Source organism: Gossypium arboreum, chromosome 11 (assembly GCF_025698485.1).
Source record: "Gossypium arboreum isolate Shixiya-1 chromosome 11, ASM2569848v2, whole genome shotgun sequence".
NCBI lineage: Eukaryota > Viridiplantae > Streptophyta > Magnoliopsida > Malvales > Malvaceae > Gossypium > Gossypium arboreum.
The window spans coordinates 10,580,887-10,651,722 of record NC_069080.1 but is presented as its reverse complement, the minus strand read 5'-3'; the positions used below and the strand labels follow the sequence as shown (position 1 = coordinate 10,651,722).

General features: G+C 33.4%; 7 protein-coding genes and 1 non-coding gene across 13 annotated transcripts; 6 read left to right on the top strand and 2 right to left on the bottom strand.

Moving 5' to 3' along the window:
* Nucleotides 1-24,487: 24,487 nt before the first annotated feature.
* Nucleotides 24,488-27,896, bottom strand: LOC108471108 (probable plastid-lipid-associated protein 10, chloroplastic). Of its 2 annotated transcripts, XM_017772694.2 has the most exons (9): nt 27,557-27,896; nt 27,331-27,444; nt 27,078-27,212; nt 26,850-26,945; nt 26,540-26,620; nt 25,862-25,948; nt 25,154-25,222; nt 24,888-24,949; nt 24,488-24,802 (listed from the first exon to the last, which is right to left on the bottom strand). In XM_017772694.2, exons 1-9 carry the CDS (start codon nt 27,710-27,712, stop codon nt 24,685-24,687), a joined length of 918 nt encoding a protein of 305 aa, XP_017628183.1. In that variant the 5' UTR covers nt 27,713-27,896; the 3' UTR covers nt 24,488-24,684. The 2 variants fall into 2 exon arrangements, with proteins under 2 accessions (XP_017628183.1, XP_017628185.1); XM_017772696.2 differs by lacking the exon at nt 25,154-25,222 and having other exon boundaries at nt 27,557-27,893.
* Nucleotides 27,897-28,713: 817 nt separating this feature from the next.
* LOC108472380 (UNC93-like protein 1) lies at nt 28,714-30,322 on the top strand. The gene is made up of 2 exons (XM_017773862.1): nt 28,714-29,873; nt 30,040-30,322. The coding sequence occupies exons 1-2, from the start codon at nt 28,714-28,716 to the stop codon at nt 30,320-30,322; spliced, it is 1,443 nt and encodes a 480-aa protein (XP_017629351.1).
* A 1,388-nt stretch (nt 30,323-31,710) lies between these two features.
* On the top strand, nt 31,711-35,159 carry LOC108473680 (translocase of chloroplast 33, chloroplastic). 4 transcript variants are annotated; one of them, XM_053020950.1, is made up of 8 exons: nt 31,711-32,063; nt 32,158-32,265; nt 32,362-32,469; nt 32,574-32,698; nt 32,909-33,113; nt 34,262-34,330; nt 34,447-34,608; nt 34,699-35,159. In XM_053020950.1, exons 2-8 carry the CDS (start codon nt 32,167-32,169, stop codon nt 34,765-34,767), a joined length of 837 nt encoding a protein of 278 aa, XP_052876910.1. In that variant the 5' UTR covers nt 31,711-32,063; nt 32,158-32,166; the 3' UTR covers nt 34,768-35,159. The 4 variants fall into 4 exon arrangements, with proteins under 4 accessions (XP_052876910.1, XP_017630871.1, XP_017630872.1 ...); XM_017775382.2 differs by having other exon boundaries at nt 31,712-32,063; nt 32,849-33,113; XM_017775383.2 differs by having other exon boundaries at nt 31,713-31,959.
* A 628-nt stretch (nt 35,160-35,787) lies between these two features.
* On the top strand, nt 35,788-37,645 carry LOC108473679 (uncharacterized protein C594.04c-like). Its single transcript, XM_017775380.2, has 3 exons — nt 35,788-36,285; nt 36,378-36,641; nt 36,904-37,645. Exons 1-3 carry the CDS (start codon nt 36,058-36,060, stop codon nt 37,381-37,383), a joined length of 972 nt encoding a protein of 323 aa, XP_017630869.1. The 5' UTR covers nt 35,788-36,057; the 3' UTR covers nt 37,384-37,645.
* A 348-nt stretch (nt 37,646-37,993) lies between these two features.
* Nucleotides 37,994-39,036, top strand: LOC108472890 (uncharacterized). Its single transcript, XM_017774448.2, has one exon. It carries the CDS (start codon nt 38,480-38,482, stop codon nt 38,882-38,884), a length of 405 nt encoding a protein of 134 aa, XP_017629937.1. The 5' UTR covers nt 37,994-38,479; the 3' UTR covers nt 38,885-39,036.
* Nucleotides 39,037-39,894: 858 nt separating this feature from the next.
* On the top strand, nt 39,895-44,252 carry LOC108471073 (uncharacterized calcium-binding protein At1g02270). Of its 2 annotated transcripts, XM_017772649.2 has the most exons (11): nt 39,895-40,411; nt 40,506-40,697; nt 40,791-40,895; nt 41,055-41,160; nt 41,731-41,951; nt 42,058-42,134; nt 42,206-42,320; nt 42,435-42,560; nt 42,977-43,087; nt 43,166-43,273; nt 43,693-44,252. In XM_017772649.2, the coding sequence occupies exons 1-11, from the start codon at nt 40,409-40,411 to the stop codon at nt 43,921-43,923; spliced, it is 1,395 nt and encodes a 464-aa protein (XP_017628138.1). In that variant the 5' UTR covers nt 39,895-40,408; the 3' UTR covers nt 43,924-44,252. The 2 variants fall into 2 exon arrangements, with proteins under 2 accessions (XP_017628138.1, XP_017628139.1); XM_017772650.2 differs by lacking the exon at nt 43,166-43,273.
* A 1,180-nt stretch (nt 44,253-45,432) lies between these two features.
* TRNAM-CAU (transfer RNA methionine (anticodon CAU)) lies at nt 45,433-45,518 on the bottom strand. Its single transcript is given in 2 exon segments — nt 45,433-45,468; nt 45,481-45,518. It is a non-coding gene; the product is annotated as a tRNA-Met (tRNA).
* Nucleotides 45,519-45,966: 448 nt separating this feature from the next.
* Nucleotides 45,967-48,654, top strand: LOC108471171 (NAC domain-containing protein 86-like). Its single transcript, XM_017772774.2, has 7 exons — nt 45,967-46,617; nt 46,707-46,981; nt 47,115-47,267; nt 47,381-47,551; nt 47,643-47,843; nt 47,911-47,979; nt 48,084-48,654. The coding sequence occupies exons 1-7, from the start codon at nt 46,350-46,352 to the stop codon at nt 48,300-48,302; spliced, it is 1,356 nt and encodes a 451-aa protein (XP_017628263.1). The 5' UTR covers nt 45,967-46,349; the 3' UTR covers nt 48,303-48,654.
* Nucleotides 48,655-70,836: the final 22,182 nt, after the last annotated feature.

Sequence of the window (70,836 nt, the reverse complement as noted above, 5' to 3'; positions counted from 1 at the left end):
TAATTAGATAAATATTATTTTATTAATATTTTATTAATATTTTAATAAGATATTTTATTATTATTTTATTAGTATATAAAGAAAGAAAGATGAGGAATTCTCATCCATCTTTCCCATGCACTAACGTGAGAGGAAGAGAGAAAGAAAGAAAGTTTTGCTTTCTTTACAATTTGGTCCTTTTACCAAAAATTCACTATTTTCACCCAAAAATCAAAAGAATTTCCATAGCTACCAAGAGAGGAAAATGTTAAGGCGACTATGGGAAATTATAATATCAAGTTGGATTCAAGAAATGGAAGCTGAAGGAGAGAAAAAATCAAGATGAAGATTGAAATCAATAGAACAAGGTAAGAACATCATGATTTCAATATATATATTTTTAAGTTTGATATTATTGAAAAAGCATGGGATTAATGTTAATGTAGAGTTTCCTTACATATGGTCCTATGTTCTTGATATGTTAGTGAAGAGAAAACAAGAGAAAGTGATGAGAAATAGTGTAGAGAAAGAAAATAAGGGTGTTATAAACATGGTAAATAATATCTTGCACTAAAACAGTTTTGGACACCAAAGAGAGTCTAAATTTGAAAAATCACCAAAAATTGTAGAAATAGAATTATAGGATGAATAAAATATGAAATTAAATATTATTGAGTCTTTCTTCTTATAGAAGAAATTATGCAAGCAATGGAATTGTAAATCATGAGTTATAATAAATTTTTGAGACAAGGTCAAAAAGATTTCGGGTTCCCCTGTTTTGACTTTGGAAAATCATAAAAAATTGGAGAAAAATAATTATGGGCTTAAATTTATATGTTTAGAATACTTAATGAGTCTATTTTCAATAGAAATAAACAAGAACATCATTTTAATTCTGTATGAGGAGATAATTAATTTTTAGTGAAGAAGGGTCAGAACTATTAGACAGCAGAACAGGAGTAAATTTAAAGAATAAAATGTACTTATTGGCTAAACAAAAAATTTTTAAACTTTTATGGTAAAAATATATATGAGTATAGTTTAAGGAAAAATTAGCGGATCTTAATTTTGAGTTCTATAGCTCCAGATATAAATAATTTAGTGACTATGACACAGATAGACAGCTTGGATATTCATAAAATTAAATAATAAAAATTATAGATAATGTTACTTACAAGTGTGTTGTATACATTAAGGATATGGAATGGAGAGGAGGAGGAGGAAAATATGTATGAGTATTCAGCTAGCATGGCTAATTTGCATGTTTTAGGCTTAAGGACTAAATTGAATAAAAGTAAAACTTTAGGGGGTAATTTTGTAAAAATGCCAAAAATGACCAAATTGAAGGGAACCAATTGTTTTATTATCTAAATTAATAAATTGAATGAAATTTTCAATTTAAGATCGGGTGAAAATTGGGAAAATGGTAAATTACCAAAATACCCCTGAATCTTGATATTTCTGCAATTTCGCCAGGTAAGTTCGTATAACTTGAATTATATTCTTAAATACTTGAAATGTATGTTATTGATGTGAATATGATTTAAATATCCCTTGTATGAAAATTGATGAAACATTGATATATTTGATAAAAAAGGGAAGAAATCCCGATTGAACGAAAATGAATTGACGGTAAAAAGGATCTAGCCCGGACGGGTGATCCTATCCTGATATAGCCCTCCCGAAGAATACGTGTAAAATGGATTTAACCTGGACTGGTAATCCCGACAATACTCTATGAGTTTATATTGCAGGGGATTTAGCTCGATCGTAATCCCATTATAAGGATGAGGTTCATGGAGTGTGCTTTCTGAAATGAAATATGTAAGACCATGGTTGAAAGATACCATGGCAACATGACGGGAAATGAATAAGACCATGGTTGAAAGATACCATGGCAACGTGACATGAAATGAATAAGACCATGGTTGAAAGATACCATGGCAACATGACAGAAAATGAGTAAGACTATAGTTGAAAGACACTATGGCATCATGTCAAAGATAAATAAGACCGTGGATGGGAGGCGCTATGACATCTATTGAACAATTGATTTTCAGGTAATATGTATCAGATGACGAATGGTTATATGAAATGGTTGTGTGAAATGTTTAAAAGAACTGGTCATATGGAAATATATGTACAAAATAGTTGTATGAAATAATTATGAAGATAGATAAACGAAATAAGTATAAGTACATGGAATATAATTTATGTTAAGTTTGATATAAACTATTACCCGAATAAATATACATAAAATATATAGAAAAGATAGAGCATGGAATATTGATATAATGAAATGAATGATATATACTTATGAAGAAACAGTAAGAGCATGATATGTTTCAGGACATGTACATATATGATTATCTTTGATATGTTGATACAATAAAATTATGTAAGTAAAGACAATTATTAAACTCAAGTGTGATATGTCGAGAAAATAAGTATATAAATGTTGAAGTTATATGAAATATGTACTAGTGTACTAACTATGTTGCTATTTGATGCTTATACAAGTGGCAAGCTATTGATTGAATGGTAATATATTTATTTATATGATGCATTGAATCGGTAAGTAATGCTCTAAAACCCTATTTCGACGACAGATACGGGTTAGGGGTGTTACATTTAGTGGTATCAGAGCTACGGTTTAGTCGGTTCTCAGACCAAACGTAGTATATGTAAAGTCTAAAGACACATGTCATTATAATATGTGATAGTGTGATATCTCACGAATCTGATGAGATTTGTTTTACTTATAGAAAGAGATGTTTTTCAATCAAGCTAATTCTGATAATGCTAAAAGCGGTACTCAAGTATATGAGTAGAAAGTTGATTATGATGAATCGGTACAAGAAAGAAAAAGAAAAAGGTATGAATAAATGTTTTATAATACATGTCGATGATGAATATTATGTTATATGTATTATTAAAAGCAAATTATATTACTACATGAAATATTGTGCCGATGACTAAATTACAAAATATATAAAAGTAATATATGAAGTACATGATAAGGATTATTAGAAAATTATGAATGAATAGTGAATTTTGAAATATATTACATGTATTGAAGATACGAAGATATAAGTATATGAATTATTGGTTCAAGGATTAAATTGTAAAGCATGTAAAAGTATTATGCGAAAGGTGTAAAAGTGATATGCGTGCATGAAATAATTTTCCCAAGTAGACAAGATTAGAACTACTAGGATATTAAGGGACCTCAGCATGCTCTCTGATTACTAGCACGTTAGTGCTCTCTGATTATTAGCATATTCAGCACATTCGTACTCTCTATATAGCACTTCAGTGTTCTCTGTTTAATAGTGTATAACAATGCACCTCTGTATAAGTTCCGTATATCCGAAGTGTTCTATCTAGTCTACTGGGCATCTGCTAAGTAAAAAGTAAACAATTTTTGTTATGAGATAAAGGATTATCTCTGAGTAAAAATGTTAGTTATGATGAAGCAGAACTCGTAAAAGTATGGATAAATGTTTTATAGTACTTGAGAATGATAAATGTTATATGAGTAAATATATGAAAATTAAATTATGAGACTTTACGATCTATACCCCTTTACTAGTACAGTTATATACAATGAAATTCATGAGATTTATATTGATTAAATTCAAAATTGGAAAGTGAAAAGTTCAATGGTTGAACAATTGATAATACAGTCGGAACTGTGAATGAGTTAATAGGTAAAGATGGGTTTTGAATAGAGACATCAAATTTTTTTCTGAAAACTAGCTGGGATATACAGTACCACTGTTAAATAAAGAAGTTATTTATAGGAAAATCGATTTGTTCAAATATGGTATTTACAGAATGGTTAACTGAAAATTTCTTCCGAATTAGTTTCTTGAGTGAACTGAATGATGTGAAATTATTGATGACTATAATAGTCAATGAATTGGTAAATAAATTGCAAAAATATTTGAATATAGCTGTTATAAATAGGTATACTACAGTAAAAAAATTTTGGGGATTTTATACGGGTATTTTATATGTACTGATATTTTCAGAGGTATATGCAACTGTTCATGTTTGGATGCTATAATCAAAATATGGAAAGGTTGGATAAATATGCTAATAGACAGAAATTATTGCAAGTCTGATTGATTCACAAGTGGTACTACTCTATCTTTCTTTGGTTTTCTAAGCTAATATATGTGATAAAACACTTGATAATAAGATTCATATGATATTATCTTCTATTTCTGTTGGTAAAAGCTCTAAGAGGCAAATGTGAAATATTAATTTGAAAATAAAATGTGAAATGAAAGGATAGAGAATGGATATAAATGATAAACTAGGTAAATATGTGCAGAAAGAAACTATAGAATTATAGAAATAATGAAATTCATGATCAAAAGAAAATAAGGAAATTTCGAGGACGAAATTTATTTTAAGGGGGAGAGAAATGTAATAATACCCTGAAAATTTTTACAGTAAAATATTATCCGTGATATAGTAAAATAAGGAAATAAAGTGACAAAATGGGAAATTTTGAGTTATGTCAATATTGGGAAGTATATTATGATATATTAATTCAAGAAATGACTAAATTGTAAAAGTGAGAAAAGTTTTGTTACACAAGAGTTAATACTCAAAATTTGAGGGGTTAAAGTGTAAGTATGAAAAATTTGAAGGACCAATAGTGTAAATATTTTAAGGGTGGAATGATCTAGAAACTAAGGAAAATGGATGAATTAGGACCAAATTGAATAGATAAAGAACTATGAGAGACTAAATTTCAATTTTACTAAATTAAATGATGACTCAAGGATGGAATTTTAAAAGATAATAAAGGAAAAAATGGTCAATTGGAAGAGAGAGAAATCTAGAAAGTAATAATGATGCTAGAGATATTTTGATATTTTATAATTATTTAATTAGATAAATATTATTTTATTAATATTTTATAAATATTTATTAATATTTTAATAAGATATTTTATTATTATTTTATTAGTATATAAAGAAAGAAAGATAAGGAATTCTCATCCATCTTTCTCATGCACTAACGTGAGAGGAAGAGAGAAAGAAAGAAAGTTTTGCTTTCTTTACAATTTGGTCTTTTTACCAAAAATTCACCATTTTCACCCAAAAATCAAAAGAATTTTCATAGCTACCAAGAGAGAAAAATGTTAAGGAGACTATGGGAAGTTAGAATATCAAGTTGGAATCAAGAAATGGAAGCTGAAGGAGAGAAAAAATCAAGATGAAGATTGAAATCAATAGAACAAGGTAAGAACATCATGATTTCAATATATATATTTTTAAGTTTGATATTATTGAAAAAGCATGGGATTAATGTTAATGTAGAGTTTCCTTACATATGGTCCTATGTTCTTGATATGTTAGTGAAGAGAAAACAAGAGAAAGTGATGAGAAATAGTGTAGAGAAAGAAAATAAGGGTGTTATAAACATGGTAAATAATATCTTGCACTAAAACAGTTTTGGACACCAGCAGTAGTCTAAATTTGAAAAATCACCAAAAATTGTAGAAATAGAATTATAGGATGAATAAAATATGAAATTAAATATTATTGAGTCTTTCTTCTTATAGAAGAAATTATGCAAGCAATGGAATTGTAAATCATGAGTTATAATAAATTTTTGAGACAAGGTCAAAAAGATTTCGGGTTCCCCTGTTTTGACTTTGGAAAATCATAAAAAATTGGAGAAAAATAATTATGGGCTTAAATTTATATGTTTAGAATACTTAATGAGTCTATTTTCAATAGAAATAAACAATAACATCATTTTAATTCTGTATGAGGAGATAATTAATTTTTAGTGAAGAAGGGTCAGAACTATTAGACAGCAGAACAGGAGTAAATTTAAAGAATAAAATGTACTTATTGGCTAAACAAAAAATTTTTAAACTTTTATGGTAAAAATATATATGAGTATAGTTCAAGGAAAAATTAGCGGATCTTAATTTTGAGTTCTATAGCTCCAGATATAAATAATTTAGTGACTATGACACGAGATAGACGACTTGGATATTCATAAAATTAAATAATAAAATTATAGATAATGTTACTTACAAGTGTGTTGTATACATTAAGGATATGGAATGGAGAGGAGGAGGAGGAAAATATGTATGAGTATTCAGCTAGCATGGCTAATTTGCATGTTTTAGGCTTAAGGACTAAATTGAATAAAAGTAAAACTTTAGGGGTAATTTTGTAAAATGCCAAAATGACCAAATTGAAGGAACCAATTGTTTTATTATCTAAATTAATAAATTGAATGAAATTTTCAATTTAAGATCGGGTGAAAATTGGGAAAATGGTAAATTACCAAAATACCCCGAATCTTGATATTTCTGCAATTTCGCCAGGTAAGTTCGTATAACTTGAATTATATTCTTAAATACTTGAAATGTATGTTATTGATGTGAATATGATTTAAATATCCCTTGTATGAAAATTGATGAAACATTGATATATTTGATAAAAAGGAGAAGAAATCCCGATTGAACGAAAATGAATTGACGGTAAAAAAGATCTAGCCTGAACGGGTGATCCTATCCTGATATAGCCCTCCCGAAGAATACGTGTAAAATGGATTTAGCCTGGACTGGTAATCCCGACAATACTCTATGAGTTTATATTGCAGGGGATTTAGCCTGGACTGGTAATCCCGCTGTAAGGATGAGGTTCACGGGAGTGTGCTTTCTAAAATGAAATATGTAAGACCATGGTTGAAAGATACCATGGCAACATGATATGAAATGTGTAAGACCATGGTTGAAAGATACCGTGGCAACATGATATGCAATGTGTAAGACCATGGTTGAAAGATACCATGGCAACATGACGGGAAATGAATAAGACCATGGTTGAAAGATACCATGGCAGCGTGACATGAAATGAATAAGACAATGGTTGAAAGATACCATGGCAACGTGACATGAAATGAATAAGATCATGGTTGAAAGATACCATGGCAAAATGACAGAAAATGAGTAAGACCATAGTTGAAAGACACTATGGCATCATGTCAAAGATAAATAAGACCGTGGATGGGAGACGCTATGACATCTATTGAACAATTGATTTTCAGGTAATATGTATCAGATGATGAATGGTTATATGAAATGGTTGTGTGAAATGTTTACAAGAACTGGTCATATGGAAATATATGTACAAAATAGTTGTATGAAATAATTATGAAAATAGATAAACGAAATAAGTATAAGTACATGGAATATAATTTATGTTAAGTTTGATATAAACTATTACCTAATAAATATACATAAAATATATGGAAAAGATGGAGCATGAAATCTTGATATAATGAAATGAATGATATATACTTATGAAAAAACAGAAGAGCATGATATGTTTCAGGACATGTATATATATGATTATCTTTGATATGTTGATACAAGGAAATTATGTAAGTAAAGATAATTATTAAACTCAAGTGTGACATGTCGAGAAAATAAGTATATAAATGTTGAATTTATATGAAATATGTACTAGTGTACTAACTATGTTGCTGTTTGATGCTTATACAAGTGGCAAGCTGTTGATTGAATGGTAATATATTTATTTATATGATGCATTGAATCGGTAAGTATTCAAATTGAATTTTTCTTAGGTGATCTGCAAATTCTACTAATGCTCTGAAACCCTGTTTCGACGGTGGATACGGGTTAGAGGTGTTACAATACTACTAAATGTAACACCCCTTACCCGTGTCCGACGTTGGGTCAGGATACGAGGTGTTACTGGATTTAAACACAAGCAAACATACAAAATCGGGCCATAAAATTTCGTTCAAATCAAATTCATTCATACATATGCAAATTGTCCATTATATGGGCCTAGAGGCCCAAAACATACATCGGGAGTAGTTCGGGTGTAATATCCTAAATTAGGGCTTAATCGGAATAGTGGTTTCGTGACCACAAATCCGAGATAGAAATAATTATTTTACAATGATTTTGATGTTTATGATATGATTGCATGATTGTGTGAAAATTTCGTAATGAAATTCTATGCCTAAAGTGCTTAAATTGAAAGTAGGGACTAAATCGAATAAGTTGCAAAACTTGCATTCTAGAAGTTTTTAGTATGAAATTGTTTTGGAATATTAATGAGGAGGTCTTAAATAGAAATTTTACCAATTTTAAGTTCATGGACAAAATTAGGACATGGAAGGAATTTTGGAAAGTTTAGTAGTAAGGGTATTTTAGTCATTTAGTTATTAAAATGAATTAAAACAAAATTAAAAGCCAATTTTGTCCATCTTCTTCATTAGGCCGAAATTTCAAGGGTTCTCCATAGCTAGGGTTTGTTTCAAGCTTCCAAGCTCCATAGTAAGTGATTCCAAGCCCGCTTTTAATGATTTTTACGTTTTGAGATCCCTAACTCGATAAAGCTTATGTTAGCAATAATTTAACCTAGGGTTTATATTTGGAAAAATACCCATAGGTGAAATTTGTGTATTTTGATGTTTTATGATAGAATATGAAGTTTTAAATTATGTTAGACAACTTGTACTACTCGATTTTAAGCAAAAACGAGTAAAAGGGCTTAATCGGTAAAAATACCTAATAGTCACAAGTACATGTTAGAGTGAGAATTTGATGTTGCCATAGAAGAGAAAAGTGATCAGCATGTTGTAAAACATAAGAATAAGGAATAAAGTTTAATCCAGAGCCTAGGGGCAAAAATGTAAATATGCAAAAGTTTAGGGGTAAAATTGTAATTTTGCCAAAATTTGAGTTAAGGATTAATTTGATAATGTGAGTATTAAATAAGCTAAATGTGTTATTTTAGATCAAGAAAGACGTGGAATCGACCTCAATCGAGGAAAAGAAAAGATTGTGGACTAAATTGCAAAATCTTTGTATTTTGGTACCAAGGTAAGTTCATGTGTAAATAATGTAGCATAATTGTTATTTTTAAGTTATTGATATTAATTATGTGTTATGCTGAATTTTATTATGAAATGTATGCTTTGTGGTTAATTTCAAATAATATGTAAATTATGTGAACTACTTGTTAAATATAATTGTTACTGAGTATTGATTTCGGCATTCTACGGAAGACGGCAAGGATAAGTGTTCGAGGAAAAGCGCGTTTGAACCTTAGGAATAGATTAGGATACAAGTGACATGTCACTAGGATGGTTGAGCATCCGAACTCGTTGAGTTGAGTCCGAGTTCACTTATGGATGCGAATGTCCGAACTCGTTGAGTTGAGTCCGAGTTCGTGAGATGTAACTAGGCATCCGAACTCGTTGAGTTGAGTCCGAGTTCACTTATGGATGCGAACGCCCGAGCTCGTTGAGTTGAGTCCGAGTTCGCTTATGGGCGGGTTACATGATTGCTTGATTGAATATGTGGCACTTATGTGCAAGTTATCCATGTATCCGAATTATATTCCGATGTGTTCAACGGGTAAAGTTCTACTCAAATGGAGGAAAATTTCGAGATGTAAAGAGACGTATTGGTAAGTGATATGAAATGGATATTTTGAACAAGCCAGCTCAGGAGTCGGGATAGGTCGAAGGCTCAGTCACACTATCCAGAAGATTTTTGGTAAATGGCTTGTAAATTTAAGTATGGCATGTATAGCAATATACCCATTTTGTGTAAATGATCTTATGGTATGGTTGTGAAATGGTTGAGGAAATGCTTGATAATGATAAATTATGAAAATGGTTAGTTTAGATTATGTTTGATGTTAAGGAAAACTATTAAGATACTTAGTGCATAAAAACTCATAAAAAGGATGAAATTTACCATAAATGTAATACATGCAGCAATACTAACGCGAGTTTTAAAATTTACTAAAAGTCATAGAAATTGAATTTGGTGGTGAAATACATATCAAATTGAAGCTTATTATGTCTAGTTTCACATGAAACAAATGAAACAAGTAAAGGAAGTATATGTTAGAAGATATTTTAATTTTAGTGAAACAGAGTCATAGCAGTTTCTGAATCCCCTGTTCCTAATTTAGAAATTCACCATAAATTGTAAAGATATAATTAGGTGGTGTATTTTATATTCTCAGAATCCTTATTGAGTCTAGTTTTAGTATAAACAAACATCATAGTCATATGAATTTTGTACAGAGAGAAATGTGGTTCGTAGTAAACAGAGGTCAGACCAGTCAAGTCTTGAAACAGGGGTAACTTTAACTAATAAACTGTACTAATTGGCCCAACCAAAAATTCTAGAAAAAAATTAGTAGATAGTTTTATGAGTATAGATTCAGGAAAAATTTATGGATCTTAATTTCGAGTTTCGTAACTCAAGATATGATTTTTCTTGTGACTGTGACGCAAGTAGCTTAAAAGCTGTGAATGTAGAAACAAATAATTCAAAGTTCTAAAAATGTTAAACTAAGCTTAGTAACACCTCATACTCGACTCCGGCGACAGTCTCGGGTGTGGTGGCGTTACATTTAGTGGTATCAGAGCAGGTTTAGTCGGTTCTCGGACTACGTGTTGTATGTACGGATTTTGCTATACATGCCATATGTATGAATTGTGATAGTGTGACGACTTCTGACCTTTTTAAATGAAATTTTTTTTATATAGTAAATGGATCCCGATCCAGCTGTGGCAGATGAAGTACAGAGTAATGCGCCACTCCGGCTGATGGAGCAGCGCCGATCGAAACCCACCCCTACTGTTGGTCGGGGAGGAGGGAAAGGGATCGGAAGCCTTTCTCCAAATGATGAGTGCATGGTACATCGAGTTCGTTCGACGAACCCAAATGTACGACCTCCCCACCTCCCCAATTCCTCAACCTATGCCTCCAATGCCTCAAGGAGTGGATATGATAAAATTTCACAGAACCCCGTTGATAGAATTCGTAAACAATGGGTGAAGAATTTAGAGCAAATATTGATGATGATGCGAGAAAGCGAGTTCGCTTGAAAATTCTATCCGGTATTTGATGAATTATCTTGTACACCAAGAATGTTTGAAATGTGCTACATCTTTGTTGAGAGATTCAGCCTATAATTGGTGGAAGACTTTGATTTGAGTGGTACCGAAGAGAGGGTAACTGGGAATTCTTTCAAGAAGAGTTTGAAAGAAATATATTAGTGAAAGATTTATTGATCGAAATGTAAAGAGTTTCTTGAGTGAAGCAAGGTAATATGACAGATCTCGAATATGAAAGAGAGTTTGTTCGATTAAGTAAGTATGCCGGGGAATATGTTCCTCTGAAGCCAAGATGTGCCAACGATTTGAAGACGGGCTTACGAAGACATTAAGGTATTTGTTGGGATCCTTGAACTAAAAGAAATGGTGGTACTTGTCGATCGAGCTTGCAAGGTGAAGAATTCTTGAAGGAAAAGAAAAGGTAGAATCAAACACGAAATTGGAAGAAAAGACCAATAAGTAATGCACCCTCACAAAGAAACCGGAAAGTCAAGAAATATGAATCCTCGTTCCCAAGTTTCAATTGGGCAATCATATGGAAATTTTAAGAAGCGAAATGTGGGTCCTAAATCTCGGACTATACTGCGGCTAGTGTGGAAATACGAGATTTGTTAAACCCGAGTGCCGGTGTGTGGTAGAAATCATTTTGGTCCGTGCGAGCAAATGAATGTTTTCGATGTGGTTCTCCGGATCATTTTATTAGAGACTGCCCAGAGAGAGCTGAGAAAGAAAAATTTCAGAATGTAAAAGCTAGTGGTGCAGACTCGAGGGGAAGGTATCCGAGAAAAGTTGGAAGTGAAACAAGTAGTAAGAATGTAGCCAGGGATGCACCGGTTAGACCTGAAGGAAGGGCTCCGGCTAGAACTTATGCTATTAAAGCGCGTGAAGATGCTTCCTCACCTGATGTGATTACCGGTACATTTTCTCTCTATAATGTTAATGTTATTGCTTTGATTGATCCCGGTTCTACTCATTCATATGTGTGCATGAAATTGGTGTCTAGTATGAATATACCTGTTGAGAATACAGAATTTATGATTAGAGTGTCGAATCCGTTAGGCAAATGTGTATTTGATAAAGTATGTAAGAAATGTCCTTTAATGATTCGGGATCATTACTTTCCTACCGACTTGATGTTGTTGCCGTTTGATGAATTTGATGTTATTTTGGGTATGGATTGGTTGACATTGCATGATGCTATAGTAAATTGCAAAGAAAAGGTTATAGAATTAAAGTGTAGAAATGGTGAAACTCTGCGGGTTGAATCGGATAAATCGAGGCATTGCCTAGTGTGATTTCTTCAATGTCGGCTCAAAGATATCTCGAGAAAGGGTTATGAAGCTTATTTGGCGTATGTAATTAATACAAAAGAAGTTGAAAAGAAAGTTGAATCGATCTTTGGTTGTGTGTGAATTTGCGACGTATTTCGGAAGAATTGCGGGTTTGCCTCCGGTCGGGGAAGTAGAATTTGGTATTGATTTGATAAGGAACACTCCGATCTCGATTGCTCCATATAGAATGGCACCAACAGAGTTGAAAGAATTAAAGTCGCAGATTGCAAGAGTTGACTGGTAAAGGCTTTGTGAGACCGAAGTTTTTCACCTTGGGGTGCTCCGTGTTATTTGTGAAAAGAAGGATGGTTCTATGAGATTATGTGTTGATTATCGGCGGTTAAACAAGGTGACAATCAAAAACAAGTATCCGTTGTTGAGAATTGATGATTTGTTTGATCACTAAAAGGAGCGACATGGTTTTCAAAGATTGACTTGAGATCCGAGTATTACCAACTGCGGGTAAAGGAGTCGGATGTACCTAAAACTGCTTTTAGAACAAGGTATGGTCATTATGAATTTTTAGTTATGCCATTCGGATTGACAAATGCTCCTGCTGTGTTTATGGATTTAATGAATCGCATATTTCGGCCATACTTGGACAAATTTGTTGTGGTGTTTATAGATGATATTTTAATTTATTCAAAAGATGAGACGAACATCTTGAGCATTTGAGGATAGTTTTGCAAACTTTGAGAGATAAGCATTGTATGCTAAGTTTAGTAAAAGTGAATTTTGGCTCGGGAAGTTGGATTTTTGGGTCATATTGTTTCGGTGATGGTATACGGGTTGATCCTAGTAAAATTTCAGCCATTGTTGATTGGAAACCACCAAAAACGAATCGAAGTTAGAAGTTTCTTGGGGCTAGCTGGGTATTATCGGCGGTTTGTAAATGGATTTTCTATAATTGCTGCTCCTATAACTAGATTACTCGAAAGGATGTTAAATTTGAATGGACGGAAGAATGTCAATAGAGTTTTGAAGAATTGAAAAAGTTATTAACAGAGGCACCAGTGTTAGTACAAATTTTAATCGTAAAGAATTTGTGGTGTATAGTGATGCTTCTCTAAATGGTTTGGGGTGTGTGCTCATGCAAGAAGGAAAAGTGGTGGCATATGCTTGAGGCGTTAAAGCCTCATGAGAGGAATTATCCTACTCACGATTTGGAATTGGCTGCGGTGGTGTTTGCTTTGAAAATTTGGCGACATTATTTGTATGGTGAAAAATGTCGGGTATATACCGACCACAAAAGTCTTAAGTACTTGATGTCGCAAAATGACTTGAATTTGAGACAACGAAGATGGTTGGAGTTGTTGAAAGATTACGAGCTTATTATTGATTATCATCCGGGAAAAGCGAATGTGGTTGCTGATGCTTTGAGCAGAAAGTTGTTGTTTGCTTTGAGAGTTATGAACACTCAGTTGAAAGTGTCAAATGATGGTTCGATTCTAGCAGAGTTAAGAGCAAAACCAATGTTTTACAAGAGATTTCGAAACTCGGAAAAATTATCAAGATTTGCTAGCCAAAAGAAAACAATTAGTGAAGTCGATACGGGATCGATTTCGAATTGGTTCGATGGGTGCTTAATGTTTAAAGATCGGATTCGTGTCAGAAGAATGAGGAATTGATTCAAAAGATCCTACAGGGAAGCACATAGTGGTTATTTCTCGATTCATCCGGGTAGTACGAAAATGTATAATGACTTGAAGAAAATGTATTGGTGGAATGGAATGAAAAGAGATATATCGAGTTTGTGTCCAAATGCTTAATTTGTCAACGGTGAAAGTGAACACCAAGTACCTTCGAGATTACTCCACCTATTATGGTTCTGAATGGAAATGGGATCGGATTACTATGGATTTTGTTTCAGATTGCCATTGACTCGTGAAAGAAAGATGCCATCCGGGTAATAGTTGATGATTAACTAAGTCGGCTCATTTTATCCCTGCGACGTCGAATTATTCTCTTAACAAGTTGGCTGAATCGTATATTAAAGAAATTGTTAGATTACGGAATACCATTATCGATTATTTCAGATAGAGATCCAAGGTTTACCTCGCGGTTTTGGCAAAAGTTGCAAGATCGTTAGGTACGAAGTTAAATTTCGATCTGCTTTTCATCCACAAACCGATGGACAATCGAGAGAGTAATTGATTCTTGAAGACATGCTCAGATGTTGTGTATTGGAATTTCAAGGAAGTTGGGAAAGATATTTGCCGTTGGTAGAATTTGCTTACAACAATAGCTATCAGACGAGCTTGAAAATGGCACCTTATGAAGCATTGTATGGTCGCAAGTGTCGAACGCCTTTGTATTGGACTGAACTCAAGGAAAATTAGATTTATGGAGTTGATTTAATAAAAGAAACTGAAGAAAAAGTGAAGATAATTCGAGATTGTTTGAAAGCTGCTTCAGATAGACAGAAATCTTATGCAGACCTAAAGCGAAAAGACATTGAGTTTCAAGTTGGTGATAAGGTATTTTTGAAAGTGTCTCCATGGAAGAAAGTCCTTAGATTTGGACGAAAGGGCAAGTTAAGTCCGCGTTTTATTGGACCGTATGAAATAATTGAAAAAGTTGGACCGGTAGCATATCGGCTAGCTTTACCACCCGAATTAGAAAAGATTCATGATGTGTTTCACGTATCTATGTTACGTCGGTATCGTTCAGATCCTTCACATATAATTTCACCGACAGAAATTGAACTGCGACCTGATATGACTTATGAAGAAGAACCGATTAAGATTTTAGCTCGAAGTCAAACAACTAAGAAATAAAAGTGTTGCACTTGTGAAAGTGTTGTGGCAAAAGCATGGGGTAGAAGAGACTACATGGGAAACTGAAGAAACTATGAGAAACCAATACCCACACTGTTTACGGTAAGATTTTCGAGGACGAAAATCTTTAAAAGGGGAGAGTTGTAATATCCTAAATTAGGGCTTAATCGGAATAGTGGTTTCGTGACCACAAATCCGAGATAAAAATAATTATTTTACAATGATTTTGATGTTTATGATATGATTGCATGATTGTGTGAAAATTTCGTGATGAAATTCTATGCCTAAAGTGCTTAAATTGAAAGTAGGGACTAAATCGAATAAGTTGCAAAACTTGCATTCTAGAAGTTTTAGTATGAAATTGTTTTGGAATATTAATGAGGAGGTCTTAAATAGAAATTTTACCAATTTTAAGTTCATGGAAAAATTAGGACATGGAAGGAATTTTTGGAAAGTTTAGTAGTAAGGATATTTTGGTCATTTAGTTATTAAAATGAATTAAAACAAAATTAAAAGCCAATTTTGTCCATCTTCTTCATTAGGCCGAAATTTCAAGGGTTCTCCACAGCTAGGGTTTGTTTCAAGCTTCCAAGCTCCATAGTAAGTGATTCCAAGCCCGCTTTTAATGATTTTACGTTTTGAGATCCCTAACTCGATAAAGCTTATGTTAGCAATAATTTAACCTAGGGTTTATATTTGGAAAAATACCCATAGGTGAAATTTGTGTATTTTGATGTTTTATGATAGAATATGAAGTTTTAAATTATGTTAGACAACTTGTACTACTCGATTTTAAGCAAAAACGAGTAAAAGGGCTTAATCGGTAAAAATACCTAATAGTCACAAGTACATGTTAGAGTGAGAATTTGATGTTTCCATAGAAGAGAAAAGTGATCAGCATGTTGTAAAACATAAGAATAAGGAATAAAGTTTAATCCCGAGCCTAGGGGCAAAAATGTAAATATGCAAAAGTTTAGGGGTAAAATTGTAATTTTGCCAAAATTTGAGTTAAGGATTAATTTGATAATGTGAGTATTAAATAAGCTAAATGTGTTATTTTAGATCAAGAAAGACGTGGAATCGACCTCAATCGAGGAAAAGAAAAGATTGTGGACTAAATTGCAAAATCTTTGTATTTTGGTACCAAGGTAAGTTCATGTGTAAATAATGTAGCATAATTGTTATTTTAAGTTATTGATATTAATTATGTGTTATGCTGAATTTTATTATGAAATGTATGCTTTGTGGTTAATTTCAAATAATATGTAAATTATGTGAACTACTTGTTAAATATAATTGTTACAGAGTATTGATTTCGGCATTCTACGGAAGACGGCAAGGATAAGTGTTCGAGGAAAAAGCCCGTTTGAACCTTAGGAATAGATTAGGATACAAGTGACATGTCACTAGGATGGTTGAGCATCCGAACTCGTTGAGTTGAGTCCGAGTTCACTTATGGATGCGAATGTCCGAACTCGTTGAGTTGAGTCCGAGTTCGTGAGATGTAACTAGGCATCCGAACTCGTTGAGTTGAGTCCGAGTTCACTTATGGATGCGAACGCCCGAGCTCGTTGAGTTGAGTCCGAGTTCGCTTATGGGCGGGTTACATGATTGCTTGATTGAATATGTGGCACTTATGTGCAAGTTATCCATGTATCCGAATTATATTCCGATGTGTTCAATGGGTAAAGTTCTACTCAAATGGAGGAAAATTTCGAGATGTAAAGAGACGTATTGGTAAGTGATATGAAATGGATATTTTGGACAAGCCAGCTCAGGAGTCGGGATAGGTCGAAGGCTCAGTCACACTATCCAGAAGATTTTTGGTAAATGGCTTGTAAATTTAAGTATGGCATGTATAGCAATATACCCATTTTGTGTAAATGATCTTATGGTATGGTTGTGAAATGGTTGAGGAAATGCTTGATAATGATAAATTATGAAAATGGTTAGTTTAGATTATGTTTTGATGTTAAGGAAAACTATTAAGATACTTAGTGCATAAAAACTCATAAAAAGGATGAAATTTACCATAAACAGAATACCGCAGCAATACTAATGCGAGTTTGAAAATTTACTAAAAATCATAGAAATTGAATTTGGTGGTGAAATACATATCAAATTGAAGCTTGTTATGTCTAGTTTCACATGAAACAAATGAAACAAGTAAAGGAAGTATATGTTAGAAGATATTTTAATTTTAGTGAAACAGAGTCATAGCAGTTTCTGAATCCCCTGTTCCTACTTTAGAAATTCACCATAAATTTTAAAGATATAATTAGGTGGTTTATTTTATATCCTCAGAATTCTTATTGAGTCTAGTTTTAGTATAAACAAACCTCATAGTCATATGAATTTTTTACAGAGAGAAATGTGGTTCGTAGTAAACAGAGGTCAGACCAGTCAAGTCTTGAAACAGGGGTAACTTTAACTAATAAACTGTACTAATTGGCCCAACCAAAAATTCTAGAAAAAAATTAGTAGATAGTTTTATGAGTCTAGATTCAGGAAAAATTTACGGATCTTAATTTCGAGTTTCGTAACTCAAGATATGATTTTTCTTGTGACTGTGACGCAAGTAGCTTAAAAGCTGTGAATGTAGAAACAAATAATTCAAAGTTCTAAAAATGTTAAACTAAGCTTAGTAGCACCTCATACTCGACTCCGGCGAGAGTCTCGGGTGTGGGGGCGTTACATCGGGACTAAACTGATAACTTTAGAAAACTTTGGGAAAACTTAGAAAATTTTCATGAAATAGGGGCACACGCCCGTATGGAGATAGGAGACACGTCCGTGTCCTCAGGCCGTGTCATCAGGTCATGTAACTCTCTGTTTATGACTTCAGCACCAAAAATATAGTCACATAGCCGTGTTACACACCCGTGTGGCTAGACTAGAGGTGTTCATGGGCTGGGCCCAAAAAATGGGCCTAAAATTTTGCCCAAGCCCGACCCGAATAAAAATACTAAAACCCGAGCCCGACCCGTATTAATTTTTTATATTATTTTTAAATATATATAATACATCAAAAATACTAAAATATCAAAATAAATATTTCTCAACAAATTGAAAATAAATTTTGAAAAATATGTAGACTTAAATAACACTAAGATAAATGCAACTTAACAAGCAAATGCTTCTAAAATAATAAAAATTAACAAATACCTTTAAAATAATAAGAAAATTAACAATAAAATAAAATTTATACAATATCCAAACAATAACAACAAAATAATAGCAACATAATAGTAAAATGGTAGCAAAATATAGAGAAAATAACAAGAACATAACATTCAAAAATAAAAAAAAATATGCAGATTTTTTTTGTCCTTTAATAAATTCAGGCCGGGCCCGGGCTAAAAAACCCTTACCCAAGGCCCGGCCCATTTTTTAAACGGGCCTTATTTTTTTGTCCAAGCCCATTTTTCGGGCCTATATTTTTGCCCAAACCCTCCCACATTTCGGGCGGGCCTTCGGGCCAGGCCGGGTAGCCCGACCCATGCACACCTCTAGGCTAGACCATGCGGTTGATTAAAATTTTATAATTTTTCATAAAATGGTGCAGACTTCACACGGCCTGGGCACACACCCATGTCTCTAAGCCGTGTCCCTCACACGGCCAAGAAACACGCTCGTGTCTTAGCCCGTGTGTTTACTACTAGGCATTCTATTTTGCAAAACTAAAGTGCAAGGGACATATGAAAGGACTACACGCCCATGGGGGCAGACCGTGTGTCACACACGGTCTAGACACATGCCGCTGTGGACAAATTTTAGGCTAATTTACAAGCCATTTGCCACCCTTAAACACTCACATACATAATCTCACTTCTTGGCATGTAACATGACACATTTGGTTACTCAAGCATTCACAATTATGGTTAAATTATGTCTATAATATTACATAGCACATACTCAAATTGACATACTTCATTAAAGCCTTCCACACCAATCTCATATTAATAACCTACTTTCAAGTTACCCATTTGTACTATGAACATGGTCACACCTATTGGTCATAATCCATTCATCAAGCACATAGACCATTTATCTCACATATCATCCATAAGCAACCATATCAAGCATAACAAATTTGCATGCATACATAATTAATTACGGTTACAACCCAATAATCAATATGAGCCATCTCTCATTGCCATATACAAAATAATCATAATACCATCATGAGCCAATACATTTGGCTAATCAATATGACACATATCACAAAATAACTAAATCACCTATACATGCCATACTCAAAATACTTAAACCATATATATACCCAAAGGGTTGAATCGATAGTGTGATCCAAGCTCCGACTTCTTTTGATCCCCAAGCTAACTTGGCGACACTAAAAAAATGGAAAGGAAGGAGGGTAAGTATTAAAGCTTAGTAAGTCCATAAGCAAATAACATGCTATCTAAACAAGTATTTAACTTGCATTTAACATAATGAACATAAATCTATATTTCATCAAATCACTTAAACTTACTTATCACATAAGCAACCTTATCATAAGCTCATCATATACCAATGCATTACTCATGAGTTCAATATACACACCTGTACCAACTCGTGACATAATCTCTTACTTATTCTTCTCATTGACTTACCCTTTGGGTCTTCTGTCAAGTTACTCGATAATTTACCTGTTGAACACTCGAAATACTATTGGATACACAGAAGGCTTGCACATAAGTGCCACGTACATAGCTAAAGCTACCTCATATCACATAACACATAAAAGCTCATTCTCGAGCTACTTACGGGTCTGCTCACACAAGCTATCGGTCAGGACATAGCTGCACGGGCTGCTCATTCAAGCTATCAGGTATCCACAATACATGTCGGACTGCCCAGCCATCGGTAGGACGTACAAGACCAGCACCCGAAACCACATAAACATATATCACATATCTCATAAGCTTATAAATCACATGGTTCCTAGTGACATGTCACTTGTATCCTAAACAATTCCTAAGGTTCAAACGAGATTCTTTGATATCAAATCTCTGTCAAGCTTGCTCGTAATGTCAATATCAATATCCATAATACCAATCACTTACTCATGGAGCAATTAAAGCATAACTCATAATAGCATTAAAGAATTTGAATTCACATAATACTCAAGAATCGAAAATATAACATAACATCACATTATTTGTATATGAACTTACCTCGGTACAAAATGTTGAAAACAAGCCTATTCTTCGTAAACTTTGTTTTTCCCCAGATCAAGACCCGAATCATGTTTTTCTTGATCTATAATGTAAAATTTAACTTGTTTATTGCATACATTGTTTAAATCGACCCATAACACATACTTTGATAAAATTACTTTTTTACCCCTAACTTTTTACTTATTTACAAATTGGTCTTTAAGCTCGTAAAATGAAATGGATGCATTTTCTTTGTTACCCAAGCCTAGCCGATTCATATTCCTATTCCTAGCAGCCCAAATTTTTCTTTATTTTACATATTTACTACCCATTTTACAACTTTTACAAATAGGTTATTTTTAGGTGTTTTCATGCAAAATTACTTTGTAAAAGATGTTTATCACACATCAAACTTTCATATTCTTCCATTAAACATCAAAATACATGCATGTCATACATGGGTAAATTTTTGAACATAAACCCTACTTCAAAATAAGGGTAGAAATGGATAGATCATGCTTCAAGGATATCAAAAATGTAAAGAACATTAAAAACGGGCTTGGAGGTACTTACAATCAAGCTTGAAAAGTTGAAAAACCCTAGCTATGGAGAGCATGAAAATTTCGGCACTGAAGGAAGAAAGGGACATGAATTTTGCTTCTTTTTTCCCTTTTTATTCTTTTAATTACTAAATGACTAAAATGACCTTAAGGCTTTTCTTTCAAATTTTTCCTATTCATGCCCATTTTTGTCCAAAATTTTAGAACTTGGTCAAATTTCTATTTAAGGACCTCTAATTAATAATCCATAGCAATTTCATGCTATAAGCTTTTAGAACTCAAGTTTTGCAACTTATCCACTTTAGTCCCTAACTTCAAATTGGACACTTTAGGCATAAAATTTCTTTTTAAAAAAAATTCACACAAACATGCAATCATATCATGGATCATCAAATAATCATAAAATAATTATTTCTACTTTGGATTTGTGGTCTCAAAACTACTGTTCCGACTAAACTTTAATTCGGGATGTTACAAGAAGTGTTATTAACTTATGAAATTTGATATTGAGTTCTGAAAAGTAAAAATTATAGATTTGCAAAATAATAATTGACATCTTTGATTCGTTCGACTAGCACTGGGCGCAAATATCGTTGGTTTATCCAACTAGAGCTGGACTCACTAAATTATTCGTTGGTTTATCCGACTATCACTGGGCACAACTTTCGTCAGTTATCTGACTAGTGTTGGGCATACATTCATCGGTTTATCCGACAAGAGTTGGGGGCAAATATCGTTAGTTTATCCAACTAGAGCTAGGCTCACTAATTATTCGTCGGTTTATCCGACTAACGCTGGGCACAAACTCTTTCACAGATTATCGACTAGGCACCGGGTGTCGTGTATCAACTGGACTATACAGCAAGGTTTTATGAATGATCTAAGGAAGATGCTTATAGGTATTAATAAAGAAGGTCATGTTTACTTATGTATATACACTTATTCATGAGAAGATATGATAAATTCTTGAGTTAGATTATTAAAACTGTGAAATAAATTCAAATGCTTTAGAGATACTTGTGGTTATTCAAATAAGTGAGGTTGCTTAATGTGAAAGTTTGTGCCATAGTATAATTAAATTGTTGATTGATCTATGCAAAGCTATTTATATAGCAAGTAATGTGAATTGAGATATGTTCAAACAAACTAAAGGTGAATACTTGTGAAAATTGAGTATAGCATGAAATAAGGTGATGATATGCATGAAATTGTAATGATGGTATCTTGTAATTGTATGTTTAGATAGTAGTATGATGATATAATTCAATCTGAGCATTCATGTATCATATCATGTCCTAAAACATTCGGATTATTGAAATATTACTGAGTTTCACTCAGCATGCAGTTTTGTTTTTCGTGTGCAAGTTAGGTACTCTATTTGATTGCCGACTCAGCATCCAACAACAATCCCAGTCTCAAGTGTGGTGATGTTTAATTTTGTAATAGCATGTACCTAAGATGTCTTTGGTTGTTAGTTGTTTTGAGAATGTGATGTAAATTAAGTTATAAGTATATGTTTAAGTTTGAAGCTAAATGTTAGTATGCGTTTTGACCAAAGGCTTGATGTGTGTATGAAACTTAAAGCTTGGTGTCTTAAGTAGCTATATGTTAGGCTAAACTAAGTTATTTCGACACATTTTAGATCCACACGGCCAGACACACGGGCGTGTGGCTTGACCGTGTGACCCAAGTCCGTGAGTTAGACTGACACCGACACAGATTGGGACACGGCCGTGTGAACCCTGTAGTCAAGAAAAAAAATTGCAAATTCTTCTTTAACTTTTTAAATGATTTCTATTAGTCTCAAGATGTTTTTAAGGGAAATTTAAAGCTCGATTTAGGGACAATTCGCATTTTAATGATTGAATTAGAATATGCTTATGATTACTTGTGAATTGGTTGTTAAATGCTTTGATTGGTTGGTAATATTCCGTAATCCTACTCCAGCGACGGATACGGGTTTGGGGTGTTACATCAACAATGTGCGTCTTGGTGGGTGGAGGACGGTCCTATAACTATCTAGGAGGTTGTGGTTGAAGAACAGGTGCTTGTTGCTCTAGTCGCCTCTCGCCTCGAACTTCGATACATGTGCTTCGGTACAATCGACAGACGTGGTGGACAGTGGGAAGGGTAGGGCTGGTGAGCGAATGGTCAGAACTGTTGGGTGTTCGTTGATTGCCTTCTTCAGGTCAGCTCTCACGAAGCACTGGTGGGTGTTCATTTGGTCGATGACACACAACGTCAACGATAGGCTAGGATTACCAGAACAATGGGTCTCTTCTATACCTTTACCTCAGAGAGATCATTAGTTTTTCTTAGAAGCTTTCCATTTTGTAAAGACTGTCATTTTGCTTTTGGTGGGGGGAAGCTCAAAATGTTGTGGTTGTGTTTTTTTTTTCTATTGCTTTTGTCTATGTTTGGTTGTTGTTTTAGGATTAGGTTTCTTGCTTTCTATTGCTAGGCTTTGGTTTTTTTTCAATTTGTGATTGTTGTTGTACAACATTGTTTTCATTTTTTTATATTATCTTAGTATTTCTTTAAAAAATAATTTTTATATTTTAAATTTATATAATTTTGTCTCTTATTTTTATAATGATATTATTAGTTTAAATAGTTTTATTTGTATAATTTAATTTCTAATATAATTTAGTTTTTATATTTTTATAATGTTATTAATTAGTTTGAAGAGTTAATATTAACTTTCGATAAAAAATGTTAAGTGATTATATGTAATTTAAATACTATAATAGTCTTAGGGACTAGATACATGGCTTCTCATTTCTTTTGGTTTGCTTTGCTTTTCTAAGACAATGGTCAAATTAAAATGCCGATGCTAATTTTTTAATAATACTATTCAAACAAAAAAAAAGATTATTATGATGAATTTGAATGAATGTTTTAAGAAAAATTCACATCAGTATTTTCAACGTTATTTTTGTTGTTACATGACTACGAAGTGATGATTTTTATTTTAAATTTTCAAATGTCACCCTAATGAATTTAATGGAAGAATTTCAACAATAATAACAATTAAACCTGAATTTTTAAATTTATATTATAAAAAATTAAAATTTTTAAAAACAAAAATAAACTAAATTTTAAATATACAAACTTCATAGTAAATAAAAGCATATTTTAACTCTAAAATTAGAGACAAATAAATCAGCCCAAGCGTGAGAAGCATAGTAGTTATTACAAATGAAAGGTTTATTCAAATTATGTCACGTTGATAGTAAGGTATCTATTAATACTAATGAGGGTTATTCAAGGGTAGTACTAAAAAACTTGTTAAAATGTTTTATATAATAACAATTTACATAGCTTATTCATGAAATGTTAGAATATATAATTATTATTTAATTATTACATGTAATGGGCAATATATAATTAATTCTTTGAAAATAGTATCTTTCATTACTTTACTTTCTCTGCCTTTAGTAGGAAAAATGGGTTACAAAATACTTGGAAAGTCTTTGGGATTAAATCAAATTAATTATATATTAATTTAATTCTTATATCACTAAAAAGAATTAAATAAGTTCAAATTATGATAAAATTAATATTTATTATATAAAAATGTCTTAAAATCATTATTTTTCAATTGCAATTCAATTCCAAATAAAACATTTCATTTACAAAACCAAAAATAAAAATAAAAATATTAACTTTGTTAAACCATAAATATTAACAATATTCCAATTTAACATTATTTGATTTTCTTTTAATAATATAAAGACTAAATTGATATATTTAATAGTAGAAAAACTAATTTAATTTGATCCCACCAAAGTAACCTTTTTTAAGTACATTCACCGTAAAAAATGTATTACTATTAACATTGCATCACTTCCGGAAAATTAGAAGGCATTTTAGTTACACTTATCCTTTGGATGCTTAGGACTTAACGAGTAATGACAACTGTTTGATTGTTTCCGGCCCTCGTGCTTTAGAGTTCAAGGGGTTGAGCCTTCGTAAACACAAATACTCCGCCACCGCCGACAGCTCTGCCCAACAGCATATTCTGATCCAAATACGAAAGGTAATAAAGTCCTCCTACTGATCTCCTGCGATCAGACATGCTTAAAAATTCATATGGACCATAATCAGAATAGGATTAAGCTAAGGTAATACATGAAGTTGATGATATACCTTCCAATCCCAGGGTTTCTTACAGGAACTTGAGCTCTGAAGGTTCGGAGAAACTGCAAAATCTGCACATAAACATTAAACATTCAGTGGCTGGCTGCCTCCCCCATCCAACAAATAGAAACTTAATATTGATGGAGCATTCAAAGATGGCATGGCAATAGCGGCATCAAGAGCAGTTATTCGGGATTCTGTTGGTAAGTGGTTGTGGGGTTTTGCTCGCAATATGGGGTATTGTAACACTTATGAGTATGAACCATGAGGCGCACTTGGTGGTCTTGATCAAGCTTGGAAAATTGGAGGACGTCAGGTGATCCTTGAATTGGACTGTTTAGCTGCTGCACAGCAGATAAACAGTATGGGAAATGAGCAGAAGTCTAAACACAATGCTACAGGCTATCTGGGAGTTGATGCATAGGGACTGGGAAGTAGAGGTCGTGCATACGTATAGAGGACATAAAATCGCTTATGGATTGGCAAGTTTTGCTTTAAGTTTACCGCTGAGCATTTATATTTTTGTTAATCCCCCTGATCCCGTTCTCAAAGCACTGCATGATGATTACAGTGGAGTAACCTGGTCTAGATTAACTTCGTTGTAATCTTCTATTTTCTACTTGTTGATCAGAAAAAAAAAAAAAATACTGATGTAGAATCAACTGTGAATGCATGTGGAAACGCACTTCTATATGATTGCTAGACAATCTAACGACTTGAATTTGCTGAGTCATCAATATGGACTTTAAGAAAATCACTTTTTGGAGATAGGTTAATACATATTATGACGAAGCATCAAAGCGGACACCTCACAGATGACAATCAGTCACCATCCGAAGATCAGAGAAGATCTTCCAAAATCTAAATTTATGAATATAACTGGATGTAGGACTTCAAGCTTAACATGGAGATTATGCACATGGCAGAATACAAAGTCAAGTAATGCCAAGTTCCAACCAGAAATCCGGGCAATAATTAGGTACCTGTAGACTTAAAAAGGACCGTGGAAGGAGTGCTGGAGCAATCACAGCTTGCAGTTGTTCACTGATATTTATATCTTGAACTTGTATCTGTCAAAAACAACTTGCAGACGTGAAATCATTTATTTGCATATATGTATATACGTATGCATGAATGAATGTATATGCATCCACTTTTAACTTCCACTAGTAAATTTAGAAAATCTTTAAGCATGATCTGGAAACAGTACTAAAAGGCCTGTTTACTGAGATAACTATTTTCTTTGCAAATATAAGGGTATAAAACTAGAGCTTTATAGAAGGGCATGAAACAAATAATACGTGATCATAGATGAGTTTATGCGTATCAAAGTCTCGCAAGAAGACAGTGATGCATGTGGTATCTCCTGAGCTTCGTTTTAAATACTAACTAGGCACATTTAAGGGTTAAGGCTATTTAATTCTAGCACAGATTAAAAAAATCCTAGAGGCAGTCACATTTCAAAAAACTCCGGCCAAATGTTTATGGCTTGTGCAAACCTGGGAAGATGTCACTGATCAATTGACTTTACATGGCCATGAATTGCTACCATGCATATTCCTCCATGTTTGACTAACGTCCCAGGTTGAAAAACAGTTGCATGTGACAAACCTTTAACTTTTTAGGAAATACAGGTTTTTAAAGTGGAAAACAGGGGTAACCTCTTCAAACTGAAGATAGATGTTCCGCACAGAAACAATATCGAACTTAGCAGAAACAACCAGAGTGGCACCTTCTTGTTCCTGTAATGTTAAAAGGAAGACAACATTTGTTAATAAAATATTTTCTTCAACAATATTAATCAGTTGAGTATCTTTTCGAGGTGGACATATTTGAAGCTAGCATTGATGCCTGAAACAAAAAGAAAAGTTTCACAAGCCAATAACAGTGAATGGAAATAAACTGCTTGAGGATCTATATTTTACCCAATTCAAGATAACACAGTTGTAGAGATTGAAAGTAGAAGTTTACCTCTAACAAATTCGGAATACTCCATCGAACAACATTTCGGATAACACCTCCTCTGAGCTGATCCCTGCATTCAAATTTCTGGAAGATCTGCCCAACCTACCCCAATATGACAGCAAGATATCAAAACAAAACTTGAGTTAACATTGCCCAAACTTTGTAGCAGCTGAGAACTAAACCTTCTCCTAGAAGAAGAAAAGGAGTCCGATGAAAGAATTTCAGTGGTGGCACCTGAAAGAAAGGAAGCCTTGCAGCAGCTTCCAAAAGAACGACAACATCCGGGGCAGAAGTGTACTGCAGGCGCCAAGTTCCATCCAACACCGCCATGTCAAGTGGTGCACCCATGTTGTATCCCTCTACACTCACCTACAAAATTTCACAACACACACACACACATATAAGGAAAAAAAAAAGGAAAAGGCGTGGCCTTCACTTCAAAATATTACACAAATTCCAATTGGGGGTTTTGGGGAAGAGATTATACCAGAGCCTCCTCGATAATTGAGCGTTGATCAGCAGTTGCAGCAAGTCCCCGTTGTGTGTCTTGAACAGCCAGGAGAAGATTGTGTTTCTTGTTTTCCAACTCAACCTCGGATACCTAATATCCAGAAAAGCAAATCCCATTACTACCGCAAATTCTAATAAGGAGAAAACATGTTCTAAAACAGGATGAGTAGAGAAATAAAGGTAAGGGACACAAGAATTAGAACCCGATTCCTGTCAGGAGCAACAGCTACTGAGCATAGAAACTTGTTGTGAAAAGACCGTTTCTTGTTGGTAACGAGTTTTGAGCTATGAGGTCTTATCTCGTAGATTACTCTCTTCACATTTATCGGGTATACTGAAGCGGCAAATGCTAATTCCATGATGTTTCAAAGATTGGGCAACAATGGGGATTATGAATTTTGGCCCAAACAACCGTTGATAAATGAAGAAATTGAATCCGATTAATAAAGGATAGAATTTTGGGTTTCGGTTTTTGTCCACAGCTTTAACTGTTGCTTGTTTTGTTTATATGGTCCTTAATAGACTAATTAGTAATTCCATTTGCATTGAGTTTTCTCTTTTATGTTATGGTATTTGCTTACAAAAGAAAATCTGCTGGAGATAACCCGACCCGACATTGCTTGTTAGATGAATTCTGCTACTTATTGAAAAGCAAGTTAGGACTGTTATGATAAATTGATTGGTCGTAAAGTGGACTGTACATTACATGTTTGCTAGACTGTTATGATGAGTTTTAAGTGATTAACTAGTATTCCTTCTTAGCATGTCTGACTTTTCATCTTTGGCGTTATGAGTTGTTTCTTGTTTTGGATCTTTCCATCCAATGGGAATTCAACTATGCCCTTTGCGACCGTCAATTTACTTGAAATGTTTGATGATGGATGGCAAAAGGCATTCTTGGTGGAAACAGACATCAAGTTGCTGGGAATAGCTTTAGTTTTGACATCGGTATTTTGGAACAATCGGAAATTTGCATGTCCATCAACCGTGTCTTCTCTGCTTTGTTGGTGTTTTGGAACCCCTTTTATTTGTCTTTTGCTTAAAATATTCAGATCCTGTTACACAACTAAGCATTCTGAACAGCTACTGCTCATCAAAATCCAACTAAATATGTATAAATGTTTTGAGGATTAACTTACCATGATTATAAGCTGACATGTTTGGGATAACATGCTTACCAGATTAATGGGAAAAACAAGAAGAAAAAAAAGAGCTCAAAGGTTGCCTACTTTGTTACTAACGGAAGACAATGTGAATTCCATCCAAATTTCCCTACGAAGAAACCAATGTGCCATATTTGCTTTTATATAAGATTCTTCCTTGGCTCCAGGAGAATCATGTTTAAGCAACTGAATCAATCATGAGATTCCAAGGAGAAGAGGAAGCAGCAGCCAAAGTGCCTGTAACATCTCCTTTCAGGTACAATTCACCCCTGGTACAGGTTAGCTTAATAGGTCTAGTATGTTTCTGTTGTCCTGGCATGTTCAATGCCCTTACAGGCATGGGAGGTGGTGGTCAAGTCAACCCTGATGCATCAAATAATGCTAACACCGCTCTGTACACAACTTTTTCCATCTTTGGAATCCCTGGTGGTGGTGTTTACAACATCTTTGGACCAAAGATTACCCTTGCAATGGGCTGCTCCACTTATGTCCTTTATGCTGGCTCTTTCCTATACTACAATCACCAGCAAGACCAGACTTTTGCTATCTTTGCTGGTGCTTTGCTCGGTATCGGTGCAAGCTTTCTTTGGGCTGGACAAGGGGCTATCATGACTTCCTATCCCACTGCTACTCGTAAAGGCACCTATATTTCTCTCTTCTGGATTATTTTCAACTTGGGTGGTGTCATTGGTGGATTCATACCTTTCATCCTGAACTACCACCGGAAGGAAAAGGCAGAAACTGTCAACGACATGACATATATTGTCTTCATGTGTTTCATGTCAGCTGGTACCCTCATCTCATTGACAATTTTATCCCCTGATCGTGTTGTCAAAGACGATGGTACTCATTGCACCAACATTAAATACTCAAATGTTACCACTGAGGCTATTGAGATCCTTAAGCTCTTTCGTAACTGGAAGCTGCTTCTCATCATCCCAGCTGCCTGGGCTAGCAACTTCTTCTACAGCTACCAATTCGATAATGTCAACGGTTTGATGTTTAATCTGAGAACAAGAGGATTTAACAATGTATTCTATTGGGGGGCTCAAATGATAGGTTCAGTGGGAATTGGATATATTTTAGACTTCAGTTTCAAGAGTAGAAGAACAAGAGGCTTGGTTGGGGTAGGAATTGTTGCTGTGCTCGGGACGGCAATTTGGGCGGGTGGCCTTGCCAACCAGTTGAATTACTCTTTTGACAAACCTCCCAAGCGGTTGGACTTCAAGAGATCAGGAAGCGATTTCGCTGGACCGTTCATATTGTACTTTAGCTATGGGTTATTGGATGCCATGTTTCAGTGTTTGGTTTATTGGGTGATTGGAGCATTAGCTGATACCTCAGAGACCCTCAGCAGGTAATTACTTCTCCCATTTCACCCCATCTATTTCGTGGATCCTTACACTTTGCCTGATCTCAACAAGAAAATGGATATTACACATATAATTGAAGTCTATAATTACATGTGAATGCTATAAGCCATAAAGCTATTAACTTGCAGATTCTCCATGTAAAACATGCAGATATGCTGGTTTCTACAAGGGAGTGCAGAGTGCAGGAGCGGCAGTTGCCTGGCAAGTCGGAAAAAAAAAGATTCCCTTGCTCAACCAGCTGATTGTGAATTGGGTGCTGACCACTTTGAGTTATCCATTGCTGGCGGTCCTTATTTACAAGGCAGTTAAGGATACAGATAGCAATAAGCCTGCAGAGGACGATGACACTGCTTCAGGACTGCCTCCCCCCGCTTCAATGAAAGATGGTTACAAAGAACTTGAGAACTCTATTACTACGGAAAAGGATGGTTAAGTACTTGGCAAAGTTTACCTCTCAAATTTTACTCCCTTTCAACTTCTTGCTCATCATATACCGGAAATAAAAGCTCCATAGGGAGAAATCTAAATTGATGGAATTTTCCTTACTTCCAAATGTTTCTATATATTATTCCTTTTTTTAATTGTTCTAAATAGGCGTACAAGTAAACTTGATAATTCATGTGTTCATGTTATATTCAAGAATTTTATATTTTTATGTTATTATCGTGTTTGAAGTGTTATATATTTTATATAAACCTCTTACCTTAACTTAATGTTAGGAAAGAGTGACAGAGAAGTGGACATTCTCTAACACCAAAATGAGAAACGGTAAACACAGTAAACATAAACGAGTCTAATTAAATGAGAAATATCTATTCTCTCCAACAATTACAACAAGTGAATTTTACTTATTTACACTCGTGACGATTTTCCCCACTTTCAAACCTTGAAGAATAATAGTCTCACTACTAAGTTTACCCTATGAACTTCACAATACAAACAGTTTTATTAACAATTTGCACTCTAAAAAAAAGGTTTATCACTTGAACAAAATAAGTGCTCAAACTCTCAGTACAATAATCTATATAAGTCTCTCCCTTAAATAAATTTTTGTTCAAGATTTGCTAACATAAAAAATCTATAACAGTCCCATAAAGATAGTAATACAATAAATTGTTTACAATATAATATTATAAAATAAAACAAAAGTTGATTCTTAATAGTAATCGTATAGAGCCATAGAGTTTCGATACAATTCAACTATCTATAGTTAAGGAATCAACTTAGGTGACTTTGTTTTTAATCGAATTTTTAATTTGAGATTACTAAATAATATCAGTTTTATACGTGTCTTACAATCATAATAAACAACTCTATAAAAGGACAAACTTAAAAAATGATAGTGAATTTAAAATAAAATACAACGGAAAATAATCATGAACTTTGTTGAAAGAGCTAGGTACTTTAGGATTAACTAGATCAACAAAGCTAGGCATGCCTTCCAATGACACAAGATCTTCACCAAAGCACCACTTAGTTTTACTTTTAAACTCAAGTAAACGATGCAAAAACATGTATAATTTTGACTCAAATTCAGGAACTTTGGGAAGAAATAGGTTCCTATTTCAAATACGTGAAAAGCTATCTATTATTGTTTATAAAATTGTGGCTCACACTCAAAATGGAAGCCGTCAGAAAGAAAGCATTAGCAATACCAGAGAGACCCGTGAATCGATGCCAAGCCGGTTACGGGAATAATACGCCAAAATTTGCCATTAACGAAATTGGGTCTCGCTGAGTTGAGCTGCTGAGGGAAGTACGCTAAATGGGCTAAGAAGCTAACCCAACCTTGAGCCCACTTATTGTTACAAATACATAAGCAAATTGGTCGGTTGGGAGTAAGGAACGGGTAAGCAGCAGAGTGAACGTGGGCAGATTATGTAGCCTTACTTGAGACCCGTGAATTTCGATAATATCGCCTCCCCAAACCCAATCCCTCATCCTTTCTCTTTCCTGCATTTCCTCATCCACCTGCCCCACAAAATCCAATCCACCCACTAAAAAACCTCCCCAAATTCTTCCTCCTTTCCTTTCTCATCCTTCTCAAGTTGCGTCCCCGAAGATAGGCCGGTAAAATCCCACACAGATTCCTCCTCCATTTCTCTTTCTTTATTTCACATTCTGTCTAAAGAACGGACCCGTCTTATATTTTTTGGCTGCATATTCTAATACGGGTCAATGTTTTAGCATGCTATCCGCTTTTAGGATTTAAGGTTACCGCTTCTCTTGGAGGTTTTATTGATCGGGTTTTTCTGATTTCTTATGCAGTTTGCGGCAATGGGTACTCCTCTCCCTCGTGAATGGGTCGGCCTTCAACAATTCCCCGCTGCTACTCAGACGAAATTGTTTGAGTTGTTGGGAAAATTGAAGCAAAAGGTTTTTGACAATCCCTTTAATCACTTACATTTTCTTTGTCTTAATAACATATCCACTCAAGATTTTTTTTTTTTGTGGTCAAAAATAAAAATGCAGAATGTTAATACTTTGACTATCCTAGTTATGGGCAAAGGCGGAGTAGGAAAGTCTTCTACTATCAATTCTCTTATTGGGGAGCAAGTTGTTCGAGTCACTGCTTTCCAGGTAAGATTTGATTTTATCTGTTCCTTTGGATTCCTAGCTTGGTTCTTTTATGCTGTTTTTGGCTTCTTAAGCTTGAATTCTCATTATATTTGTGTATTTTGCAGTCAGAGGGGCTGAGACCCGTAATGGCTTCACGCTCCTGGGCAGGGTTTACATTGAATGTAATTGATACACCAGGACTTGTAGAGGCTGGCTATGTCAATCACCAAGCTCTTCAGTTGATCAAAGGGTTTGTAGTTTGATGAAGCAGTCTAACTTAGAATCTTAATTTTTTTCCACGATGAATTTAGTTCTCAATGAAGCTAGTGATTTTAGTTTTACTTTTACTACATTGTATGGTTTATTTTGGTCAAAAAAAAGTCTATTAATCATCATTCAGGTTTCTTTTGAGTAAGACCATAGATGTTTTGCTTTATGTTGATCGCCTGGACGCCTATAGAGTGGATGACTTGGATAAGCAGATCATCAGGGCTATCACAAACAGTTTTGGAAAAGAAATATGGCGCAAAAGTTTGCTTGTTCTCACTCATGCACAGCTTTGTCCACCAGATGGACTGAGTTATGATGTTTTTTCTTCTAAAAGATCAGAGGGTGTCCTAAAGGCGATCCGTATTGGAGCTCGTATTAGGAAAAAGGATTTTGATGTATGTATTCTCTTTCAAGTTATTTATATTGAACACATGTTGGATTGCCTAAATAAAATAGATAAGCTTGTTTGCCCCCATAAAGCCTTTGACCAAAATATTGTTTGTCGCTAACTTGTAATTGCCTGAAGTATGGAGCTGAATGATTCCACCCACTGGAGAGAAGCTGTTAGTACTTGGTAGTTATAAAATAGCAGAAGAGTTGTGGGTGGTTTCACTCTTGTAGGATTTGCCTTTAATTTAAGGATACCACAATTCACAAACATTTTCACTTCCTTAGCTGTTGCTGCTCTATTTTTCTTTCTCATGCAGTTTCCAACTGTAAGAGCATTTTTCATTTTATTTTATTTACATTTTGGATGTTTGGTTTCAACTGTAGACCATCAACATCAGCTACCCTTAATCAGTCATACAGATAGAAATGTTGAATTCTGTGGCACTGCCCATGGAAGCTTGATTGATCGCTTCTTTAACTATTCAAAATTATTTGATTGAATTTAAATTGGGGAGATAAAGATTTTGTGGTAGATGTTTTCTTTCAAATTTATATGTCTGAGACATACGGATAAGGCATTGGATAGGTTGAAATGATGAGATAAGGTGATCTGTTAACAAGCTTCTGTGGTAGCTGTGCATGTCTTTTTCACTCATTTGTTAGTTGTAAGTTGTGGAAGTAGGGAGTTGAGTTTGCAATTTCTGCCATGTTTCCCCAAACAGGGGAAAGTCGGTACTATTTAGTTGTGGGAGAGGAAGATTAAGAGATTGGGGGGGGGGGATTTCACTATCAGCCTTTGATATATAATATTCTTCCATCATAGCTGTTTGGCTTCTAGATGGATAGCTTCATGTTGGTTATTATTATTTTGAGAGTCACAGTTTTAAAATGAGATGTTCGAGCAGTTACTTCATGTTATCGAATATTGTGTGTAAAAAATCATTCTTCAAGCATAAACAGTGGGGAAGTTCTTTTGGAAGAAAATAAAATAAATAAATAAATCAACAGGTAATTTAAAACTGGATTTTATCGTTTGAAAAGGATACATTAGCTTGTAAGCTTATCTGTATTAGTTACTATTTCTTTTCTGATGGTACGCTTAGACTGCTGTGATTACTTTTTTGAGATATTTCCTTACTTTTGATGCTTGCAGGATTCTGTCATTCCTGTTGTTTTGGTTGAAAATAGTGGGAGGTGCAATAAAAATGACTGTGACGAAAAGGTTTGATCTCCTCCCCCCCCCCTTCTTCCTCCTCCATCTTGTGCTCTCTGTTCATGACCCTTTCATATAATTGATTTCATTTAATTCTTTGTTAATTACATGTTATTTCGATACAGATTCTTCTGAATGGTGATGCTTGGATCCCAAACTTAGTAAAAGCCATCACAAGTGTTGCAACAAATAAGAGTCAAGCTATTGTAGTTAGCAAGAAGCTGGTAGATGGGTCTGACGCTAGTGATAAAGGAAAATTGTGGATTCCAGTTATTCTTGGGCTTCAGGTAAGGTTTTCACGGTTTATTGGTTTCTGTTTGGGCTGAATTGGAACACAAATGAATGTTTGTAATGCCTATGTTTTTTTGTTGATACAGTGGTTTGTTATCAAATGGATTCAAGGAGCCATAAAAAAGGATATTGCAACTGGCAACGGGCCTATATGAGAGCCACATGAATGTGAACTGCTGGAATACAAGTTGCATTTGGTCTTGTTAAAGTTTCTATATAATATTTTAGTTTTCTTCTATTTTTAAAGTTTCTATATAATATTTTAGTTTTCTTCTATTTTTTTGGTAAAAAGTACAAAGAATCCTCTGAAGTTGGTTTTGCTATTTGCTATAAGTATGGTTTTGGGAGGCAGAGTCCGTAGTGGTTGGACGGATGGGATATTGTTGAGGTATTGTAGGATATAAGCATTAAATGCAAGCCATGGTTCTTTTGTTTCACTTCCATGTATTCCCGTCCATTTCTTTTGATTGCTTTTATCGAACAAACTACTTGTACCGGTGTTTTTGTTCAGAGACGGATTTACAAGTTACTCCGTTATTTTCCTTAATTCTATTTGTAACATATTCTCGTGTGTTAGGAAAAGCATTAGCTCGTGTTGGGGACCTTTTGCCGTAGATTAAGCTCATAAAGGTGTAAGGGGGCATCTAAGGATAAAGAGGAAGGTGTGGTCCCAGCCACTGATGCTACCTTTTTCCCTGGGTGCGTGGATTGCGGGGATTTGTTCAGGTTGAAGCTGCGCCGGGAGAGGTTGGAGTTGGGGGCCAGAGATTATAACTTGTGGGTTCCATAGCCAACCTATATAAATTAAATTTTAACTCACCACCATTGCAAGCTGCACCCATCATTGCATGCACTTCAATCTCTGCATTGCTTTATTTTTATTTTTATTTTTATTTTTTGGTTTCATGCTCATGATAATTTTGCATGCAAAATTTTGGTCAAATTTAGCTGCTAATATTGTTGGTTTTGAACGTTTTTCTTAAATTAAGATCAAATATCTGCGGTTCTGCTAGAATATCAAATCAACCCAATCATATGCTTCTTTTAATTACAATCTTGTTTGGTTAAATTGAAAGAAGAAAAAAGGAAAAGGAATTTAATAGTTTGGGTTAAAGCTAAATTGCTGAAATGAGTAGGATGCCTAATTTTTTATTTCACATTTTAATTAACAATGCCAAACCAAAATGGTCCCTGTTCACAAAGAGTTGGCCGAAAGTCATGATTACGAACCATCGGTGATTAGACGATTTCGGTTGAGGCGTGGGACTGGAACCCATGAGCCACCCTCCCTGCACGCCAAGGTAAAAATTGAGCTCATCATTTGGACTCGTATTTGGCGGTGTCCCACAAAGAAGTGAAAATAAAGCTGTTGCTATAAAAGTGGTGCCTCCGACCAACACTCACACTCAAGTACCCGAGAGAAAAAAAGGGAAAACACAACAAACATGGGCAGAAGTGGTAACTTGAAAAATGCTATAGTAGCATTTCTTGTTCCTCTCCCTTCAATTCTCTTCTATCTTTATTTCCTTGACCATTTCCACAGTAATAGCAGTTCTCTTTCTTCTCTTTGGTCGTGGTGCTTCCATCACCCTCTCCTATTAGCCAATGTCTTCTTTTTCTTCAATGTCAACGTCCTCTTCTGGACCATCGGTCACATCCAATCCAGCGACTGGGTCAGTCTTTTTTTTTTTTAATTACTAGCAATTCTTTAAGAATAATTTAAATTCTACTACATTTTTAATGGGTTCTCTTTTGTTTGTTTCAGATGATTGATTTGTATTGGACTGTGATACCGGTGTTGCTAATTCATTACTATGCAACCCACCCTTCGGCGCAATTTGATGGGTTGAGATCAAAGATCGTGATAGTTTTGACCTGGGTTTGGAGTATTAGGCTGACCCATAACTATTTCAGGCGAGAAAAATGGCAGTGGGGTGCCAGAGAAGACTGGAGGTTCGCTGATATGCGCCTACAGTATGGCAAGCATTGGTGGTGGATTTCCTTCTTCTCTGTTTACTTTTCTCAACAGGTGCGAGTGTTTCCGAAGATATTTTTCCATTATCAGCTTTTGGTTCTTTCTGAAACTAAATTGACCTCCGTTCTGTTCGATAGAGTGCCTAAAGAGCTTCTCTTTAATAGGTAAAAGATGCGAATTTCATTGTTCTAAGAAACAGAAGTAAAAATTTGAACCTCAAGTAGAAAGAAGCAAATATTACACCAAGTAATTATCAAATGGTAAACAAATTAATATAAAAACAGATGATGAACTAATGGGTGATTAAAAACTGCAGATATTTCTGTTTGGGATATGTCTTCCACTGTATGTGGTGCACTCGGTTGATGAGCCCATGAATATCTGGGATTTGGTTGCTGCTGGAGTTTGTTTGTGTGGCATTGTCATAGCATACTTTGCAGATACGCAACTGCATAATTTTGTGACTAGAAATACCAAGCTAAAAGAGCTCGGAAAACCCATGGTTCCCAACCTTGACCGGGGCTTATGGCAGTACTCCCGTCATCCAAACTACTTTGGAGAGCAGTTATGGTGGTGGGGGCTGGTTGTATTTGCATGGAACTTGGGTCATGGATGGACCTTTGTTGGGTCTTTGATCAACAGTATGTGCTTAGCTTATGTTACTGTGCTCGTGGAGCAACGGATGTTGAAGCAAGAGTATAGAGCTGAAGCATACAGGTTATACCAAAAGACAACCTCAGTGTGGGTACCTTGGTTCAGATCTTCTGCTATAGCAGTGAAGGATAAGGATACTTGATCTGACTATTTTTGTTTCATTGAAACAAACATCTTGTGTTAGTTGTTATCCTTTTTAGCTATCTATTTGAGAGGGGGAAAAAATGGTTCTTATCTGTGGTAGTCAAAGAGAGATCCCTCTATCGCTATGAAATCAAGTAAATTATTTCTTCATTTGTAATAAAAACTGTTTTCATTGTATGACTTTGGCATGTGCTTGTAATATCTAGATCTGTAGGTCATATTAATCTGGTATGGTTATGCTTTCTTTTTCCTTTTGGTAATTATCTGGTATGGTTATGTTGATGCAGTTAAAGTTTCCACATGGAAGGAAAGCTTATAGTTACAATGGTAGCCGAAACAAATTTGGGTTAATTCAACCAATCGGGTTTTTAAACTTTAAAACCTCAATGTACTAAGAAAATTTTTTGGGTTAATTTTAAAGACTTTTGTTCAAGGGGCTTACAATGATTTTTTAAATTTTGAGAGGAGTCAAAAAAAATATAATTTTTCTATTTAACCAAGGTTAAATCTATATAAATTCATGTATATATAGAGAGATAGTTTAGGGCTGTTTTTTTAGCATATCGAGTTGTTATGTTCATAATAGGTATACATGCGTTTATATTTTTATTCATGTATTTTAAATATGTTTTATTTTGAATTTGAGATACATTTAATTTCAAAAGTTAATGACTAAGCCGATTGAATGACCTTATTAATATGATACTATTAATTTAAGTTTGAGACCTAATTTATAATTTGGTCATAATTTGAGCGTCTGATGCAATTAACCTTTGGTTCTATAGGGATTTCTTTTTGGTTTTTAGTCCCAATAAAATTCATATAACTATGCTTTGTCTATTAAGTAATAGATGCAGGCCCAGTTAAAATGGGTTTGGGGCTTTGGGCTTATTGAGAAACAGGAATTGATCTACAATACAAAGGAGGAAACTGAATTAAATTTAAAACTAAATAAGAAAATTCTAGTAGACGTTAGTTGAACGAGTTTTGCCCGGTGGTGAAGAAAATAAGTTGGTCAACTGTTAACGCTTGTAAACAGGTTGCGGTTAGGAATTGAGAAGCAGTTGCAGCAAATCCTTTCATTTACGACACATATGCCGTGCTTCACGGCAATTCAGCTAAACATCCTAACCGTCCTCCTCTTCTTCTGTTGCTGGGCGCCGATCGCGCGATCCTTGCCGGATAATTCGGGATCTATCCGGTTACCTTCCGGCGGATTTACAAACGCCGATGAGAACGAAGGCGTCTCCGCTCGATTCAATAAGCCGTCATCCTGCCCGGTCAATTGCTTCCGAACGGAGCCCGTTTGCGGCTTTGATGGCGTCACCTACTGGTGCGGTCGCGCCGATGCATTATGTGCCGGTACTCGCGTGGCGAAAGTAGGATTTTGTGAGGTCGGGAGCGGAGGTAGCGCGTCGTTTCCTGGTCAGGCTCTGCTTTTGGTTCATATTGTTTGGCTCCTCTTGCTTGGCTTTTCTGTATTGTGTGGTCTTTTTTAATGTTTCCAAACACAGACTTTTTTTGTGTGTTATTTTTCCTCTCTCGGATTCTATCTGGATTCCATTTGCCTACCATGTCATTTTCTCATCTGTATTACTGTAAATCATATTCTTTGTATTAATATACCAATTTGGTTCTCCTTTCATTATAATATCAACTATTCACTATATCAGCATCGAATCAATTCATTATATCAACATAGAATCGGTCCATGTTTGGGGAGGATGATCACCACGAATCAGTTGCTGTGGATGGCATCTCCTATTCCTTTTTAGTCACTCTTGTAAGTCAATTTCAGTGGGCAATGCATAGCAATGATGCTTAAGGTTAAGCCAGTTAGGGGTATCGATGCTGTCGGTGCCGTCAGCCATTATGCATATAAATATTATTCCCTACGTACCTGATTCGACAAAGACAGATGGATAAATCACTTGCAACACCGGACACGCGGTTGCATAGCTTGCATTTGCCTGTTTCCCTTTCACTCAGCTAAGCCTTTCCTCTCCTTTGATTTTTTTTTTTTTTTGGTATGACTTGATATCAATATTGTCTTTTATATTTTTCTCTTCATTAATCCTTATTTTTAACGGTCATTCTAAATACTTTTAACATTGAGTTTGCAAATTTTAAAAAAAGAAAAAGCATTTAAAAAAAGTCAAGATCCACAAAATATATTATAACACAAGCAATTATCTTTTTATATAGTTGACTCTATTATTAAAATGATGTATTATTTTTATTTTGAACTCTTTAATTAGTATTCTATATAATAAATTAAAATTAAAAAATGACAAACATTCACTAAATTATATCTTTTTCTTTTCTTTTCCTTCAGATAAAATTAACACTTCAAAATATATATATATATATATATATGGAAAAAATTCTCTTTACCCTTTCCTTAAAAGTTGATAAAAATAATTAATAAATAATTATAAATGAAAGTGAAAAGGAAAATAAAATAAAGTCCCACTTTAAACAGTAAAATTAATAACCCTAGATGAAAAAAGGAATGTATGTTCTTGTTAGTTTTTACAGTTAAAAAATAAAGATACAAAAAAGGACGTTAAAACTTAAAATACCTCTCCACGAAAAAGATGCGCATGAGGGAGAGGGACCTCTCAGCCATGGCTTAGCCAGCTGTTCATGTTTACCTAAGAGAAAATCACTAAACAATGGAATCAATTCTTTGTTTTTCATGAACGAAATAAGAAAAAAAAAAATTCCACAGCTGCCTCCCTCTCCCTGAATTCGATCAATCATTTCTCCATCAATTTGTTTTTAAATTTCTTTTTCTATATAAACAACTTGGATCCTGGAATATTTGAACCAACGCATACTTCACCCTAAATTCAAACTCTGTCCGCAACCCAAACGCCAGAATCTAAATTTTGAAAGCACCCTCTTCATAAAATTGGGCTTTCGTTTCCTCCCCTTTATCCTCTCTCTCTCTCTGTGTCTCTCTCTCATTGTTTTCGTCAAAGGACAAGAAGAAAAATTGTGAAAGTGGCAAGAATTCTGAAATGGTATGTGGAAACTTGGAATATTTGTCTTGTTTGGGACTCTGGGTTTTGTTTTTCTTTCAATTTACTCTCTTGTAATGGTGTTTTGTTTGGGAAGGTGTTGGCAGGATTTTATAATGACCCTGAATTTGCTAATGTGGATTCAAGTGAAAATGAATCTATTCTTCCTTTTAAAGGAACGATTTTGAGGACTAAGTCTGGTAAAATTTCTTCACCAGTGGAGGAGCCTTGCGTTTCATGTACCACATTCAACATTCTGGCTCCTATCTACAAGCGATTGGATCAGCAGGTGATTTCTTCTTCTTCTTTGTTTTCGTCCCTTTTGTATGCGTCTTTATATTGGTAAAATTTGCTAATTTCATTTTGGGTGATGATGAAACAGAATCAGAGCGTACGAGAGAGTGATTTTAGAGCATTTTGGTTAGCTAGAAACGAGAGGATTGTAGATTGGTTGCTTTATGAAAGTTCTTCAATTATATGTCTCCAGGTGGGTTTCATGTTCCCGTCTTTTATGCTCTTTCTCGTCCCTTTGACTTTCTGAAAATGATTTGTTGAAGAAATGACTCCCTTCCTTCCATTAACAGCCCTTTTTCAACTCTAGTGACATAAGCCGTTTTTAATGCCTTTTTGTTTTGTTCAATAATAGGAATTTTGGGTTGGAAACGAAGAATTGGTGCATATGTTTGAAGAGAGGCTTAGTGCTGCAGGCTATAAGACCTTCAAACTTGCAAGGACCAACAACCGAGGAGATGGTATGGGCTCTTTGACTGATTTATTCTCATACTGGAAGCAAATTTTAAGATTTTATTTATAAATTGGGTAGATAGGGTTGTTCTTATTTGCTTTTCCGAGTAGGAGCTGATGAAGCTTGAATCAAACTGAAATTATTAGACAATTTGAGAGTTTGACACAAAATTTTGCAATATAAGATGTAGTTCCATGCAGCTGGTGCTCTTTAGTTTGGCAATTCATGTCTAACTCGTCCACTTTCAGTATATACTTACTCCATTTCACTTGGCTTCTATAGGACAGGGAAAATAGAAGAATGACCATTTTCTCACCTTTTGGGAGCTGAATTGGTTCTTTTATAATTCACATATTTTAGCTTTTGCTCTATCTTTTCAGCTGCCAGTGACAGGGGAAGAGGATGATCATATATTATAGGCTGTTTATTGTTAGCAGGTCCTTATAATGTGTGTAGGCCATCCTGCAAAGATTAATTCATTTACTTTGGTTTTCATATTTTTTGTTGCTATGCTAAATATTTGTTTAAGTACTTATTAATTGTAGGCTTGAGAACTTACATTGATGTTACTTCCCAGGTTTATTGACTGCTATACACCAGGACTACTTCAAGGTTTTAAATTATAGAGAATTGCTCTTCAATGACTGTGGAGACCGAGTTGCTCAATTGTTACATGTTAAATCAGTTGTCCCTTTTTCAATAAATAAGAATAACTTTGTTGAGCAAGAAATCCTTATTGTGAACACCCACCTATTATTTCCTCATGATTCCAGTTTATCCATTGCAAGACTGCACCAGGTAGATATCCCTTCTTCTGTGCATGTCCATATACAACTCCAGTTTCTTTTTTGGTTTGTTTCTAAGGTAACAGACTGCACTTAATCTCTAGTTTTGGTATTCTTAGGTTTATCAAATACTACTATATCTGGAAACGTATCAGCAAGAAAACAAACTCACCCAGATGCCTGTCATACTCTGCGGGTAAGCTTTATCATTGGGGGGAGGGGGGGATCTCAATTTATTTTGTTTCCCTAATGTTTTTTATTTTTCAGTGACTGGAATGGAAGCAAGCGTGGGCATGTCTACAAGTTCCTTAGGTCCCAGGGATTTGTATCATCTTATGATATTGCTCATGAATGTTCAGACGGTGAGGCAGATGCTGACAAGGTTAGTGGTATTCGATTTCAGATTTTAGCATCTCTTCATCAACAAAATACTATTTTGTTGGAATCTGCAATGCTTACTGATTAAATATGTTGGCTCTATTCATATATCCCACAGTGGGTTAGTCATCGGAATCATAGAGGAAACATATGTGGTGTCGATTTTATATGGCTTCGTAATCCTAATAAGTCACGAAAACCATTGAAGATAAGTTGGGCAGAAGCAGCTTTTGGCATAATAAAGGTTAGTTCAACATTTCTTTCATATTGTTCCAAATCCTGTCTTTCTAGCTCACATTATAGCCTATTTAGTTATTATGTCAATATTCAAGTTTCTACTCGTGCTCTCTATAGATAGAGCAGTCATTGGATATTTACATCGCAGGCCATATGTGATGCTTGGCTGGATTTCTGATAACCTTATGCATTATAACTAGTCAACTCTGTGACATTGCTTCACTTGTTGACAAAAGTGCCAAGTGAGATTCTTGAATCTGACTTCACTACTGATCTTTGTGATTCTTACACAACACTAGTGTATCTTATGATTAGGAATGTGATGGAAAATACCTGTTTTACCTTTTCTTTTGGTAATGAAGATCACCATTTATCATACATACTTCCATGTCTAAAATTTAGTTTCCATTTTCTTGATTCCAGTTTCAACTTCAAAAGGCTTCTTTGGCTGAAAATGATGCATTTGCCTTTCTAAGGGCTGACAACAGTGTCGACCATATAACTTATTCAGCATTCTGTGATGCTCTTAGACAGGTACTTTCCATTCACTTTCTTTATATAATTAGTATAATGGTAGTGGTAAAATTCTCGCCCTTTCTGAACCATCTACAGGTAAATTTAACCGGTCTTTCTTATGGACTAAGTTTCCAAGACACGAAAGATCTTTGGGTCCAAGCAGACTTTGATGGAAATGGTGTTCTAGACTATGAAGAATTTAAGGTTTGCAGCTCACCGCTAATTTGTGCCTGTATTAGGTTCAGTCCTTTTTACTAGTAGTTGAGCTATGGCCTATAAGTCACTTGATGCAACATTTTTTTTTAAATTAAGGTGATTAAGGGGTAATATGAGTGAAACTTTGGTCATATGAGAAACCTTGTGAGACATTTATGATAATATGAGAAAACACTTACTATTTTGTCATTGTAATAGGTTTTGGCAACATTATTTGATTTCAACCTCAAAAATAGCTTTATGTCGATGTAGTATATAAGCAACTTTTATCTTGTAACTAATAGACCAACATCTGGAAACGTATCAGCAAGAAAACAAACGTATCGTCATGGGTTATTATGTTGTAAATCTTTATGTGCTCTATTTCATAGAATAAAGCATTTAATAATTGGTTGACGTTACTACAGAGAATCTGGAACTCAACGTGGTCAGATCATATGGACGAAGATTGCAGCTCGGATGACTCAAATGAAGGTAATGAGGAAGAGACTGTCGGTTTCACAGTAAAGAATGCAGCTCTTTTCCCCCGTGAAGTAGAGAAGGGGATATGGCCGGAAAACTACTCTCTTTCCGATCATGCCCGGCTAACCGCTGTGTTCTCACCGGTGAGATTGCGGTGTCCACGTCGGAGCCCGTAGACTGGTTGTTGACAGCAGAAAAGAGAAATCAGCTTTTGTTTTTGTTTATACAACAAGTTTGCAGTGTTCAAGCAGATGAGGCTAAGCTATTTGATGAAAAAAATCAAAGCGCGAATAGGCCCGGCATAAGTTTTAATCAGGCTGGGTCGGGTTGTAGCTAACAGTTGTATGAATCAATGAATGAAATCAAAATGGGGGGGAAGGGTCTCAAAAACTTTGGATATTTGAGTCTGAGGCGAGGCTAGGCTAAGCTAAGCTAAGCTCATAATTGTCACCTCAAATGGAACATTTTTGACATTAGGCCAATACATTTTTTATATGTTCATTAATAGTAGCTATGCCCTCCTCACCTTTGGAATTAGAATATATAACCTAATAATTTTTCTTAATAATAATAGTTAATTCATTAAGTAGTATTGTTCATTTATTAATGGGAAAGAGGAAGGTGGAACATCAATGAAATTTCAGGGTTAGATTTTCATAAGTTTTTTCTTTTGAAAAATTTTGATTTAAAGATTTTAGTGATATTTTTGTGAAATATAAAAAATAATTTATTGTAATCAATTATTAATATTTTAATATATAAAATATAGAATATAAAATTTAAAATTTTCTCAACAATTAATATTAATTATTTTAAATACTTTAAATATTATTAAAATATAACCTTTACAATTTGAATCAACTTTCTTCTGGGATTAATTTGAAAAAGTTTGGCATTTTACAATTCTAGGCTGCCCAAGTGAATATTGATAGATTTATGGTTAATTTAGCATTGCTTTTAAAAAGTGTTGTGGAAAAATGTTGTTGACAAGTACTTTTTAAAAGTCTAGCTTAAGATTTAAGTATTTAGTATTATTGTCAAAAATATTTTGAGAAATAAAATGTTCATTTTAGATATGGTATTAATAACAAATATGCTTTTAAATAATGTTCAAATTAGTTAATATTATGATATTTTAGAAATAATATAAAATATAATTTATTATAACTTATCATTAATAATTTAATATATGAAATATAAATTTTAATTTTTAAGCAATTAATATTAATTATTTATAAAATTTAATTAAAATATATAAATTATATTTTAAATATTTAAATATAACCATTAAATATTTGTAGTTAGATATTAACACATTTGTATTATTTTAAGAAATACTTTTTTAATTAACAATTTTATTTTAAAATGTAATTTGAATATATAACCTATTTTAGATATTGATATAATAGAAAACATAAAACTAACAAATTTTACATTAACATTTGTAATTTAAAGTGAATAGAAGTGCTTTTAGCTCAATAAAAGCTAATAAATTTAACTTTTGAGTAAAAATATTTTTAAAAGTTACTCATTTCAATCAAATTTGCTTGTTTAGCACAATTTCTCTTCAAAAAATTTTATTTTTTTATTTTGTGAAACAAAAAAAGCTTTTTTTAAGCATCCCTAATTGCATCCTTAAATATTATTGCTTTATGCTTAATTTCAAATGGATTTTGAAAAATTATTGGGGTGAGAGAGGCTCGAACTCTCGACCTCAGGATTACCCAATAAGCTATGAGACCTACGCGCTGGCCAACTGCGCCACCACCCCTTGATGGTACGGATTGAGAAACATTTTTAAAATTTTCATCATCAACCTGCAGTCTGCACTTTATGGTGATTGATAAAAGAAATTATTTGGAGCTTTTTAATCTGCAGTCATTGTGCTTTGTGCATCTAAAGGAAGAGGAAACTAAAATTGATCTCGTATGGTGCAGCTACAAATGGGCAAGTTTTTGTCCCAAAGAAGAGAGAAATTTGATGAATGGGCCGCTGCTGGTTGCATGGTATGCATGACATGCCAATGAAATGAACCCAAACAGCGTGGCATGGAAGATTCTGGAATGTCTAAAACTATTATTTTATATTCTTTGGGGGATAATAGGGGAACAAAAAGGAGCAAGGACCATGAAGATAAAGCATAGGCAAGGAAAGTGATTGGATGATGGAAAGATGAGTGATTGTGGGGTCGACTCTTGCACTAACTCAGCAACTTCACTAACATTAAGTTTTTATTGGAAAAAGAAATACAAGCAGTACTTAGAAAATGAATCTTTTATTTTTACAAAGCAAGTCAAATTCTCGATCCTTCCCCTTCGTTTATTTAGCATTGCTGACTTACCAGTCCACGTAGGAGCAATGATCTAAGCCTGAAATTGGAAAAACTGAAGTGAAAACCCGGTTTCTCGGGAGGGAGGGAAGGTGGGTCCCATTCACTTTTAGAACCTTGTGCCACAAGTCACAGCTTAACTTGTGTTGTTTCTGAGGAGCTTCCATATAAAATACTCCACTCTCTGCTCTTGCAACTCACATTATCATCCTCACTTCTCTGACCACTACTCTTGCTCTTTTTTGTCTTGTTTCATTGTTCTTACTTTCTGTAATGAGGAACAAAAAGGGTTACCATATCATTCACCCAATTCCTAATGAAGAACGATTTAGCAGTTACTATTGCTATTACCTCTTCTGGGTTGCGGTTGGTTACTATCTCTGGAAAAAAATTCTCACCATAACGGGCTACAGGTTCCACCCGACAGATTTCGAGCTCCTCCATTACTATCTACTAAACAAAAATCTCGGCCGTGATTCTCTGGTCCAAGCTATCGCTGAATTGGAAGATATTTGTGGATTAGAGCCTTGGCAATTACCTGGTATTTTACATATATTCCACCATTTTGGTCTACTTTCTGATACCCCCTTCTTTTTTCTTTTTTCTTTTGTACAATTCCTTAATTTGTAGGACATTCGAATATACACTCTGGCGATCACGTTTGGTATTTCTTTTACCGGCCAAGTTTCAAGTACCAGAACGGTTCAAGGATCAACAGGACAACCAACGAAGGTTACTGGAAACCGACGGGCAAACCTCGTGTGATAATGGCTAGGGACCAGGATATCGAGATCGGCAAGAAAAGGACGTTGGTTTTTCACAAGGGACGCGTTAATGACAATACCAAAATGAAGACCGGTTGGATCATGCATGAATATGAGCTCACTGCTACTCTTCCTAACCAGGTATATATGCTGCTTAATCACTCTTCCTACAACTTATTCTGATAGAACGTTAACATCAACAAGTTTTTTTTCCTAATTAAGTTTGATGACATAATAATAGTACTTGGGTTATTTTGTTCTTTGATTTGTGCAGGCAACTTTTGTTCTCTGTAAATTGAAGAGGAAGTTCGGGAAGGCTGAGGTTTCGTGCATTGAAGAAGGTCAACCAAGTCACTATTTGCCTCCTAACTTGGGAAATTATATTGCAAATAATGCAAATCAGGCGGAAGCTGCTAGATGCCTTACGGTAATTTCATGATGCTTATTATTATAATTTCTCTGTTTCCCAAAGTCTAAGATGGTGATGATAAACATGTATATGCACCTGAATTTATCATTATTTGTCTGCAAATGACACAGGCCAACTCAGACCCTAATGAGATGTTAACACAGCTGGAAGCTCTTAATGATCATGAGGAGCTAGAACATCAATCTATAGAGTGGTGGAATTCATATGTTGGTGGTGGTTTTCCTAAGCACGATGGCTCTGGCGATTTCGGAACCCATGGCGCGGAAAATGCAATTCCAAATGTAAGTTTTTTAGGGGAGAGGTGTTCATTCATGTTGGTGAATGAATTTTGACATTTAATTCTTCTTTTTTTCTTACTTTTGTATGATGTAGCATCACTTACTTACTGAGACAACAATGGGGCAAGAGGTACTTCAAGATCAATCAGGCACTAATGAACAAGACATCAGCAACTTAGGGGACTTAGGGCCTGGTGATGAAAGAAGCAATCAACATAAGTTAGTCATGGACGATGATGGATGTAACATGCCATCTAATTCCGAAAATGATACGGCTGAAGATTCAGTTAAAATGGTAATATTCATTTGGTAAGCAAAAGCATTTGTGTAAAAATAAATGATTGTTTTTCTCTATGATACAGGATTTATCAACTTTTGCTGGACCATCAACGGATGAAGAGGTCTTTGCAGGTTTAGAAGCACTTCCAGAAGTAAGTTGCTTTGTAAGATTTTTTTTTTCCTTTTTTTCCAATTGTTCATAGACAATGATATAAACATTTGGAAAAAAAAATGCTCAATTTGTTGTGTGATTCAGGCCCAAGGAAACAGGATTGGGCAAATGATTGATGATTGGATTTTAGATGAAGGAATACGCAATGCTTTTGACAATCAATGTAGTAGAGAAGAGCAAAATGCAACAGCTATAACAGGTGGCTGTAATTTGTCTTTTGCACCTGATGCCCTAAATATACCTAGGAAAAGGTCACGTACTGATTATTGTTATGAAGGATTTGGCTTCGACACGAATCAATAAGGCACAAACAAACACTCCTTTTGTTTACAAGGAACAAAAGGAAGGGTTTCAGATAAAATATGGTTGTTATTTGGATTTGTACTAGTTTTGTAATTTATGGCTGTATATGATTAGCTTGTGTGAATTTGGATATTTGTAATCTGCATTAGGTTTCTATGCTGTCCTTGATACATGTAATTTGAAGTAATTTATGGCTGTATATGACGTAGCTGCTGATGGCACTCGAGGGCTTTATGGTAGGTTGAGGTTTAGTTTCAAAAATATGTTTAGCTCAAGTCGAAGCTTGACTCCGTCCAGCTAATCCGAATGACTTATCTTTACTGTTTACAAATAAAAAAATTAAAGTTACTTAGATATGTAAATAAATATAAAATTATTTTTAAACAGTAAAATTGGTTGAGTTGGATCAACCTTGAAATTAAATAACTTAAATCTAAATTCAGGCTAAAACGAAGTTTTTTACCTACTAATATAAAAAAAACATACTAAAATAGGGTGTTTTAAAGATTAAGTACGAAAATGGTATATTTGAAATGGTGGATGGTGGTGCAGAAGCAGCACCACCCTCAATTTTTGATCGGTTACGGTAAAAATAAATAAATAAATGGTGACATGACGGGACGCGCTTAGGAAAGAGGCGGCACCGGTGGAGGGGATGTCAGAGGCAGCACCGGTGGAGGGGCTGTTAGAGGCGGCACCCACTTTGCAGTGATGGGTTGGCTGCATGCTAACATATTTTATTTTTTTAGGTGTTTGTGGACCTTATAATGGTCCCCAATTTCATTTTCTGTTGGTGGGTGGGTGAAGGAGAAGAAAGGGAAAGAGAAGAAAATAAGAGAAGAAGAAGGAGAAGGGGAGGTCAGGGGAGGGCGGGAAGGAAAGGGAAAAAGAAAGAAAAAAAAGAGAAGAGAATAAAGAGAGGGAAGGAGAAAGAGAAGAAAAAAAATAGAAAAGAAAATGTATTTTTTGTTATAAATTAATAGATTAATGTTAATTTAATTTGTTGTTATTATTATTGTCGATTTAATTGGATTTAATTTTTAAATTTATTTTTGTAATGTGTTATTTGGTTAAAAGAGTTATTAAGGTATATTTGTATTTATTTTATATTTTTATTCATTTATAATTTATTTTAATTTAATGTTTATTGAAGTAAAAAACTTATTTATATACAAAGAATGTTTTATTATTTTATGTAATTTATTTGTTATGTGTATTTTAGGTTGATTAGATAATATTTTTATGAAATTTATTTGGCATGTTATTATTTTACTTATTTTAATATTTTTTATGTAGGTAAAAGATGAGACCATTGATATGGAATTTGGAATTTATGAGATAAATTAAGAATTAGTTTATATGTTTTAATTTTTAAGATTTTATAATTGAGAATAAGAGTTTATGTTTTTAAATTTTATTTTATGTTTTTATAAATATTAAAATGAAATTTCTTTTGAACTTTTATGGAAAAAATTTATATTTTTGACAATAATTAAGTTGGCGTGTTATTATATATATTATATTTTAAACCAAAATTTTTACTTATTATCATTTTAAAGTAATAATAAAAATATTTGTATTTATTATGTATCATTTAAGTTATGATTTTGTTATTGGCATGTTATTTTAGTATTTTAATATAAAAATTTACTTATTATCATTTTAAAATAATAATAATAATTTTTTATTTATTATGTATAGTTTACGTTATGTTTTTTTTATATTTTTATTGGCATATTATTTTTAGTATTTTAATATTTTGATGTGGAAAAACCTATTTGGTATTTTTTGTAATTAAAAGCAAAATATAAAATTTAGGTATTTTGAAAAATATTTAAAATCCATCAAACTTTGAAATTAATAACCAAAATTTGTTTTGAAATTGTAAATATCGTAATGGCTCCATTGATTAAAAATGATGGTCACATATCAAACACAGTTAATAATATGATAATATATTGTTATTTGTTAAAAATGGATTCCCTTAAATAAAAATCTACGTAATTTACAAAAATAAATTATGTTATTATAGCCATTTTCTGTAATTTATCATTGTTAGGGCCCGTACTACTCATGAAGGGGTCGGATGAATGGTTTAAAATATTCTTTGGATGCACGATTGATGCCATACTTGGAGTTAGATAGATTCGAGTCAGCAGCATTGATCCGGACGTTTGATTTGCGATACGATTTAATATCTGCATTGGTCGAGTGTTGGCGCTCGGAGACCCACACTTTCCGATTGTAGTTGGTCATCCGGGCCGTAATAAGGTCATGTCTGTAACTCAACGATAGTCCCCTGTATGTACTCCCGCACAGTGACTATCCATCCTTGTAGCTCATTATACGATGCATCGAAATCCCCGTACAATTGCTCCATTGCCATCTGTTTAGCTATCCACGCCTTTCAATATGATACTCGATAAAGGAATTGTGCCTGTATTTCTGCAATCAATACCGAAACTTTAATGGTCGGTATGTCCTTCACCATTGGCATGATACACGTATAGATAGTTTTAGAACCAAGTTTTCGATAATCTTCTGTCATACGTGTTGATGTGTATGTCTGAGGCCCAAAAAATTTTCGTATCTTTCACATTTGCGAATTTTGAATAAATGCAGTTCGTACCCGTTAATTGCAGCTTTCCGTCGACTTTCAACACTCCCTAATATATAATGTCGGTTTAGACACTGCGACTTTGTAGTCCACTGATATATTCATGCTATACTGCTTAATAGCAAATACTCACTCTTCCTTACTTTCGAATCTCTTGCCTACAAACAACTCCTCAGGATAAGAATTTACAGTCAGCCGATGAGCAGGAAGTATTTCAAGGTACTCCGGGAACTAGGCTACATACGTTGCATCGAGCTCTATGAGCGACATGTGTTGCCCAGGATTATTGTGTATCACAATACGTCGAATCTGGTTCCCGACTGAAGACGCGTTAATGTTTCTATTGTCATTCACGTCTTCGTCGTCAATATTATTAGGGACATCATCCACATCAGGATCACTATCACTATCGACCTCTTGATCACAAGGATCACTACTATCGTATCCATCATCACCAACCACATTAATATCAGGTGTAACATTAAGATCGATATCGATCTTGCGTATAGTCGATTCATTATCAACATACGATATTGAAGCCACCATGTAACACCCCTCACGTATTCAATTCTGGAATAGGGTTACAGAGCATTACCAGACTAGAAACACATATAACTGCACTATTTTCGTACGTTCGATTTGATCATACAATCAAAATTCAATTTCAATCAATTTGTCCCTTATAATAGCCTACGAGGTCTTAAGTATGCTTTAAAAGTAATTCGGGACTAAATCGATAACATATGAAAATTTTGAAAACTTAGGAAAATTTCAAACATACAGGAACCACACGCCCGTATGAACAGGCCGTGTGCCTCACATGACTAGTAGACACGCTCATGTATTAAACCGTGTGGAAACAAGGCATACATACAGACTTGCATCACGCGGCCGAAGACACGCCCGTGTGTCAGGCCTTGTGAAAACTGGAGAGTATATTGACTTATGCAACATGGCCAAGTCACACGCCCGTGTGTGAGGCGTGTGCTAAACAATGGGTATACTGACTTGTACCACAAGGCCGGTTACATGCCCGTGTGTGAGACCGTGTGGAGCATACTGACTTTATTTTAATTCAACACCAGAGGGCACACGGTTGTATAACATAACGACCATGTATCACATACGGCTGAGACCCATGCCCGTGTCTCTGCCTGCATGGACAAAAATAGGCTATTTGCAAAGCTATTATGCCACTCTATTTTCACATGTATACACAAGCATAATTGATAACATTTTTACATTACAATTGGCAGCCATTCCATAACATTTCATACACATATGATATCATTTCCTCATAGCATTCAAATACTTAGTTAATATCATGCATTTCCAATTCATAAGCCTACCATATAACAAAACACATTTGGATATTTCCATTCCATCAATTAATTGCCAAAACATACCAAAACATAATAACAAGTTTAACCAAATCACATGGCTTAGACTTATAACACAAAATGTACCAAAATCACAATCTCAAGTGACCATAATTATCACCATTATAACTAGCCTATACATGCCATATTTACAACTAACCACAAGTTCAAATGTACCAATCAACAATTGGATAGTTTGATGTATAACTCTGACTTGTCCGAAACGAGCGAGCTATCGAACCTCTATAAAACATGGAAAAAGAAACAGAGTAAGCTTTATAGCTTAGTAAGTTCGTATAATTCAGAAATAAACTTACCATTTATACATAATCAAGGCAATAATTAAGGTGTATTTAATTCAATTACCAAATGCCTAAACACAAGCAATCATCACAAGTTAGTCACCTAAATACATGAAATCATCCATTATCTCAATGTAAATACTCAATACATTGTATCATATCAAATTCACAAATATCATGTACATCATTTGTAACATTTTACTTTCAATTGTATAAACAGTAATTCATTTGTATAAACAGTACTATACCATATCACATAATTTATGCCCGTTGAACTTATTAGAATCTCAAGGGATACTCGCGTGAAATACAGTACATATAAATCTGTAATCTGTTAATTCCTTACCATTTTTTGCTCTTTCAAGCTATGAACAATAAACTCCTCCTGAGCTGATGGACAGTTAGCTCTAACGAGCTGAAACGGCAAGCTCTAACGAGCTGAAATAGTAAGCTCATACGAGCTGAGAATAGTAAGCTCTTACAAGCTGATATATCGGTAAGCTCATACAATCTGAGATGATTCCACAACACATACAGTATCTCAACCAAAATGGTAACCCTAGTTGTAATAGCTTGATTTTAGCTAAATCAAAACAGTGGTTTCGGGACCACAAATCTAAGGTCATAAAATTATTTTAATATTATTTTTGGTGTTTATAGCATGTGAATATGTATGTGTGAAAGTTTCGTGAAATAATTTTATCGTTTGAGTGTTTAATTTGATAAAATGACTAAATCGTGTAAAATACAAAAGTTACATTCCACTTGTTAAAAGTGCTTAATTGCCATGGATTATTAAATGTGAGGTCCTTATGATGTAATTAGACCATTATTAGTGGAATTTGACAGAAATGACCAACCATTAAATGTTTTGTTAATGGTTTCATTAAGGTTAAAATTTTAAAATGGCATATTAATGATAATTAAAATAAAACAAAAAGCCAATTCATGTTATCATCTTCTCCATACCTGATTGTAAGAAAGGAAATAGGTTTTTGAAAGCTTTGGATGGTTCGGCCATTGATTTTCAAGCATGTAAGTCCGTTTTAGCTCGGTTTTTTATGATTTCTATGTTTTTGTGATCGTTGCTTCGTGTTTTAGCTAGCCTATGTCTCAATTTTTGAAAGTGTTGATGATTTTCAAAGTTTCCATTGATGAATTCATGTGTTTTTTGTTATTTGATGATGAATTATGAAAGCTTGGTGCTTGATATATATGTTTTGTAAGAAATTTTGAGTAAAAATGCATATTAGGGATTAAATTGAGAAAAGTGTAAATTGAGTGGTTACATTGTAAAATAAATGAAATTTTTGGGCTGCTAATGGTCCCTATGCAATTCGGTCAAGCATGGGTTAAATTGAATTTCATGAATTTTGTGTTTTTATGAAATAGGGACTAAATTGATTAAATGTGAAACTTTAGGGGCTAAAGTGTAAAAGTTCTCAAATGTATATTTTTGGATGAAATTTAATGAATAGGAAATTAAATTAGTTAATTTTGAATTTATATAGATCGAGAAAAAAAGGAATCGGATTTAGATCGAGAAAAATTGAAGGTTATCAAGTAATCGATTTGATTCATCAATTCTGAGTACAAGGTAAGTTCGTACGTGATAGACATTGTTACAATTATGTTTTTAATACTTTAATATTGCATAAATAATATAAATTTGACGATGTATGTGTACGACGACGAATTAACTATGTTGGCATTTAGTGTGCATTTCGAGATAGCTTCGGCTATACATAGCACTTAGTGTGCGAATTGGAATAGCTTCGACTTTATGTGGCACTAAGTGTGCAATACCGAGATAGCTTCGGTTTAATGTGATGGCACTAAGTGTGCAATATCGTTATAGCTTCGGCTAATCATTTATTCACTAAGTGTGCGAGTTTTTAGAGCATTGAAAGATTTCTGAACGATTTAACGTATTGAACAAAGAGGTGAGAATGAAATAAATAAATACGAGAAAGTACAGGTACGTACGATACCTATGTGGTAGTTGATACTATGTGTATGAAGCTTGAAGAATTTGTATGTATATGATAAATGGTCATATATTAGAATTGAATGATGATATGAGAACTACTAAGTGTCTATTAATTGATGATTTGTATATTATGAACTATTGAGTATATTTGGTACGAACTTACTAAGCTATGAAGCTTACTGTATGTGTCATTTGTCTTTGTTTTATAGAGTATCAAAGCTAGCTCGGACATCGGGGATCATCAGGAACCATCATCACACTATCGACTACTTGTTGGTATTTTTGGATGCTTGTAAATATAGTTTATGGCATGTATAGGCTAGTGTGTTGATGTTATGTTCTGAATTATGATTTAAGCCATGAGATTTGGCTTACTTTTGGTTGAAAATGTTGGTATGTATTTGGTCATTTAAGTTAGCCTCAGTGATATGTTTGAAAGGTGATTTATGTGATGTGTATAATGCCTTAGATATTGGCTTATTTTGGATATGTTTGATTCGTTGTAATTATAGTTAAATGGTATGTTTTAATTATGGAATTCAGTAATTGAAATGGTTGAGAATAGATGGCATGATATGTTTGTGAATTGGCATGTTTTGGTTGCCCATATATGTAATGAAATGATACCATTTTTGATGGCTAGGTGAGCATGAGAAAATGGTGGCAAATTGGCTTTGCAAATGGCTTATTTTTGTCCACATGGGCAGAGACACGGGCGTGTGACTCAGCCGTGTGTCACACACGGCTATGTTACACAGTCGTGTGTCCCCTAGGGTACCTTTTCAAATTAAGGCAGTATACCCTACAGTTTTGGCACGGTCTAGACACACGAGCGTGTCTATTGACTGTGTGTGGCACACGGGTTGGCACATGGGCGTGTGACTGGCCGTGTGACCCAAGTCAGTAACCTCTCTAGTTTTCCCATGGCTATGGCACACGGGCATGTTCTCGGCCGTGGTGTACAAGTCAGATGTATGCCCTATTTTCACACAGCTTGTGACACGGGAGTGTCTGATGGCGATGTAAGGCACACGGCCTGTTCACAAGGACGTGTGACCTTGAAATCAAAAAATTTTTTCTAAGTTTCACAAAATTTGTGAATGTTATCGGTTTAGTCCCGAACCCCTTCTAAGCATATTTTAAGGTCTCGTAGGACCTTATAAGGGACAAAGTGATTGAGATGAATGGGTTTTTAATGATGATTGCACAAATGTATGATTTATGTTGTGATTGATCGGTAATGCCTCTGTAACAGCCCTATTTAGACCCTATACGGAATAGTGGTTTCGGGACCACGAATCCGAGTCAGAAAAATATTTAAAAATTATTTTCTGTGTTTATTATGTGTGAATTTATGTGTGAAAATCTCGTTTGAAAATTTTACTATTTGGATGCCCGATTTAATAAAAGGGCTTAATCGCGTAAGTTATAAAAGTTGCTAACTAATTATTAAAGTACCAAATTGCTTTGTTCTTTTAATATAGGGTCTTTTATAATGTAATTAGACCATATGAGTTAGTGATGGACGGTTTTAGTCATAATATATAATGGTTTTATATTTTATAACAAAGGTTAATTTTGTAATATATTAAATAATGTTAATATAATAAAACACAATGTAAAAATAAAGAAAGCCATGCATATTTTTTTTTCATCTTGGCCTATTCTTTAAAGGAAAAAGAAAGAAAATAAATAAAGCCAAATTCGGCCATTAGCAAGCTTGATTCAAGATCAAGAACCAAAGTAATCGAATTTGGATTGGGGGAAAACCAAAGTTATTGAATAGTCGTTTCGTTCCGATCGTCATTGTTCGAGGTAAGTTATTAAGCAAATAGATGTTGTTAAATTTCAATATATGTGATCTATAAAAAATTTTAATGACTATTAGTAAGTTATGAATCGGCATTGAGTAATGAAAAATGTGATTGTGGAATGATTTGTGAGTTATATGATCTTATAATTTGGTTTTATAATGGTATATTCGGTTATGTAATAAATTAGTTAGGTTGGTTTATAAGGATTTGATGATGTATATTAAAAATGTTGTATTAAAGATTTATCAATTAGCCTAATGTTTATTTATAAGTTATTTGTATTAAATATGAGATATTTTTGCTTGAATTATGGTAAATGAAATGATATATTTTTAAGTTGGCTAATTGATGATTAAGCAATGTATAAGTTGGCCTTTAGAGAATCAATTTTTAAGGTTCATTTGATGTACTTATGCGCATATCATGAAGTAAAAGAATGAGTAAGTTTGGTTTTTTTTTTAAGTGGTATGATATGATTATTTGTTTTTTTTAATATGCATACATGCATAAATATTGAAATGATATGATTAATGTTTGATATATGAAACAAGCATTTTGGCATTTACTTAAAGCATGGTTAAAACGATATGTGACTACGTGTAAGACCATGTCTGGGATGTTGGCATCGATATGTGATTATGTGTAAGACCACATCTGGGACGTTGGCATCGATATGTGATTACGTGTAAGACCACGTCTGGGACGTTGGCATCGATATGTGATTACATGTAAGACCACGTTTGGGACGTTGGCATCGATATGTGATTACGTGTAAGACCACGTCTGGGACGTTGGCATCGATATGTGATTACGTGTAAGACCACATCTGGGACGTTGGCATCGATATGTGATTATGTGTAAGACCACGTCTGGGATGTTGGCATCGATATGTGATAATGTATAAGACCCTGTTTGGGACAGTGGCATCGATTTGTGACTACATGTAAAACCATGTCTGGGACGTTGGCATTGTACGATATGTGCAGCTATCCGAGTATCCTATTTAATTTCGAATGATCCAACGAGCAATGTTAAGTAAAGACCGAATGCGAAATCGAATTAAAAAGGTTCAGGTATGAGTTAGCTAATGTGTTGAAAATAAGGTAAGTTTTGGTATTTGAAGTGATGATATGAATTATACATGTTAAAATGTTGGATATATTTATTTTGAATGCAAATATATATTCGCCCAAAAGATATATGTATCTGATATTAAAGTGTGAATCATGAATATACATAAATGAATGTATATATATATTCGACCATATGATGACATTGTGACCTTGGAAGTAAATGATAATTTTGATAATGAATATATGTGAATTTCAATCAAGTTAAAGTTGATCATAGATGTATATGTTGTATATGATTTTGCAGTTTGAAATTAAATGTGATTATGATGACATGAATTGGTTTAGTCAAGTTGAGTTATCAATGGTCATTAAGGTCCATAAATAAGTACTTTGGTTGATGTGTGATGAATTGTATATAAAAGAACAAGAAAATAAATAATAATAATAATATTATTATTATTCACTAATGATAGTGAAAATGAAAAGGAGAATATACTTGGAATATGGTTGTATTTGATTTGGTTAATGGTTCTATTGATGTATATATTTAAGTGCATATTTAAGATAGTGAATTAATATATATATATATATATATATATATATATATATGTCCTTGTATATTGATATATGATTATAATAAAAATAGATGTATAACTGAAAGTGATGTCATGATAATTTCGGAAAAATTTAGATAAATTGAGAAGTATTTATATATGTGCTTATGTCATGGATTATAAATGTTTGAATTGGATTTTAATTTCATGGTTTATATGTTAGCCAAATTGATTATAAAGAAACGATAATATTCAGACATGCTTTAAACTTGGTTAGTTAACCATTTAGGTCATAAAACAACTTAATCATAGAATGAAAATACATATTGTGTCGATTATGATATGGTCAAAATGATATGTGTTTTAAATTGTTTGATTTATATGATCTAGGTATGAAATAATGAAATGTAATAATTATATTAGCTTGGATATGCGCATGCTTATATGGTAAAATGATATAAATGATATTTTTACTTATGAATTATGTGACTACATATATGTTCATTATATGATATGAAATGATTTGTAAAGAGATTATGTTAGTTATATGGTATTAAAATTGAATGGTTTGAATGATTTGATAGGAATAGTATATTAAGTATGAAATGAAATGGATATAAATTTAAAGTTGTGTTTTGTCAGGTAATACCTCATAACTCTATTCCGGCGACAAATACAGGTTAGGGGTGTAACATTCATAACTCTATTCCAGCGACGGATACGGGTTAGGGGTGTTACACTAGTGACATGTTACTCGTATCCTACGAATTCTTACGATTCAAATGGGGCTTCAATAACAATTAAACTATATTGATAAGGCATTCACATTCCAAGTATATCAACTATGCAATTATACACTTTCATTACAATTATTTCAAGTATTTAAAATTTTGATTTTAATTATACGAACTTACCTCGAGTTTGCTTGGATAGCAAATATCAGCTAATCGTCAACTTTTCTTTTTCCCTGATCTAAACACGATCTCGGCTTATCTTGATATATATAATATCAAATTCAGATTATTTAATTAACTATTTGTGCAATTTAGTCTAAAACACGTATTAAGGCTATTTTACATATTTACCCTAAACTTTCTCATTTTTACAATTTAGTCCTTGTCACATAAAATTGTAAATTCATGTTAGTATAGCCCAAGCTTGGAAAATTTTACTACATGTCACTAGAAGCCAATATTTTCAATTTATTCATACTTTTACCCACATAATTTAACTATTTCTCAATTTAGTCCCTTTTTGACATTTTTGTCAAAAATCACTTTACAAAACTAATTTATCTAACAAAAACTGTTCAAAATCCATTATCAACCATCAAATTATCAAACATCCAACAATGGTAACATGTTAAATCTTTAACAAATTCTGTAACAGTCTGAATTTGGGGCTAGTCAAAATAGTGGTCTCGGGACCACAAATCTGGAGTCGAGTAAATTATATATATATATATATATATATATATATATATATTTATAATTATTTAGATGTTATAGCATGTTTTAAGAGTGCATGAAAAATTTGGTGAATTAATTGTAACGTTTGTGAGCCCAATTGTGAAAAATGACTAAATCGCATAAAATGCAAAAGTCCTATTTTGATAGCTAAAAGTGCCAAATAGCTAGATAACCTAAATTGGGGTCCTTAAAGGGCAATTAGACCCTTTAATGAGGCATGATCGGCCATAGGAGACAAGCTTGGTTAAAAAAGTCCAAATTTGGTGAGTTTGGTGGTAAAAAAGTCCAATTTTTTACCCATTTTTGGGGTTTTTGAGCTGAAAAAATTTCAGCAAACTTTAATCCTTCACAAGTGATTTTAATGACTTTTCTTGAATATTTTTGTACTTTTGAGACCCTTGAAGCATGAGCTTTCAAATGAGGGTACTATTTTGCAAAATGATCAAGAGTGTAGGGTTTTTCCATGAAAGGGTTTGTAATTTTTTCTGAGTTTTTATGAAAGAAAATAAGTCTTGGGCATGCTGTGAACAACTTTTGTGAAAGGTGTTAGCATAAAAACACCTAAAAAGACGATATTGCATAAGTTGTAAAATAGATGTTAAGTATGTGAAATAGTGGAAATTTGGAGTTGCTATAAGAGTGAAAAAGGTTCAAACATGCTTAATACGCAAAGAAATTCGATAAAAATTGATTTTTGGGCCTAGGGGTAAAATGGTCATTTTGTCAAAGTCTAGGGGCAAAATGGTCATTTTACCAAAGACATAAATTTTCGATTGCTTAATTTTAATTAGTGACTAAATAAGTACATTTTGCTATTATAGATTAAGAAATACCAAATTTGAACCTAGACCAGGGGAAAGCCAAGCAGATCGACTAAATCGACTAGTCGCCACATTTTGTAATCCGAGGTAAGTTATATGTAAATAATACAACTACAATATTAATGTATGCATTTGAATTGTACTTGAACTTAATATAGCATGAATTGCTTGATTGTGGAATTGAGGAAGTAAGATGATAATACAGATAGTATAGTTCCATTTTGAACCTAGGAAATAAATCGGATATTCATGCCATAGCATATGGGCTATTGTGAGCTAGTGTAAGACATGTCTAGGACATGCATCGGCCACATTATGAGAGTCAGTGTAAGACCATGTTTGGGACCTGGCATAGGTATTGAGACGGGTGCTAGTGTAAGACATGTCTAGGACATGCATCGACTACGAGATGTGTCAGTGTAAGACCATGTCTAGGACATGGCATCGGCACAGATATGCTAGAGCCTATGTGAGGCCATGTCTGAGATATGGTATCTGCACCTTACCCTATGTTTGAGGCTTAATGAATATATGTTAGTGTTCCAAATGGTTCAACGGTGAAAGTTACGATTTCAAGTTAACGAAGAAAGTATAACTGTGTTACGAGTGGTACAGGTATCCTGTTTGGTATATATATAGAATATGAGCCCAATTTTTATGAGATACGATGTGTACTGAATATTGATGAGTAAGTTTTGCGTATGCCCAATTGTATGTTATGAGCCTGTTGATAAATGGTAAAGTTATGTTGTATAATTATTTATGTGCAACTGTAACAGCCCTATTCTGACCCTAGTCGGGAAGTGGTTTCGGGACCGCTAAATCGAGTTGCAGAAATAATTGAATATAATATTTTATGTCTAAAATATGTGATCATGCATGTGTGAAATTTAAATGCTTTGATTTTTGTCAAATTGAATGTGTTTCTAAATAAAAATGACTTATGTGAGAAGCTTTGAATATATGTGTGGCTTATTTTAAGTGATTAATTATTGAATGATACAAATAAGTAGGTTTGCATGCCAATTTGCCACTTTTAATGCTAGTGGCCGGCCAAGCTCATAAGTATGGACATTATATGCATGGTTTAATATTATTATATTTATTAGTGGTGAGAAATATGTAATAAAAAAATGTATTAAATGAATTAAAGATGAATAAAAGAGTATGGGTAATAAAAATAATGTGTTAGTGGGAGGAGAAACCAAAGTTGATTTATTCCTCCATTGCCGTAGCTAGGAAAGGGGGGAGAAGAAATTTCCTTGGGTTGTTAAAATTTTCGGCTAAGGAGATTGCTAGATTAAGGGGCTGTTCGAATAGAGAGGGAAGAAAAGGGCTGCTGCATGTTTAATTTTTGAGCTCACTTAGGAGCTGGTTCCTTAAGAAACTCGCTGAAGGTGGCAACAAGAAGGGGAAAGAAACTGCTCAAGAGTAGGTTCAACTGCTGTTCAGTAAGTCCTTGCAATGAAACTTTGAAAAATTTCCATGTTTATACTGTGTTTAATACATGCAGGTAAAACGCAGATTCAAGGACTGTTAAGCAAAGTTAATAGTTAAAATACATGTTAGTTGTTACCAAAATACTGGTGTTAGAAGTGAAGAAGAGTTGATAAATAAATGTATAAGTTGGTGTTGAAACCTGCTGTTGAAGGCTGATAGTTTCAGCATGTAATTGCTGTAGTTTATCGTGCAATAAATCCTGGTGTAATTGATCTGCTGCTGCTCTAATTAAGGTAAAATGTTGGTTAATCAATGTCCTGTTTTGTGGTAATAAGCAAAATATAAAGATGGTTGAAATTAACATGCATTACTGTTCGGTTTATGTTTGAAGAGTTATTAACTTTTGGAGGTTAAAACAGTTTAATTTGGGATTTACATTTTCAAATTTCAGTTTTAGTAATGTCCCATTATTATTGGTTGAAGCTAAGGAAATAAGCATTTGTTGAAAGGGTGTAGGGAACTGAATTGTCTGAAAAGTATTTGCTGTCAGCTAATGAAATTTTAATGTTCGAATGTATGCTGAATTTTTAAGTGTCCGAATGCATGCCAGAATTTAACATGTTCAAATGCACACTGGAGTGTTTTGTTTAGGTAGGTTAAATGTGTTTGATATTCAAACCGTCTATACACTAAAGTCGTTGTACCGTTTCAAACAGGACAAGAACTCATGTACTTAAAATTAAGCTATCATGTTGCATGATCTTGTATGGTAAATTAAATGAAAATCGGCGACATTGATATCAAATTTTAATACAAAATATAGGTGAGTACTGGATATATGAAATTATGTAAATATTTAAATTATGATGCATGATTTATGTGTATAGAAATGAAATGTCTTTAGTGAGAACTCGATGATGTGTATTTGTGAGCATGCATGTGCATTAGATGCTAAGTGGGAAAATCGGTTAACATGTTGTGTGTATTATGGCCGAATGTGAATTTGGATAATATTGAGTAATGTTTTTGTTTAAAAATGATGAAACGAAGTTTATGCTTAAATGAAATTATAGGTATGTGATGATTGATTTGTGATATGCATGTTTAAATAACATGCATGCAAGGTATGTGTGAAAGAGTGAATTGGTAATAAATCTGCTTGGGACAGCGGCAGTAATGTGATTTTGGAAAATCACCATAAATTTTGGGAGATGAGTTAGAAGTTGAATAAATTATGTAATTAAAGCTTAATGAGTCTAGTTTCTTATAAAAGAAACCGTGTAAGCAAAAGAATTGCCTATAATAAGATATTTGAAGTGATGTGGGACAGGGTCAAAATGAATTCTAGATCCCCTGTTCTGTTTTTATAAAATCATTATAAATTGTAAAAAAATGGTTATAAGATTAAGTTTATATGCTTAGAATCCTTAATGAGTCTAGTTTCAAATGAAATAAACAAGAATATATTTTGAATTCTTTACAATGAGAATTTTGATTCGTAGTGAAGAATAGTCAGACTAGTCAAATAGTGAAACAAGGGAAAACTTTAAGAAAAATCTGGTATTGATTTGCCAAAAAAAAATTTCTGAAAATTTTATGGATAAAAGATATATGAGTCTATTTTCAGGAAAAACTAACGGCACTTGATTTGGAGTTTCGTAGCTCCAGTTATAAATGATTTAGTAACTGTTGCTCGGGAAAAACAGCTTGTAGTGAATTTGTGATTAAGTAGTAAACATTAATAAAACTGTTTGAGTTGCTTATAAACTATCAATTAAAATTTTAATCAAAGTACCGGATCCGTATTAAAGTGAGGCTATAAGCCGTAAATGACTAGTATACCAAGTCAATTTTGTTATGATGAAATTGATGTACAATATATATATATGTGGTAAAGCCGAATGGCTAATGTAAAATATGTATGAGATATATATATGTGGTAAAGCCGAAAGGCTAATGTGAAATATGTATGAGCCATGCATATGTGGTAAAGCCAAATGGTTAATGTGAAATATATATGAGATGTGTATATATATTGTGGCCGAATAACAAATTGTGAAAGGTGTGTATTAGTAGATATTTGATGAGGCAAATGAATTACAAATATGATAGTCGATGTGAATGTTGTAACATGGGATTAAATGTACATGAAACTTGGAAATATATTCCTGGTAAGACCTGATGACTACGTGTGGGGATTATCTGAGCTAAATGTCTCGTTGATGATTCGAGTAAAGCGTAAGATTATATGACTTCACAGTAACAATTGTTAATAAATATGTTCAATGCGTTAAGTTGGACAGGTATGTATTCTGAGCTTATATTTAAGCTTGATTTGAATTAAATCATAAGGTTGTTATGTGATACATATGTGAGTAAAACAATAAGACTATTTCTATGATTATTGCGCATTTGGTCAATGTGAAAAGTTAGGTGAAAATATGTAATGTACCTATGTTTATAAGAGATCACTATCAAGTGAGAATTTATCGGCTTATTGTATATTACGTAATTGTGTATATTCGGCCAAAAAGGGCAGTATACCTAGAAAGAGGTTATATGAGAATTCGTAAGATCGACTTTAATTTGGTTGGTCAGGTATGTGGTAAATACTTGTACATGTTAGACCCATCAGAATTAAATCATGATTGTAAAGTGGAAAGCAAATATGAAAATGCCATATGAATATGTGGGTATACAGTTATGGAGAAATATTATAGGATATTGGGAGATATACATTTTGACTTGACCGATGAGGGTAACTATAGATATGAAATTAAATGATATATATATGAATCAAATAAACAAATTGGTTATATTTGAGTTCAAGAGTTTTTTTTAATTTGCTTAAGACTTACTAAGCTTATAAAAAGCTTACTCTGTTGTTATGTTTCTCTGTTTTATAGATTGTTGAATTTGGCCTTTTGTTCGGGAATCGTCAGCAACTTGTCACACTATCACTATCCACTGCTTGGTACTGCTATGTTTTGGATTATCTTATGGCATGTATAGAATATGGCATGTATAGAATAGACTAGTGGCGGAAGCATATTTTGGTTAATGTATATAAGCCATGCGAAAATGGCATCTTTTGAATGTTTACTTAGAGAAGTTTAAATTTTATCCCTGGCTATGCTTAGTACTTATTTAAATGAATGATCTTTATTTCAAGAAAAAGTTCAAAATTTTACTGTTCTGACATGAGTTACAAGTCCGGTAATGCCCCTTACCTATTCCGGCGACGGTTACGGGATAGGGGTGTTACAGCAACTTACTAAGCTTTATGCTTACTCCCTCTCCTTTTCCATTTTCTTATAGTGCTGCCTATCTAGCTCAATGATCAACTGAAGTCAGAGATATCGATCACACTACCAATCGAAGCATTCGGTATAGTTTGATTTATATTTTTGAATATGGCATGTATAGGGCTTAGACCTTACTATTTTTGTTTCATTGAGAACTGGCCAAATGTGTTGGCTTGGGTTGGAAACCCTTCATCTTGTATTAAGCCTTGAATGGTGGCAAATATTCATTTTGATTTATATGCAAAGATGTATTTTCATAGATGAATAAAATGCATTATTGGAATGTTTTCTATTATGGCCGATTGGTTTAAATAAGTTATCCTTGTATTGGTTTGGTTGTTTTTGTGTAGGTTGTGTAAGTAAGGGTGACAAATAGGCTTGGTAAATAGCCTTATATTGTCCACACGGGTAGACACACGGGCGTGTGTCTAGGCCGTGTGTGACACACGGACTGCCCTATGGGCGTTTGGTCCGACCGTGTATCCCCTACACGATAGTAAATACATGGGCAGAGACACGACCGTGTGTCTCAGCCATGTGATGGACACGGCCTAGCACACAGGTGTGTGACTTGGTCGTGTAACATTTTAGGGATGCTGACGTCAGAAATAGAATGTCCATGTTTTTGTACACAGGCTAGGACACAGGCGTGTCATGGCAGTGTAAAGGACACGGGCCAAGGACACGAGTGTATGCCAGGCCGTGTGAAAACCTCTTTAGGTGTGTATTTAGAATTAACTACATGGGTGGAGGACACGGGCGTGTCCCTACATTGCTTAGGCCGTGTGAGTCACACGGGCCATCAACACGACCATGTTGAAATGGCTACACGGGCGTGTTGCCCTTCCACACGGGCATGTGCCTTATTTCAAAGTCAAATTTTCTATCGATGGTTTAAGGGTCTGGGTTGATCCCGAATAGTTCCCAATGGTCGATTAGGGGCTCGTAGGCCTATAACAAGAGATTTAAAGTAGAAATTGAAAAAGTTTTAAATTAGATCGTGTCTGGGTGACTTCTGAACGTTTGTGTGAATGAGATCGAGCTAGGTAATGACTCGTATTCCGTTCCGGTGTGGGTTACGGATATAAGGTGTTACAAATTCAAAATCTAAGATATGGGCTAGCTAGAATACGCAGCAACGATCTCAAAAGTGTAGAAATCATTAAAAACCGAGCAAGAACCATACTTTAATCAAGAATCTAAATGGCTGAACCTCAAAGGAACAAAAATGGCTATTCTTTCGTCTTAGTTTCGGCAAGAAGATTATGATAATGGATGAGGATTTTTGTTTTATTTACTTATTATAACATAATTTATGAATTACAAAAATAACTTTAATAATTAACATAGTCCATTCAAACAACCATTGGTCTAATTTCAACATAAGGACTCCTACAATTTAATTTCATAACTATTTAATACTTTTAACTATTAGAACTCAAATTTTACGCTTTACGTAATTTAGCACTTTTTACCGAATTAAGCATTCAAACAATAAAATTTATTTACGAAACTTTCACATAATAATTCTATCATGATGTAAACTTTAATAAATTAATAAAATAAATATTTTGATTTCAAATTTGTGGTCCTGAAACCACTATTCTGATTTGACTAAAAAAACGGGTTGTTACACACCATGCACGGTTCTTGAGCTCCATGTTCTTCACCATATGCATTGAGATCTTCATTTTGCTCCATACCATCTAACTCAGCAAATAAGTGAATCGGTGAATTTTTGTCACTCCGATTCTCACAATAAAGAGCAATCATTGTGTCCACGTCTTTTTCGTCTGCAAGTTCTATTTCGGTGAATTTGATGGGATCTGTTGAAACTGGAAACTTGTAAAAAAGTTTCGAGATCCTTCTCCCACAATGTCTAACAATTTTTGCGTTAATCCTTCCCTTCATATCATCGAACGAGAGATTTTTATTAAATCTCATTGGTATTTGTTGTCGTGTTTCAAATATACATCCAACGGTTGTTGTCAAGATGATTCCATCGAAATAAACGCATACGAAAAACTGATTATCCATCTTCAATACTCAATCTGTTAAAAATTAACAAAAAATCTCAAAACAATTTTAAATAGCATAAAAATAGTTACTGAAAAAATTTAATAAATGATAATAGTCTATTTCTAACAATATCAAATTTATTGGCATTTCTAATAATATCAAATATATTAAAATTTTTACAATATAACATTCTCAATAATCTAAACACAAAACTTACTAACAAATCACAATAAACAAAATAACTTTAAAACAAAACATAAAAATAACACTAAATAAACTATATAATACTAACAAATTTTTTTTCTTATCATAATCTATTATATTTGAAAATAACAATAAAAAAATTACCTTTTCTTTTCTTTCTTCTTTTCTCCCTCTCTTGTTCTGTAAATTTTTTTTTTAAACTGATACGAGCCAAATGGGGGACTGAGGGGGAATATACTGGGTGTGTCGCCTACCTGACACCTTCTACTGGTGTCGCCTATCTGACACCCTCCACTCTATTATTTTATTATTATTATTTTTACTGTAATCAGAATTGAGGGTGATGTCACCTATGCACCACCCTCCACCACTTCAAATATACCATTTTGGTACTTAATCTTTAGAATAACCTATTTTAGTATTTTATTTTGTTTATATTATTAAGGTAAAAACCCTAAAACTAGTTTACTCAAACAAAAAATCACTTTGACATATGAATAGCTTTAATTTACATTAATAAAATTTAATAATATTAAAATAATAAAGATAGTTACCAAAAAATTTAAAAGTATTGTAAGTAGTTTATTAAATAATTGAAAAATCTTTCTCAAAAAAAAATTGAAAAATCAAAAGTTTCTACGAATTTATTTATTGAGGTCTCTAGTAAGCTTTTATCACAAAAATTAAGGAATTAAATTAGAGATATGTTTGCTCATAAGAATATTATATACCACAATAATTAGAATATTATTCAAATATGGAAAGAATTATTAATATTTGGAAAGAATCAATATACTTTTAATTAACCAATTGACTGTAAACTGATTTAATAATTAGTGTTACAGCCAAATAATTTCTAAAACATAAATATAAGCCAAATAGGAAAATTAATATATTATCATATTGAAATTAAAAATTAAATTCAATAATTGTATATGCAATTTTCCAATTAAAGAGTATATTTAGTGGCATATGAATTTTGCATGTACAGATAATTAGTTTTTAGTAGTTGGTTTTTTTAACTTATTAGTTTTTAATTAAACATTTCATGTATTGATAAATATTAAAATTATGTGTTAGCTTTGATTTAATATGTAATTTGATATATGAATTTTAGTTTTGTACAATTATACTCATTAAAATTTAGTTTTGATTCAAATATATACATAATGAAACTTTGATTTTGTTTTAATTGTATACATATAAAAACTAAATGCATAATTTATTTTATATTGAATAAGTATAATTATTTGGTATGTAATACGTAAACAAAAAATTGTGTTATATCAAGAATGATTTTAGTTGGCAATGTATAAAATTGCAAAAATTAAAATTCATGTATATACTGCATTTTGAATAAAAGTTTATGTATAGTTTTGAAATTTATCTTTCTTGTATAAAATAAAAAAGGCAAAAATAATATTATGTTAATATTTATTACTTGATTAAAATTTTAAGTAATTTTTTTATTGGGTTAAAATTAAATTGTAAAAATTTAAAATCACAGTAAAAAATTGATTTCAAAATCACCAAAATAATTACTAAACGCTATCAAAATTATATAAAAAAATAGTTTCAATCATATCAAGTTAATATATACATTAATAAACAATATATATAACTCATGAAGAGGCAGCATGGGGCTTTTTACTAAAATAAACTAAAAAAAATTTATTTGTCAAAATAGGTTGTCAGCCCGATTATATACGAAAATGGGGTGTTTTTTTCATTCGCGCCTATTTGACAGGCGCGAATCATTATTTTATATTAATTTTTTTTGTTTTTTAAATAAAATATTGTTTTTTTTTATTTTTATTAAAATTATTTAAATATATATACGGGTAAAAACGGGTCAAAATACGGTAAAAAAGGGTCGCGCCTGGCAGCTAGGCGCAAATGACCTGCCCTGCATGCTGCCCGAACAGTCCTCCTTGCAGCCTGCCTGCTGTCCGAATAGTTCTCCCTGCACCTGCATACTGCCCGAACAGTCCTCCTGCAGCCTACATGCATGCCCCCTACTCAGCTCCACAAACCTGCTTGTTGCTGCTGCACCGTTTAGTTCCTTCAATGGGAAAAGCAAATGGGGGACCTTATAAATATGGTCCCCCAACCCCATCCACACACCGAAAGAGGGAAAGAAAAGAGAGAAAGGAGAAGAAAAAAGGAAGAAGAAGAGAAGAATAAGAAGGGGAGAAGAAGAAGAAAGAAAAAAGAAAAAAAAGGTAATCTATTTTTAGTAAATAATTTTGTTTATAATTTAAAGAGCTTAATTTTGTTTATGATTTTTTTGGATTAATATGTTGTATGAATGTAATTTTTTTGTTTTTATAATTATTTTAAAAATAATTTGTTTGTAATTTAGGATTATGTTAAAATTTTTGTGTTTGTAATTATTTTAAAATTAATTTATTAGTAATTTAGGATTGAGTTATAAATTGTTGTGTTTAGTTTAGTATTTGATGAGTTTAACATATAAGTTTATAAAAAATTAAAAATTATTTCATTTTGAAAATGAATTTGGACAAATGATGTTTAAGCTCATTTAAATTTTTAAGTTATTGTTAAGTATTGGTATGTTATTATTTGATTTTAGGCCAAACAATGAAAATTCATATAAAATATTATTTGAAAATTAAGTTAAAATTATACAAACCTTTTTTTTTTAAACTTTAGCATATATATACAATATGATTGGGACCATAAAAGAAACAATAAGATTTGTAACTTTCACCTGCTACAAAATTTAGAATATTGATATTGTATTGACCAATTATAGGAGCATAATAAAACCTCTAAATTTATAAAATTATCATTTGATTTAAGGATTTGAGAATTACTGGTATTAGAAAAAGTTATAAAATCTTAATTCAAATCACTATTATATATAATTAATTTTCATGTGTTTGATTTTTCAATACAATATTTGAAAAAGTTATAAAGTATTTGTTATGCAGTGTAATTTTATTTTATTTTTCATTTATTTGACAATTTTATTGATTTATTAAAAATTAATTAAATTTGTTGTTATTTTTATAGGTTGTTTGTTTGAAAGAAACTAATTAGGTATGTTTCTATTTCTATTTTTATTTTTTAATTAGTATGTTTTATGTTTACATAGTTTATATTAATCTTAATTATATTATTAATGTAATCTAACATAAATTTTTTATTGTAGGTAAATTATGGGAAATTATTAGATATTTACCGTGTTTTGTTTCTGAAATTTGAAATAATTTATTATATTTTTGAAACAAATTAAATGAATTCATTTTTTAATTGCAGATTTGCAACAAATGGGTTCTTTGATTAATAATAATAATCACATATCAAGTACTATTAATGAGATGGTAATAAAATTTTTATTTAATACTCATGTTATTTGCGGAATTAAATTATATTGTATTAACTATTTTGCTAATTTAGTAATGTCAGGGCCAATACCGCGTATTGAGGGTCCATGTTAATAGCGTAGGGTTTCTGCCAGATGAACGCCTAATACCATACTTGGAATTAGCCGGGTTTGGATCAGCAGCATTGATCTGAACTT

What these genes read in the sequence shown, in the direction of transcription:
- LOC108471108 (XM_017772694.2), bottom strand. Translation starts at nt 27,712, where the DNA reads ATGGAATTAGCATTTGCCGCTTCAGTATACCCGATAAATGTGAAGAGA. An exon ending in CAAGGCTTCCTTTCTTTCAG is followed by an intron (nt 26,946 to 27,077) that starts GTGCCACCACTG and finishes ATATTGGGGTAG; the next exon opens with GTTGGGCAGATCTTCCAGAA. An exon ending in TCTATCTTCAGTTTGAAGAG is followed by an intron (nt 25,949 to 26,539) that starts GTTACCCCTGTT and finishes TGTTTTTGACAG; the next exon opens with ATACAAGTTCAAGATATAAA.
- LOC108472380 (XM_017773862.1), top strand. Translation starts at nt 28,714, where the DNA reads ATGAGATTCCAAGGAGAAGAGGAAGCAGCAGCCAAAGTGCCTGTAACA. An exon ending in ACCTCAGAGACCCTCAGCAG is followed by an intron (nt 29,874 to 30,039) that starts GTAATTACTTCT and finishes TAAAACATGCAG; the next exon opens with ATATGCTGGTTTCTACAAGG.
- LOC108473680 (XM_017775382.2), top strand. Translation starts at nt 32,167, where the DNA reads ATGGGTACTCCTCTCCCTCGTGAATGGGTCGGCCTTCAACAATTCCCC. An exon ending in TTCGAGTCACTGCTTTCCAG is followed by an intron (nt 32,470 to 32,573) that starts GTAAGATTTGAT and finishes TGTATTTTGCAG; the next exon opens with TCAGAGGGGCTGAGACCCGT. An exon ending in TTAGGAAAAAGGATTTTGAT is followed by an intron (nt 33,114 to 34,261) that starts GTATGTATTCTC and finishes TGATGCTTGCAG; the next exon opens with GATTCTGTCATTCCTGTTGT.
- LOC108473679 (XM_017775380.2), top strand. Translation starts at nt 36,058, where the DNA reads ATGGGCAGAAGTGGTAACTTGAAAAATGCTATAGTAGCATTTCTTGTT. An exon ending in ACATCCAATCCAGCGACTGG is followed by an intron (nt 36,286 to 36,377) that starts GTCAGTCTTTTT and finishes TGTTTGTTTCAG; the next exon opens with ATGATTGATTTGTATTGGAC. An exon ending in CTGTTTACTTTTCTCAACAG is followed by an intron (nt 36,642 to 36,903) that starts GTGCGAGTGTTT and finishes TAAAAACTGCAG; the next exon opens with ATATTTCTGTTTGGGATATG.
- LOC108472890 (XM_017774448.2), top strand. Translation starts at nt 38,480, where the DNA reads ATGCCGTGCTTCACGGCAATTCAGCTAAACATCCTAACCGTCCTCCTC.
- LOC108471073 (XM_017772649.2), top strand. An exon ending in GTGAGGCAGATGCTGACAAG is followed by an intron (nt 42,321 to 42,434) that starts GTTAGTGGTATT and finishes TATATCCCACAG; the next exon opens with TGGGTTAGTCATCGGAATCA. An exon ending in TAGACTATGAAGAATTTAAG is followed by an intron (nt 43,274 to 43,692) that starts GTTTGCAGCTCA and finishes ACGTTACTACAG; the next exon opens with AGAATCTGGAACTCAACGTG.
- LOC108471171 (XM_017772774.2), top strand. Translation starts at nt 46,350, where the DNA reads ATGAGGAACAAAAAGGGTTACCATATCATTCACCCAATTCCTAATGAA. An exon ending in AGAGCCTTGGCAATTACCTG is followed by an intron (nt 46,618 to 46,706) that starts GTATTTTACATA and finishes CTTAATTTGTAG; the next exon opens with GACATTCGAATATACACTCT. An exon ending in CTGCTACTCTTCCTAACCAG is followed by an intron (nt 46,982 to 47,114) that starts GTATATATGCTG and finishes TGATTTGTGCAG; the next exon opens with GCAACTTTTGTTCTCTGTAA.